Source organism: Leguminivora glycinivorella, chromosome 14, assembly GCF_023078275.1.
Source record: "Leguminivora glycinivorella isolate SPB_JAAS2020 chromosome 14, LegGlyc_1.1, whole genome shotgun sequence".
NCBI lineage: Eukaryota > Metazoa > Arthropoda > Insecta > Lepidoptera > Tortricidae > Leguminivora > Leguminivora glycinivorella.
In genome coordinates this window covers 80,992-153,080 of record NC_062984.1, presented here as the reverse complement: position 1 = coordinate 153,080, position 72,089 = coordinate 80,992, and the positions used below count along the sequence as shown (strand labels likewise).

The window sequence follows — 72,089 nt, the reverse complement described above, 5'->3', positions numbered from 1 at the left end:
AACAGTGAAAATTTTTAACATAAAAGTAAGACTCGAGTTGGTATATCTCGCCGTCATAATTATATCAGGTCAATATTGAAAATATTATACATCCCCCGCCGTGCAGTGATATTCACCACCCCCTTTCCTCCCGTGGTGGGTGTCGTAGAAGTACACTGAGAGATTTGAGTTCAAGTTTGGCGTGGGCGATGGGCTTTTACTGCTATATTACGCTATTTCTTTTACTGCTATGTTGTTTATTTTATATATAAATGATATCACAGACTGTCTGAGAAATTCTAAAGCACTTTTATACGCCGATGATACTAAAATATTTAGAGTCATTAAAACTGACGCAGATTGTGTTCTATTGCAGGATGATTTAACTAGATTTGAAACATATTGTGTGGATAATAATTTATTTTTAAATAGTGACAAATGTTCAGTTATTAGTTTCACCAGGAAAAGGGATCCCATCGTTTTCAATTACCGGCTGTGTGGCAATACTCTTACAAGACAGTATAATATACGTGACCTAGGGGTAATAATGGATGCAAAACTAACGTTTAATCCCCATATAGATCATATATTAAGTAAGGCGTACAAACAATTGGGCTTTGTTCTTCGCGTGGCAAAACCTTTTCGAAGACCACTTACGTATAAACTGCTTTATAAAAGTTACGTTCGTAGTAGACTAGAATTTGCTTCTGTGGTTTGGAATCCTTTATTTAATGTCCATAAGACCCGCATTGAAAGAGTGCAGAAAAAGTTCATCAAAGCACTGGAATTTCGAGTCGGTCGTAGCTATGTTAATTATTCTTCCTCGATTAAACATCATAACATCCAACCGCTTTTACTTAGACGGTCTTGTACAGATATGGTATTTTTATATAAATTGATAAATAACGTTGTAGATGCTCCCGCATTATTACATAAAATAGGTTTTCGTGTCCCCAGACGAAATGAACGTACTTGTCGCAGTAAGGCATTATTTAGCATTCCTAACAGTAGAACAAAATATGCACAGCATTCATATATAGGGCGCACATGTAAGCAGTATAACGAAACTTGTATGGACGCAGATTTGTTTGGCAGTTCACTAGGACTCTTTAAAAGTACCGTATATTCTCTATTAAAATAAAAATAATTAGTACCTATATTATAAGTATTCAGACTATACTTCCATTTTGAATTAATTTCTCTTACACTTCTTAATGTATTTTTCCCCTCACTAGCTCGGAAACACGTACTTTGTCCTTTAATATCAGCGGGTAAAAACGCACTAGTGGGTAAAGTAATTTGACCTTGAATAAAGTCAAATTAACTGCTTTAAAATTGATAAAAGTAGGTGAATCTAGTAATAATGATGATTTACCACCTGTGGAACTACTGGAAGCAGTGATAAACGCATTTTTTTGCGTTGTAGTTTCCTCGCTATAGTGAGGGGAAAAGTTTTGTGTTACACTCGGGTGCAAATGTATTTTATTTCTCGTGTGTTAAAAAACTCGCAAGTTCAGGATTCTATTCTCGAACCACTCGCTTCGCTCGTGGTTCAACTATAGAATCCTTTCACTTGCTCGTTTTTCAATTCCACACTCGGCGTTAAAATACAACTTTGCCCCCTTGTATAACAAATAACTATAACTACACTGCCTATCATATAGTAGGTAATAAATATACTTTAATACTCTTATTGTAACTCGATTTTTGTAAATTGGAGAAGTATAGGTCTATAATTAATTAAATTTTGGCAATATAGCTAAGTTTACATATGTATATTGTATGACTGTTTGTTCTTTAATAAATAAAAAAATAAAAAAAAATTACAACGTCGGTTTTTTTCAACCCGTTCATTTCTAAGAGTGGCACTGAGACTTGAACAACTCATATTCATTCATTTCATAATTTCATATGCTCTATCTACTTCTTTTGGTAATAGAAGAGTGTGTTAGTGAGTTGATATATGTGCCTTAATATGGTTGAGGGCCTATTCGAGTTAAAAATGTGTAATAGTTTTAGATTTTGTTTTGATAAGACTCTAACGTTCGTCTTACTCTTATTGCATTTGAAATAATTATATGAATGACCGTGAGCAATGTTCAAGGTCGTATAAATGCGTACCAAGTTCTAAATCTGAAATGGCCTAACGTTATGTTCCGTTCCGTATGTCCTCCAAGTGAGAGGTGCTGCGCAATACACTTTTTGCAACCCGTGTAGGTGCCAGCATGGGAAAAAAAACACTAATATGTCGTTATAAAAACCACACGCAAAGTAAACTGCCCGGTTATACATAATTTGCGCGTCGGAGTAAGTTTCCAAGCGGACAAAAAACCCACTGGGAAGAACCCATGAAGCAAAACAAAAAGCTGTATGACCATGTTGTTGTAGCACTAACTAAGTGAAGATTATGTTTGTTATTAATTTAAACTACAGCTGGATATTGCTTTATTCACGGTACACGGCCGTAGTGCAGACCCTAATGAATCAACTTAGGAGGTAGATAATAATTAATTAAAGTATTCAAATGTACTCGATGTCATTGCTCTTCGCTATGACACAAAGCGGAAATTGTTTAACATAAAGTAAATAATCATACATTAGGTTATTTGGTCCCCCCGAGGGTGCCCACCTTGCCGTGGTGGGAGGGCTTAGTAACCGTAGACTAGTGGTCACCCACGGTGAAGCTAAGAGGTCTGTTTTGGGCGCTGGCTAGCCCGAGGTGGTCGCTCTAAGTCCCCTTGTAAGCCCACTTAAGACGCGTCTGGGAGTACTGTGGTAGGAGGGAAGATCCGGCAGTATGGGATGCCGCTCTGTGCCCTCCCACGGTAGCCGAGGGGGGATCGCAGGGGGTGAGGGCGCACCGCTATACCATCACGGGTATAGCGGTGCGCCACTCTCCCTAGCCCCTGCGGCCTTGGCGGGGCCGCTCCGCTGTAGCTCCGGTTAGAGGTGGAACCATAGACCATTTCCATCGCTGGGCGCCGGAACTCTTCTGGCGCCCATGGAGCCTGCGGGTGATGGGTCGGGAGGTCCTCCAGTGTTCCGACAAAGGCTCGCAAGGGCAACGCTGACGGGGTATCGGAGGCCTACATCCTTCATGTAACAATCAATTCGACCCTAGATAAACTGGAACAAGGATAGAGCTGAGAACGGGAAAGGGTTTGATTAAAGTCAGCAAACTCGGATAGAATAGAATAGAATAGAATAGAATAGAATAGAATAGAATAGAATAGAATAGAATAGAATAGAATAGAATAGAATAGAATAGAATAGAATAGAATAGAATAGAATAGAATAGAATAGAATAGAATAGAATAGAATAACATTTATTCGTGAACACAGGCAAGACAAAAATACACATAATAACAATAAGACAGAAAAAAAGAAGAATGAAGTGCCACGAAATGGCCTCATCTCAGCGTGTTGCTGGGGACTTCCAGCGCTGATCTTCCGATGAGACCATCAAGTGAGAAAGATTCACGGAGGGTAACAGACAAAAGAAATGCAAAACACATACAAGAAAAGTGGTCAAACAGTTAAAAAGAATAAAAGTGAAAACGTTACAAGAAAAATAACAACAGATGTGGCACCTCTGGAGTTGCCGGCGTCCATGAGCTACGGTGACTTGCTTGCCACCGACGTAGTATCATATAAGTATTTTTTTTCATCTCTTAATTGTTTCAAGCAGGATGTATCATGTATAGAACATAACGACGTGACGAAGGAAGTCTAATGTCCCTAACGGCTCTTAATGCAGAAATCTGCCATTAAATCCTTATCTCCTCGCTAGAAAATAAATCATATTTCGCAACAAGCGCGTTTTCCTCAATAGCCGTGAGTTTGAGACTCGCCCCGAGTACCGACTCGAGCTATCGCAAATCCTGATATTAGGAGGAAGGAAAACGCTTTTGCCTTATGGCAGCCGGTTTCTGTAAACGACACATGTAAATAAACTGACTCAGTGCGTGGGTTGAAGGCAGCTTGTAGTCAGATAAAACATTCTGATACAGTGTTTTTCTGTTTACTGTAGGTATAGTATAACCAATATACGTAATTTAGAAATAAAAATAACACGACCACTTTTTAGGGCTATTATTAGGGTGATTGTCTGTAAGGATGTTCAACAAACAGTCCCCTGGCAATGATTTTTTGAAATATTTATTAATGAAATCCTAAATAGTTAGTATAATTTAATAAAACCCATTTGCCTTAATTAAATTATACAAACTATTTCTGATTTTATAAATAAATATTTTAAAAAATCATTGCCAGGGGACTGTTTGTTGAACATCCTTACAGAGAATCACCCATTAAAATAAAGTAGAGGCTTAATAAAACGCAAACAAACAGAACATTACTTAATCAAATTGTTTCTTAAATTATGTCTTGATCTTGTGTTGTGGCTCGTAAGTATAGAAGGATTAATTTTAAACGGACTTACGGTTAAGCAATTTATGAAGACTCAGACCGGACAATACCAAGCAAAGTTACTATGTATATAAATAGGGACAATGTTTATTAAGGCACTGCCACATTTCATTACATCAAAGCCCTGTACCTAATTAGCTCAATCCGACTATAGGGACTAAAATGGTTTAAAACTGACTGAGTATTTATAAATAAGCTCAAGAGACTCAAGCTTATATGAACGGTATTGGCAGGCTGGTTATTGGAGCGTGAGACAATAACTATATCTGCCCGCTCCGCCTCGTGAGCTACTTAGTGACGTAGGTACTCGTATCTACTTAGCTTTGTTTGGATATTTATATTTTAAGCATCATGTTATGCCTAGTGGGCAAATATTGTTGTGCGACAAATACGAGGTGTTATCTGGCACGTGGTGGCGCGGGGACAAACAGCGGTACTACGGAGGTGTTATCGCCACGAGGCCGGGACAAACAGCAGCACTCGTCAGAGCATGTGCTCGTGTTTTGCGCAGCGGATTACCGGCGAGAGCGAGATCTCTTGATGACGGCCGAGCGAGTTATCGTCGCCTTGCTCGTACCATGAGCAGCTTGCAAAACTTTTGTGACATGAAAATTAGCTGGCGGAGCTTTTCAAAGGCCTATACGGACGAACTGCAACTTGAATAGGACCGACAAATTATTTCTTTAAAAAACTGGCCAAGTGCGAGTCAGGCTCGCGTTGCGAGGGTTTCGTAATACGGTGGCCGCTGCCAAGTTTATTTTATCGCCAATGAATAACCTGTTCCGGATCGTATTTGTATTATTTATTTGTTTTATGGGAGCATCGTTTTTAAAACCGCTTATTTAAAACCAGTTTATCTGGACTTGAATGTAATTGTAGGTAATAATTATAGCTTAATGTGAGTGTTGAGATGACGAAAGATAGGGGAGAATGGAAGAGGAAGATGTGTTGTACCGACCCCACATAACGTGGGATAAGGGTAGGAGGAACAAGAAGAAGAAGAAGAATTATAGCAAGTATTCGTTTAAGAATAAATTCTACCTACTCTACCTATGTACGCGAGGTATTACGCAACTACCATGAGGTACCTACTTTGTTAGGACGATCAACAACAAGTGGACCACTATACCTACCTATCCAGATACTTGATGACAGGGCAAGAAGTATGTTTCGCAAAAAACTTGCCGCAACAAAAAGTAATTATTGTGGAAAAACTTCAGTAAACTAATTATTGCTAACTACGTGACAGAATCAGAGCAAAAACTACTGTTTACCATTTCGCGAAGTTTTTGTTGCCTATGTAATATTCGCGACGTATTGGCATGGGGTTCCCTCTATTTGGCATAACTTTAATTGTCCGAAACGATTTTCGCATAACAGACTTCGCATAATCGATTTTCGCCGAATGTTAATTCGGCAGAAAACTTATTTGTCATAATCGAAAATAATACGAATAACACATTGTCCGAAAATAAGTTCGCATAATTCTGTTTACGTCGATTGTTTTTATGAATAAAATTAATTCGCATAATTGTATTTGGCATATTTCTTAAAATCAGAATATCCACCCATACTAAATGCTGTTAAGAGAGTCGGTTTGGTTAGGTTAGAATTGCGACCTCAACAAATAAAACATTTTGTCAAGAATTTCGGTTAGGTTAGGTTATAACTGCAACATTAATATAGTAGTATTACCTATGATAAAAATTCTGCGTAGTAAATTTCCACTAAACCATGTTATGCAGAAATAATTTATGCATAAAAACCATTCGGCGAATAACCTTTATGCATGAAATATATTCGGACAAACAAAAATATGCCTAGACAAATTATGCGTAACTATACTATGCAATAACAGATTATGCGAAAGGTGAATTATGCCAATATAGATTATGCCAAAAAGAATTCTCGATTGTAAAATTATGCCAAAACAAGGGGAACCATTGGCATGTGGGCGACTGTGCCGCCGCCCTGGCGGGCACGGGAGGTATTGTACTAGTATTTGCTGTAGTATACCTACGGAACGGTTAGCAGCCTCTACCGATAACGATTTTCGATATTTTGACGTTGCGATAAGGCCTGCAGATGCGTTTATATTGTGCTTATGTGTCAATAGGAAATTCCCTCCGATAAGTTATCGACTTATCGCAGTAGTAGTAATTGACACGCGCTGTCATCGACATGTCTGCGATGACGGCGACAGGTGTCAAGCGGGACGGGCGCTACCTACAGCGACAACGTCGTATAATATCGAACGAATCCAATGTTATATATCAGCCCTTCGTCCAGCACTGAGCATAGGCCTGTCTTCCACACGCCAGTTGTCCCCGTCCTGTCCTGAGCCAGTCTCATCCAGAAGTGACCTGCAGTTTTCCGAGCGCAGTCCACCCAACGAGCCAGTGGATGCGAGGCGCTACTTACATCCGCATTAGGTACTATCAGCTGCAAAAGTGCATGGCAAATTTATCACTGAATTCATTCATAATTTCTCTATGCTCTTGTGCAGTGACTTGACTTTTTAACCGACTTCAAAAAAAGGAGGAAGTTTTTTTTGTATGTACACTATGTTACTCGAAATCTCCGAGAATCGTGAACCACTTTTCAAATTTTTTTTAATCGTACGAGTATAACCCCGAGATAGTCCCATTGGCACCAAGTCGGGGTCTGATGATGGGATCTTGGAGAAATCGAGGGAAATCTTCAAATGTTATAGGCACATGTAATGTTTTTAGTGTATCTTTCAAAGGTACACCAGTATTTACGCCTGATGGTAATAATTTTATGTGGCTGACCTGATGATGGAAGTTTAACTCCTCAATGGTTAGGAGTTAAAGCATAATTCTTTCACTACTGTACGCATATTCGGACTGATACTTATAATATCAATAGGAACGTGAGCGTCAGAATGGCGGGTGTACATCAAGCAATCCTGGTGTGGTATACGTCAGGAGTTAGTGCTAGCAATGTGCCAAATGTGCGCCAAAATTCGAGCAATGTGCTCTTTGAACTCCAGAGATATTTAAGAAATTAATGACACCCGCCATTCTGACGTCAGGTTGGCGGGTGCACTTCCAGTTCTAGCTAATGGCTGCCTACTCGAGGGTGAAAGTACTGCCTAAGGTTAGTGCTCGCAATGTGCTTCCACATGTATGAAACACAAACTAATTCAGAGAGCCGTTGAAGAGTAATATGGGATTGAATAAATATATCTATAAGTATCACTTTTTTGTGAAAAGCGCCTGCATGTTAATGCTGCATTGCAGGCAATGAACATTGCTATTTTATTTCAGCAGGCGTTATAGATATATTTATTCAATCCCATATTACTCTTCAACGGCTCTCTGAATTAGTGTGTGTTTCATACATGTGGAAGCACATTGCGAGCACTAACCTTAGGCAGTACTTTCATCCTTGAGTAAGCAGCCATTAGCTAGAACTGGAAGTGCACCCGCCAACCTGACGTCAGAATGGCGGGTGTCATTAATTTCTTAAATATCTCTGGAGCTCAAAGAGCACATTGCTCGAATTTTGGCGCACATTTGGCACATTGCTAGCACTAACTCCTGACGTATACCACACCAGGATTGCTTGATGTACACCCGCCATTCTGACGCTCACATAGGAACCACTAAAAATCAAGAAATAAATAAACTTTTTAACAAAAAATAAAACCGCCTTCAAAAATAAGCGCGTTAGAAAATACGGAGAAACTAAAAAGCAAAAAATAATAAACCTTTGAATTCAGATTTCTTATCGGATTGCAATAATCTAAACATCCAAATTATATATCAGCCCAACTCAGGGTTAGCGGGCTGTCAACTGTCAAATTACATATAAAATAGGAATGTTTTGCATTCCAACAAAACATGTATTATGTACTAAACAAACACATAACGTCTCTTTAATGAAGAACGCATATGTTATATCCCTTAAAATACTTAAAACATACCTCTTTCTCTATGGTTACCGTGTTTTTTCTCTATGGTCCAGCTGGGATGCCCGCTCGCGCTTGGCTGAAGCGAGCTGTCATCCTGACGGTTGACGTCTGTCACTTCATAGCGTCTTCAACAGCAAGGCCCTTGCCGAGACGTTATGTGTTTGTTTAGTACATAATACATGTTTTGTTGGAATGCAAAACATTCCTATTATGTACCTTGCCAAACACATAACGTCTCTTTAATGAAGACGTGTCTGATATCTGCTGGTTGAAAGAAAGAAACACCCATACGCTATGTGAATTCTCTATTAATATAAATGAGATGTACATAATACAAACAAAATAGATAAGCCTCTGTAATAGACCTATTAAGGCACCTGCCCATTAATAATTAACTGAGATCAATAATCAACTTAGGTAGTATTCGAGATCAGTAACATACATTAGCATCATAATTCTGTTTAATTATTGTGATGCTGTTAGCAATATGAATCTATATTACTATAAAAACAAATTTCTAAAAAGCAAAATAAAACTTTCTTCTGACTTTTAACAACATAAGTAATAATGTATGTTTCTAACAAACATAAGAATGATTAACTATAATCAATTAAAAGAATCATGTACTTGTGAAGTTATTATGAAGCATATCAGTACTAGAATTATTTTCAGGCACTTGTGCAGATCTATAGTACCTAATGATTTTTAAAAGTTTTGAAAGATCTCCAGTTGCCTCTTTCCAGAATCTCATCAACTGGTCTATTATCTAACCAACCCTTAGAGGCAACTGCAGATCTTACACTTCCTGGTGGTGCATCAATGCCAGCTTCCTTGAATATGGATCTAATCTAGCCTGCTATGTTAGTTTTAGAGGACTGCTTAATGGTGCCAGTTACAGTTATAAATAACTCACAGGGATTACTAATGTTGGAATGTCTCATCTCTGATAAAGTCAACAGTAGATTAATATGTCTAACCGGACAAATATTTTTCTTCGGAGTGCTTTGATAGGCACCAACCCGATTGTCTTTGGGTTGCTGTATCTGTCTTTGATTCAAACACTGGCCATAATACTATGCTATTATCTGATTCTATTTATAAGGCTCTCATTTGACATTCTTAGCAAGGTTTATCATGAATCCTGCCAGATGCTAACAATAATATTAATGCAGTTCTTCTTGCTATGTCACATAATGAGAATTTTGCTCCTGTAGTCAATAACCAGTCATACAATAATTTTGTATCCTATATCGGTGATCTTTGAGTTATTGGTTTAGCAGAAGAAGTGGCCTTAAAATCTATTTAATTAGGAAACTCTTGGACAGCATTTCTGTTTTGGCACAATAAGTAGCAATAGTTATGTAATAAAATTGTATTGTAAGCTAAACTAAGTTCTGGTCTATATGTAAGCCGGCTAGGAACCTAGCTACCTCATCTCCACTTGGGGATTTACAGTTCACCTTGTCTTTACTACACCACTCCTTCCATCTTCTCATTGCTGGAGCGTAAGTATTGAAGTATTCAAGTTGGATGATCTCAAATTCATACCACCCCCAATCCTCCAAGCCTGTATTTCCAGAAGCTCTATTTGAGGTGGGTGATACTGATATCCTGTGGTCCTGTCCAGTAGAACCCTGTGCAGGTTCGGTACCAAATAGGGTTTTTTCAGTGCTCGTGCCTGAAGATCTGGCATCCAATAACACTGAGTCCAAATTGGAGCTACTAGTATTAACATACCTTTAGTTTAGATGACAAACCACCTGTGGAATTGAATTGGGATGTGGAAAAATTCAAGCTAGTTGGAATTTCCAGGTACAACTGAATGCATTGCAGAACTCCGCTTGCTGATTTGAGTCTAGAGTTACATACCTTGGCACTATCTTTGTCTCTGCCGATGTACACAAGACGATTTCTGGCACTCCCCGCTTCTTGAATATGGCTTCCGTAGCCTGTGGAAGTAAATGTCACTCCAGAAGTGGATTTGCACTTGATAATCGGTCTGCAATATTGTTGTACCTCCCCGGGACAAGCCGACAGTGAAACTTTCAGCTGGTCGGTAAGTGTCAGCAGTCTGGTTGTAAGAGTCAGTAGTGCTAAGGACCTCGTGCCCCCTTTTTTCCTGATATAAGCAACGAGAGTCTGATAGTCTGTCTGGACTAATCTGTGAGCACCTCCGAGGTGGTCCATCTGACTCATCTGACTCCGTATTGCAGCACATACTGCATACATCTCCTTTACAAATAAATGCCATAACTTCTGTTTCTTTTTCCACGTTCCTGACAGATGAATCCCATTTAACTGGGCTCCCCATCCCGCGTCCGCCGCGTCGTGGTTTAGAAATGAGTTATGTCCTTGCTCCGTAGGGGCATTGAAGCATAGTGCAGTGCAAAGCATCCTTTCACTAACGAAGCTCGGCTAGGACACCTGTCGGGTTTATTTCCTTTCGTCGAGGTCTGTTCTGACAGAACTGTCTGAGGTATCTCTGCATCCTTCTGCATTTCAGCTGACCCCTGTGCATAACTATTGGCAAAATTCAAATGGCCGAGAAGTCTGTTTTCTTGAAGACAAACTTGTCCTGAATCTTTTGTACCTTTTGTTGTGATAAGGACTTTGTACTTTCTAGAATGTTCCAACACAAGGCCAATTAGACTTTGAGTAATTTATTTTCCAGCTGAGATGCTCGAGAAGAGTCACAACCTCCGTGGCTGGAGACTTCAACTCTGAACAGCTCTAGTTTGCTAACAGGTAGTCGTTGAGATATACTAGAACTCGAAGGCCTTTGCCCGCAAGACTTCCGCTGTCCAGCTTGAAAGGCTGCTAAGGATCGAAGTGCTGAGGAGAGGCCGAAGGCTAGTGAAGTTAGTTGAAGCAGTTCCCCGTTGTAAAATTTCTGCCACTAAAGCCTGAGATATCAGTCTGAACTCATTAGTTAAGATATACTGGTTCAGACCTCTCAGGTTAAAGATTGGTCGAACCCCACTGTCTGTCTTTTTTACCAAAGAACGTCTTTGAGATGAAACCGGGGTTCTTGAAGGGTGGGCGTTCCAAAATCTTCAAACTTCTTACCTCCTCTATCACCTCAGTCATCTCTGGGGATACTCTTGTTGAGAATCATCACTGTTGATTTAGTATTGGAACTATTGGATATGTAAGTAGGGCTTTTGATTCGGAAGGAATCCTTCATCCCGCTATTGTTTTTAAAATAAATAGGTTTCCTCCATTATGCCTCCAATTGTCCTCAAACAATTTTAGACAACCCTCTTGAAACGATTGATTGTTACTTCTTCTTGTTAAAATGAATGGTTTTATTCTGTCTGTAGCTCTGTCTTTTGTGTTTTCTGTCATGTTTGTTATTGTTATGTGTCTGAGAGCTTTGATTTTCTGATTGGGTCCGCTGCTTCACATCTGAACTATTGTCATATTCTTTCACTTTTTCTGGTTGTTTATTTGTGTTAGCTGATGGTATCTTCTTTTCCTTAATATAATTTGGAGTATTTAGCCATAATTGTGTCCCTCCGAGAGACTGCATCAGCGGTGCCATTGCTTCTCTACTAAACAGATGTTCATTACTTGGCGGGAGATTCTTTAAGCTAGCTTTCAGGTTTGGATTTGTAACTTCATTCAGTATTCGGTTCCGCCTAATTTCTATACATTCTGTTCGTTTCCCAGCAATTATTTGTAATGTTGTTTCATAATTTTTGTATATCTCTGAACCTGATCCGAAAATTGAGGACACCTTTTCATACAAGGTTTCTGAATTTAGTTCTTGGCTGTTGGTACTCCAGTCAGCCAACTCCTGTAAGCTTCGTTTTAAGATACATCTATTGGTTAACACCGCATTTGATAGTCCTGCTAGGACATTTTCTGTAGATGCCAAATAATCCTTGCCTTTATTAAAATGCATCAATTCTTCATTGATTCCTAGCTCCACAAATCCGGGTTTAGCTAACATCGTCTTTAAAGAATTCTTATATCGAACTGCCTGCCAGGCCGGAGAGTTGAACTTTTGCAATTTTTCTAAAGCTTTTAAGTTAACTGGATTCGCTGTCTGAACCACAGTCCCTTCTTTAATCTCCGTACTTATCTCTCCTATATCAATCGTTCTTTTGTTGATGCGTGGCGGTACTAAAGACGATGAATCTTCGTCCCGTGATGGAACCTCGCCATCGACGCCATCAGTAGTCTGCGATTGTATTAGGTAGTTCGAAATGTAACTCACCTGACTAGTAAGCGTGTCGACCCTTGGGTCGTACATGACCTGTGGGAACTCTCCGCGAGTTTTCCGAGGTCGCTTGTTCGGAGGCGGCGTCTCACCCTCCGAGGATGAGGACGATCCGTCCGAGGATTCTGAGCTCAGGGAACAACGTTTGCCGTTCTGCGGGTCGGGTTCCGCACCCTTCCCGTCGTCTTTGGAGCTCATTTTCAGCCTTTTCGTTCACTTTTCTTGTTTTCACGGAAAAAACGTGACTTACACTTTGGAGGGAAAACATACGCTATGAAGTGACAGACGTCAACCGTCAGGATGACAGCTCGCTTCAGCCAAGCGCGAGCGGGCATCCCAGCTGGACCATAGAGAAAAAACACGGTAACCATAGAGAAAGAGGTATGTTTTAAGTATTTTAAGGGATATAACATATGCGTTCTTCATTAAAGAGACGTTATGTGTTTGGCAAGGTACATAATGGTGGGTTAACCCTGGGGTTAACCCTCCATTTTCATTGGTGCAAGGGGCCCTTATCCCTATTACATTTAGGTATATATATACTAGTACTTATATACACACGAAGCACCTCAGTCAATTAAATGACAACGTGCTCCATATTTTACTCTCATTAGAACCTCGTTTTAATATTATTGGCTTGTTATTCGGCCAGCGATGAGCAACGTCACGGTCGCATAGTCACGGGCTCTTGTTTGTTTACATTAGGTACCTACTTGTTACTGAAGTAAAGACGCTGTAAATAAATAAACAACAGATTTAAATAGTCCTTGTTAGATCATAATCGCTTAGATAACGCGACACGATCATTTAATTAGGTACTTTAATACTTAATCATTGCGAAAATAAAATCATTAAAAATTCTATGTACTTATCTGCCTCATTAGCATGCAAATTGTCGTCCCAGCCGTGACGCCATTATGTTTTTAATCAATTAAGTCCTGCTCACGTAAATATGAAGTAACCGTTGCTTTTGCTTTGTTTACGTTTGTTTCCTGCGACTAAATATAGAGTTGAACCGCGTGGAGTAATTATGTAAGGCTGTTTGCGCGAAGCTACCAACACAGCGAGCTCCTAATCCCGCTGACTAGAATGGTGTCATGTGATGTGACGGCCGCAGATTACATGTAATGCTTAAACAAATTATGTATACTATGATTCAGAAAACGCTCAAGTTTAAGTCAACACCATATGATTTTTACTGCCAGGTTTATATTCTTTGGAAATCTACCATAATCATGAAATCTGACACGAGAGAACCTGATCTTGAGACTTTAACACGGAGATTCTTTATGTTATTCGAAGTGAAGAGAATGATCTCACCCCTTCTTACGGCAGCGCAGTTTACGAGCCTCTGGTCTATACCAATCGTATTCTCTCTAATAATGAGATAGGTAGGTAATGTATCGAGATGTGTTCGAAGGATGTTATCAGCACAGCGGTGGCGAGCGTAGCGACGGGCCCGCGCAGCTACTCGGCTGATTTGCGCCACGAATTCGACCCAAATTACGCCAGCTTCCATAATAACACCCATTATAGTGATTTCTCGTAAACATAATTTTACATAAGTAGCATAATCATCTTCCCTTAGTGATTCGGAAATGATGAGGGGCCGCCGGCCGGTGGGCGGCGGGTGTGCGATGTGTGGCGTGACCGCTTCATGACTCGTGGTGCTAATGCGATGGACCGCTGACTGGTTTTATCTTAATTTAAAACTTGTGCTAATGACGCTTTTTGTTTGGGAGTCGGCGACCGATTAAGACACTCTTCGACGTTGTTACTTTACCAATGGCACAATACCAATTTTTTATATACTTAGTACCCTAAACATTATCAACAACAACCTACCTACAATGATAATCTTTGTTGACAGTACGTTTGGCTTTGCATCTACTTATTATTATTATTTGAATCTCAGTTTAAAACTCTCATGTCTTTCGAGCCGTCATTTATAAGGCGTGCGTGATGGGGATATAGATTGGAGAGCTTTGATGTCATGTAGAACGCCTGCTGGAACACAGGTATATGAATAGTGAACCGGTTTCAACAGGCATTGGAAGCTATTGTAGATAATATGGATAGAGTATTGGTCTATGGTTTAAGTTTGGGTGGAAAAAAGACTGGGCTATTGCAAAGAAATCGGACACCTGCCATAACATTGTTGGCACAAGTTATCGAGGCAGGTGGTGACTCGCCACTCGGTAGATGGGCAACTGGTTTGCCATCATAAAGACGACCAGGCGCAACACCGGCGTGAGTGGCTCAGGGGTGTCGAGAGGTGGTGCTGCGCTTTCTCCTTAGTTACTCGCGGCGTTATGCCCTTTAACACTTCCACCCCTGGAGCGACATTATTATTATTATTAAGAGCCTATATGTATTGTTCCACTGTTGGGCAAAGGCCTCCCTCAAATTTCTCCATGCATCCCTATCCCCTGAAGTCTCCCACCAGTCCTCGTCAATCTACTTATGTATCATAAATTATATGTATGGGAGGAGGTATGTTGTTCCATCGTTTCTTAGCAGAAAAGCGGGGGTTGGCACAATGCCACATAATGAACTGCTGAACTGCCGCGTCTCGAAATAAAGTTCTGCCTAGAACTGCGCGTGATAAACTCTTATCTGTCTAACAGGTGGGAGGACTGGGACACTGGAAGGTGAACGATTTTAACCTTCTCTGCCATCAAAGTTACGGAGGACAGTGTTTACATAAACAATGCAATAGTTTCTATATCCAAGGTGATCCGAAGTGATGTATTTGTCACGTAGACTAATCTGACGATGGGACGAACGTCACTGTCTCAAATCGTGTGTATTAAGCTGATAAGGGTAAAAAGCTTTAAGTAGACTAATTTCATTCGTTTATAGTTACTTATCACAGTGTAGTTTCTAACAACTAACTTAATTGAGCAACAAATCAAACATAACTGAACAAAAAGCATTAATTACCTACTGTAATTAGACAATAACAATAGTACTACACATTTCATTTAAGATCCCACGAAATCCCATACAATTTGTATAGGAAGCCGAAAAATTCCACCGAACCTCCAATTTGCTTCAGAAATGTGATAAAATAAACAAAAAAAAAATCCGTAAGACTTTGTAACCTACAAACGATTGTCGTCATAATATATAATCTTTAAACCAGGATGATTTTCGCCTCTGAATGAATCATAATACCGATCTAATGGCGGACAATTCCAACATAAATCCTCGACAAATCACAAATAATGTTAGGGGACACCCTGCAGGCGAATTATCGGAGTTCCTATTAACTGTACCTACACTGAACGGTTCAGTGTGTGATAGGAATTACTGCGAACTATTTGTAACGAAATAATGCTTTCGTAGAAAAATAATCACCGAGTAATAAACGTCATCGCATGCCAACGTTTCTAATTGATCACCATTAGGTAACTAAGTAGGTAGGATATATCATCAAGATGTCATTTCCGAGTAAATTAGACATTTAATATGATAATTTCACTTCGGAAAAACTAGACCATAATGTAAATGTTTCCCACCATACCTTATAACTTAATTATCTTTTTTTTTAATATGTTTTACTTTTAATTATGTTTTTTCACAAATCACTTGTGGAATGCGAGCCTCGAAGCAAAGTGCACCCAGCACCAGCAGGGCTACCACGTGATTGGAGCGTGTTGTGTCTCAGGAACATTGTTTAAGAATTAAAAGGCTAATTATAGTTCACAAAGATGTATTCTGTCTTACGCCATAAGCGGAAGTGCTTCCACAGATAACTCACATTATGACACATATGCCACAGAGCGAGATCATGTCGCAGCAACATAAACTATCCGCCGTTCATTAATAAATACGAGACTCTGGCACATCCATCATGCCTGCTCGTGTACACTTCGCTTCGAGGCTCGCATTCCAAGTGATTTGTGAATTCCTATAGGAATAACACTTTTCCGTCATTAAGCCTTTGTAGTGATAAATGTTGTCGCATATGCGGAAGAAAATTTTATGGCATCTATGCAATAACTCAAAAGGAACTCAATATAGGAAGCAAGATCGAAAACCCGGCGCTTCCGCGCGACGCGGGCGCGGCGCGGCGCGGGTCTGCCGTGCGCGACGCGGGCGCGGCGCGGCGCGGCGCGGGTCTGCCGTGCGCCGCACGCCGTGCCGCGGAACGTAGCCTAAACATATCCATATGCCGCAAGGGCTGGAGTCTGTTCGGAAAAATGCGAGGGTCGGGGAATGTATGGAAGAGATCGCTCTTTAGCGATAAGGCCGCCTGTTGTTTACCTACTGTAATAAAATTTATTGTAATGTGTGTGTTCCTATGTACATTTCTGATGTTGTGCAATAAAGTGGATTTCTATTGTATTGTATTGTATGTATGGGTCCCTGTTAAATATACACACATTCTATGACTCTTCCCCTTCCGCAAAGGCTAGCAGTAGGCAGGTAGTGTCGACTTTAGGACGACACTGTAAGAATGGACTTTGTAACATGTGCAGTCGAGCCGTCGAGGCCGCCGCTTATCAGTCAGTGCAGCTGCCTACACAGACAGACAAACAACCATCATTTAATTAATATCTTTACTATTTGCTGCAAGTTAGTTGTGCCGCGTGAGCAAAACTAACAATAACATTGACACGAATATCGGCCAAAGCAGACCGCCATCGCAGCACAGCATTTGATTTAGGTACCTATTACAAATGAGTCATAGCAGTCACAGTAGTTTTTTTGGTACAAACACATTAAGTACCAATAACATCTTATGATTTAGAATTGACTGACGTTTCTGGTGCAATGACCGCTCTTCCCTACTAGTTACAGTAGGCCTAGCACATGATGGCCGCGGGAGTATGTCGCCGCGAGATAGATCACACGTCTTCTTCTAACTATATTAATGACATAAGGACGGGTAGTCTATCTCGCGGCGACATACTCTCGCGGCAATCATGTGCTAGGCCTACAGGTAAGTCGAAGCAAAGCGATGTTTTGGCATTATGTCGTCACTAATCTTGTTGTTGCGCGCTGCGCGGGAGTGCCACGATTTGACAAAGGACTACTGTATCTTAATGTGTCTACTCCACATGTCGCGATTATCGGGCGATCGAGCGACGTCGATAAATCATCTGAAGTATGTGAAGGGCTTAGGAAAGAAATAGACTTGGAGCGACTGGATTTGAATTGCGATATGAATTAATGTCGCAAGTTCCGAAAGGGCCGAGCGAGCGGAGAGCGGGGAGCGGGGTGTGTGACGTGAGACGCGCTAGCACTAGTTAAAATAGGTAAACCCCGCACGTACAAGGAAAACCAATGCCACTAAACAGCTTGCACAATTCTTAAGAAATGTTAAAAATTATATCTACTGGTCCGCGGCACAGGCCCCTCGCGTTGTTGCGTCGCGTTATATTGATTGATACTATTACGATGTGTCTGCCTATTCCAAAATACTTTGGAAAGGTGGGTGAAGGTCTGAAGGTCGTGCTATACTTATATGGATGCTAAATTTACCACAATATCGTAATCACATGTTAGGCATGCCAATAGGTACAGGTGAGTCCACGACTAAGTTTTACAATACTTAGTAGGTAAAGTAACACATTCCTCACGCACAAAGTAATTATATTAATGTTATTATGATTGTTATGATTTATTTATTTACATATTCTTGCAATTAAAATATACTCAAGAGTGGATAATAATAAATAATAAATTAATAACCATATTTTGTGGTGGTAGTTTTTGTGACATTTCTCAATGACCAAAATTGTAAACAAAGTAATGAAAAGTTTTTGTATCAAAAGGACGCAGGTAGAGATATAAACAAGCGGAGACAAGGAGCCGTAGTGTCGCCCCGCTCGTCGCACGCACGGAACACTCGACCTTACGGCTCAGCCACGACATTGGTCTAAGCGCGACAGCGGCGAGCGGCGGCCATACATTGAAGCGAGACACAGCGATGGGACTTTTCATTCGCACGTATGGCTGCCGCTCGCCGCTGCCGCGCTTAGACCAATGTCGTGGCTGGGCCGTTACACTGGTGGCAGCAAGGCGCGAGTGGCGTGGCGTGGCGCGCCGTTATCAGCGCGCGCGGCGGCACGCAGCTGGAGACGTCGATCGTCAATGGTGGCCGTTGTGTTGCCCTGCCGCCGACTGCTGAATGCGACTCCGCTGACGGATGACAGCCGGTTACATAATCTAGCGATGTTCTGCTACATCGTGCCAGCAGTTTATTACTTCATAACATATATCATTATCAATTTATCACATTCATGTACTTAGCTAGATTCATTATGACGATGCACCTAGCTAACTAATTCGAAAACGATTAGGCGAACTATACTTATAGTTATTTAATATTTCTGTTAGATAATATTTATATGTACCTAGGTAGGTACAATTTGGTTACAATTGCCCCCAGTCGAGATTTGCCCTGCTGTACCTTACAGTACAGTTAAAGAATTTAATTATGGCGATGTTCTCTCCTCCGACCCATTTCTGACCTTGTCACCGTGAGAAGTTTCAAACGACTTCCACACTGATGGTCACTGTGACAAAGTACAAAATAGATCTAAAATTAAATTATTTGACTTACTTGTCAACTGTATACATACATATACATATAACCATCATATACCTACATGATGTACCTATGTATTTTCCTGTAATTAAAAAAAATATGTTGTGTTACTTACTAATTAAGAATATAAAACAGACGATTTATTCTGTTACGTCACGTCACGAGCTTCTGTTAAAACGACCCGAGTAGCATCTCTCCCCACTCGTTGCGTGAGACAGCGTGTGTCTATAGGTGCAGTGTACATAGAATAACGTATCTACGTAGTAAAGATACCTACAATTCCTAAATCGCTTTAAAATATTTAAGTAGCATAAGATAAGTACACATCATAACTAATATTCTATGCAAATGATGGGTATTACTCCGAGCACATGCGATGCTTTACTCGAATGAGTCTGCTGTTTGATAACGACTAACGACACGTCTCGAACATAAAAATAATATACATTATGAGCTGTTTAAATAGCATAATATGTACCTACCTATTTAGGCATGTACTATGTAGGTACAATAATATACAGTCCCACATTCAGGTGTCCGAGGCGTCACGTGCACAGACAGTATCGCAAGGACGTGCACGGCGGTGGCACCCTTCTCTTGGGATTGCACCATGGCTATAATTTGCTTCATAAATCGTCTCATCATCTTCGTACTTTTCATTCGTAAATTGAAAATGTCTTCTTTTTGTCAAAGGCACCCTCATACTTAAAGAGACACGGTCTTAATCGTTCAGATTGCGTGATAATTATGGAAAAAATTTCGCGCTCGTTTCGCTGGCGACCGTTTTCGTTATGGAATACTGAAGATAACTTCTTGTATCAGATCGCTCAAAACGTGTGCTTCGCGCTCGCTCCGCTCGCGATCATTTTCATTTCCCGTCTTTTTGTGAATATAAGATATCTCTTCAAGTAGCATACGTCACGTTTGATCGGATAAATGAAACGCTTGCGCTCCGATGACGGGGATAAATATTCCTGCGACACGACAGTGAAATGTGTGTTTTGTCCGTTACTTACGAGCGTGTCATGAGACACACAATTTCACTACCTACTTTATGGTAAACTCATTATAGTATCTGACTGGTAGCTTACTAACAAAATATTATCAATTTAAGGACTACGACTTTATATCCAGCTTCTTCACCCAACGGGCTGCGTTCACATCAGGGCATGAGCAAGTCCAGAGAATGGCCTGCGTATTTCCTCTTAGGACAGTCATAAATTACATCTGATAGAAATATGCATAAAGGTATTAGGATAAGTCTCTGTGATAAAGATTGTGAAAGCAAAGGGCGCCAGGAAATGAACTTGTCAGAAAAAGACATCGGCGGCTGCGGACAGCAGCCTTTATCTCGGAACGGCGAAGGTAGGTATAGGACGGGTATAGGTAAGTAGGTACGCGAGCAAAGCAGAGCAGAGCAATGTTTACGACTGTTATTTTCCATGATGACGAGCCCTACTCGCCAGCGACTGGTTTCCGCGCAATCATCGCCACTTGTGTTTTTGTTTAGGGCCCTCGTTATGTTAGAATTCAGAACTGCTTCAGCAATATGATGGCTGCTAGAAGGGGGCCTGCAAATCTCAATTAAATCATTATAGTGCCTTTTAAATTCAGAACGTTCAGGTGTATCTACTTTTAAATATTCCATTAATTTATTCAATTGATACCTTTACCTAATTATTTAATAGCTTAGAACCACTGTCCGTGGTATCTATGGCACGAATAGTATGCCAAACTATCAATATTATTAATGAATAAATTGAGTCCCGGAACTAGTATGTGTACTATTAGTGGAATGGAGCCGGTTCAGAGTTCAAATTGATCAGGGTTTGTCGCTCGCGACCCCGCTCGTGGCAGTCGTCGCTCGTCGCGGCGCTAAGCAGCACACAGCACTCTCCGCAGGGATCACCGCGATGACTCAATCAGTAGCCAATAATGGTTGCTGTGATTTTGTCTCCTTCGATATGTCCATACAATGACATCATTCATGTTTATACTACATATGTGTATCATATTGTCAAATAACAAAACTACTGGGGCAAGTGGGGCAATGCAGGACCAGTCAGGCAGCCAAGATTAAAAACCATTCGCATGCTACGCATGGCTACAGGGGTAGTGTAGATGGTTAGTGAATAAATGGTTCAGTGTTTGCAAAAGCACGAACCTGATAGGGTTCGACTAGTAATAAGTTTTAGGTTCTGTAAACTAATTCTTCAGCTGCACGAATACGGTGCTAGAGGCAGCTACAGGTGCCGGCTGTCTCTTGATTGAGGCAACAGATCCTCTGAGATTGCGGCTGCCGAGACACGAGGCAAGTTCAACTCCGTATAGTTAGTTTGTTCCGTGCTCTGGAGCTTTATTCCGCTCCGTGCTTTTGATGGAGACGGCTCGCACTCTGTAGAATGCGGCGGATAATTGCTCCAATGGAAAGGCAGGTCTCTAGGAATTTGCCTGGTAAACTAAATGTACTTGCAACAAGTACCTAAATAGTTGTAGACGTGATAACCGCGCAGTGTACCGGGTGTGTCGGCGGGCGGCGGCGGATAATTTGGCAGCACCCCGCGGAGCCGGCGCCCGCGGGGCGCTCGTCGTGACGTCTGCCGCGCCCGAAGCCGCCGCCGCCGAATCAACACGTGCCATGCCAACTAAGACCCAAGACCCACGATGAACTTTAACAACGATCAATCGGCGCTAACCATATCCTGCGTGAGTGCGTGTTATGTACCTAATAGACAATATGCGTGTCGTCTTCTTTGCCATTTTGTGCAGAGGTCTTTAGGACCAGGTGCACCAATCCATCTCCATCCGCCATGTAAAAAATGTCCTTATGGCCTACTTGCTGAATAAATGTTTTGACTTTATTTAGTTTGCCAACGTAACGGAAGTAGGTATTTTGATGTCTGGGCGTTTTAGTAAAACTTCTTCTTCATCTGTGTCGGCCCTTATACATATAAAAACTACAATAAAATAAATCTACAAAATTAAATAGCTAGTTTTAATTCCGGACACATTGGCAACAAGAATGGCATTTTGAAATGTAAAATATATGATTGCATTTATGCTGTAGTAATGAGAAACTTGTTAAAGATAGTCACGTTAGCCATGATTTCATTGTCCATTGTGGTGGGTTAGTTAATCTTTGAAAGGATTTATTGCTGGCATGAAATAGTCATGTTGTGAGATGACTCGATAGTAGTTACGGTGATGACACGTGTAAACCACATTTTACAAATAGACCGCAAGCACCCATTGTTGCGAGGCCGTCACCCGCGGGATTCCCGGCGCGCGCCGTTTCCGAGTCGCCGTGCGGCTCGACGGCGGCGGCAGCGCGGCGGCCGGTAACTCGCAGCTGGAGATGACTCTTATACCAGCTCATCGCACTGCCGTGGTCAGTTGCTCACGCTTGCATTGTCCTCCGACACGTCAATAATAATAAGTACCAAGCCACAACACAGCACGAAAAGAGGTACAGCGAGGTGCAAAGGTGCATGGACACATCATGCATTAGCGACGAACGAGCACCTACTCTCTGACATATAAATATTTTTATGTTAAAATATTCACGCGCTCATATTATCGACGTTTGAAAGTTTGTTCAGCATTCAGCACCGATAGCATGGTCGCGCAACAAACTATAAAACATCAGACGAGGACGGTCTGATGTTTTATAGGGGATACCCCCTGCGATGTGGGACGTTGAATGAAACAACTATCTTGGAGTATGGAGTTATATTGAGTCAAATAACGTAAGTGTCATCTTATATACTAGAGCGAGTATGCACATGTAAGGGTCAGGTGTTGCATACAGTACACCTTCCCTCTTAGAGAAAAAAAAAGTTTTTTTTATACACTTTTTTTTACCAAACATTTCAATCGAGTGAAACCAATTATTAAAAACAAGAGAAAAAAAAATCGGTTAATAAACAGTAAAATATTTCAAATCAATGACAAATTATGTAGAAAAGCACAAATAATAAACGTGCAATAAATGTAGACTTAGAAAATTACTTAATTATGATAAACAATGTTAAACTGAAACTAAGTAGGTGTTTCAAGCTTTAAAAGCTTTAAGGTGTTATGGTTACCTCAGCAACCAGCTATATTTTTTTTGATACAAGCTTACACAAAGAGAAATTACTCTATTGAGACACTGCATAATATTGTTTTGAACAAAAAATAATAGTTAAATACACATACGGCAGCAGCAGTCTGCTAAAAATCCATATTTTTACAAATTTATTAAGTATGGGCATTGATGACGAAGGCTAAAATATATACCTATATTACCTATAGCTATAAATTAAATCTATTTATTATTATAACAATTAAATAAATGTTAAACTTACAGTTAGTATCTGATACACTTTACTTACATAAAGAAATAACATTAGTTATTTAGTCGTGTTCCTTTTTACATACGTATGTTATATACTTTATTTGTCATTGTTTATGTTGGGTATATTCTTTGTCATCATTGAACATTGCGCAATTTTTTTTATAGAGTAACTTTTCTTTCATGACGTCCTTTTATATAAATACCTATATATTATCATTTATTTTATCGTGCATCTTAAGCGTGCAATACTTGGCAAGGGTACACAACGCATTACTTACCTGGTACTGTACTGTATGCAACACCTGACCCTTACATGTGCATACTCGCTCTAGTATATATTGGCATGTACTTGTTATTTAAGACACATTAAACGTATACTCCATACGAAGTAGTTATCATTTACGCTCCACATCACACCCCATTTGCCAGAATTTCATTTGCCATAATTTTATTTGCCATCCTATTCAACAATCATAATATTGTTTCTCATAACATCTTATGCCATAATCATTGTTTACTATATTAATCTAGTGCCAGAAACTTTGTTTCCCATAAAGTCAGTTTCCATAATGTCATTTGTCAGAATCATCGAAATCCGTAATTACCACATTCCATACCATCATTTGTCATACAAATTAGCGTCCAGAAAAATCAATTTCCATAATGTGCTTTGGCAGAATCGAAAACTACTATAATAGGTACTAGAAGGACTAGAGAATGAAACTGCTATCAGAAAGTAGGTTAGGTTAGGTTAGAAGTGTGACCCCCTGGAAAATGAAACTGCTATCAGAAAGTAGGTTAGGTTAGGTTAGGTTAGAACTGTGAACCTCTGGAAAAGGAAACTGCTTGAAAAGTAGGTTAGGTTAGGTTAGAACTGTGACCCCCCGGAAAATGAAAATACTATCAGACAGTAGGTTAGGTTAGGTTAGAACTGCGACCCCCTGGAAAATGAAACTGCTATCAGAAAGTAGGTTAGGTTAGGTTAGAACTGTGACCCCCTGGAGAATGAAACTGCTGGAAAAGTAGGTTAGGTTAGGTTAGAACTGTGACCCCTGGAAAATGAAACTGCTATCAGAAAGTAGGTTAGGTTAGGTAATAATATGGGCAACAATTAATATGGCAATAATTGCTTATGGCGTTTGAATATTCTATGAAACCATATTATTGCACTTAATAATATGGCTAACAAATAGTATGGCATTGTATGATTATGGAAGGTAATATTCGGATAAACAACGAGTATGTCATATGATTTTTATGGTAAACAAATCATTCGGGCAAATGAAATTCAGGCAAGTTCTAACTTGCCGAATCTATTCGGGCAAATGAATATTATGTTAAATGACTGTCGGGCAAACAATAGACAACCGTTTTATAGATACTTACAAATAGTGCGAAAGGCACGGCCTAATGTTATATCATTTATCGCACGACGATGCTTTTCTGTAGGCCTAGCACATGATGGCCGCGGGAGTATGTCGCCGCGAGATAGATGCCACGTCTTCTTCTAACTGTATTAATGACATAAGGACGGGTAGTCTATCTCGCGGCGACATACTCCCGCGGCCATCATGTGCTAGGCCTGCTGCCTGGCCCAACTCCTCCCCTTCTACCTACAGTTCCAACTAAAACTTGGCGATCAATTCTTATCACCACATCCGACGAACAACCGGGAAATGTTATCGGATTTCGCATGGTTAGTTTCAGCCACTGTTTCAACTCATCCATTCCCAAGTATCACACATTTGCTGTATAACAGCTGAATAAAGGCATTTTTTTAACGCTTTAGGCTGTACTAAAGGTACATAAAGAGCTATGTAAAAGCTCTATAATAGCTAATACAGCCCTTAATACTCTTAAATGGGCACAAATTGGACAGCCTTAAGGGTACATAGTGCTTTAAAAGCGGTATAGCAGCAATGTAACAGGGGTATAAGGGTGGCAAGAGTTATAAGGGCTGAATATCGGCAGAATAAAAGAACACAAGTAGCCACTTACTCAGCAAAAGCGGTATAGCAGCATAGCTGGGCACCGTTAATCAAATAGTTAACTTCGATAATCGTTAATCCGTTACTTAAAAAGTAAACTTCGTTAATCGTTAAAGCGATACATTTCGGTAGATTTAACGGAAGTTAAAGTTAATCGATAATCCGTTAACACGTCATAAAAATAGGATTCCACTGTAGGTATTATGTATTTCTATTTACTAAGTATCCACCAAAAACCATTAAAACCTGTGACGCCAATCGGTAAAAAACCGAAATGTAATAATTACGGTTCTTCAGAGATGACAACTCGATGCTGTGGGCCACGATAACTTGGTAGAGTAATCTAAGGCCCACGCCGGACTCTAACTCGAGGTTGCGCGATTGCATGCCCGGCATGCCTGATGATTGCACTCTATTCCCAGGTTAGTGATCGATCTAGCACGCCTAATAAGATTTAGAAGATCTCGAATAAGTGATCCAAAGTCGCCAATTGGTCTTTAGACTGTTTATAGGTAACCGACGGATCTGCTTTTACCGATAAAACCTAGGTTTTGCCGTACTACGGGTTTTTACAGTAGCAGTAAGAACGTGGTTTTCGCGGCGCAGTGAGCCGCTTGGGGTGCTGGATTAACGGTTAACGGACTCTATGAAATTTAACGGAAGTTAACGAATCTGTTAACATTTTTTAAAGTTAACTTAAAAGTTAATCCGTTAATCGAAATGTTAACTTCGTTAATTAACGATTAACGGATTAACGAGTTAATGCCCAGCTATGTATAGCAGCAATGTAACAGGGGTATAAGGGTGGCAAGAGTTATAAGGGCTGAATAGCGGCAGAATAAGAGAACACAAGTAGCCACTTACTCAGCAAAAGGGTCACATTATATACGTGATTTCATACATTTAGGTGAAATGCAAACAAATTTTTACTTATATTCTAGCTCTTTGGTTGGAACTTTAGTGAGTGAAACTTTAATGGTGAATGGTTTATCTGTTGGTATTGGTAACTGCGTTTTGTTTTGTATATCTTACGCAAATATGTTTGGGAATGAAAATTTACTGACATTATACACCGTGTTTCACTTAACACTCAAAACCTGAAAACCGTTTGTTCAGAATCGAGAGTAGAATCGATTGAGCTATATCTTGATGGGGGTAACATATTTTTTTTTAATTTTTATTATTAGTTATTTTTTACGTGCCCAATGCCCATTCTACAAATTCGTAATACAACAGTGTGCATATCGCATTGCTAGAGGCTGTATACCTTTTTCAGTATTTAGGGGTATTCATACTGGCTGGTTACTTGGACGACTATTTTTTCCGCTACGAGTTTGACGTTGTTTGTCAGTTTAATTTTAATGTTTACCTCTAATAAGTCATAAGTCATAACAAATTGAACTCGTACCTAATTACAACCTTGTTATTTTAAATGTTGGGTTTAAATTTGCTTACTGAGATTATCTGTCCAATTTGAAGTTTGCTGTGACAAAGCTTTAAAGTGTTTTACAGTGACATTATGGTAAACCTTATGTCGTTGCAGTAACGTACACAAATAAGTAGTTTTAAGGTTTATGATGATAGCTAGCAACAATTTTTTTGAGTGTAGAGTTAAAAGTCTAGTAGAGCTGCACAGAAATTTAAACATTCAATTTAAAAAATAAATAAACATCAGATTAAAAAATGAATACTCTAGATAAGTTTAAAAAAATAAAAATCAGTTGGGGTGTCTGATGTTTTGAGTGACAACGGAAACACCGTGTATATACATATTTACTAACAAAATTTTAATGCGCCACGTAAATATTCAGTATTTAATTAGTTACGATAAATAATTAAGATCTGATGAAATATTTTTTTTTGTGTTTTGGAGAGATTTATACAATACAAAGTCAGCATTATGGTATTAAAAAGTAATAACTGATACAATACATTCATAATTTATACCCAAAATATCATAAAAGTCGAAAATCAGGTCGTCGGAATCAGTCAGGATGTATTTATAGGTTAAACAATAAAAATGGTGGATTCATAATAAAGACGAGGAGGTTACAAGTTACCATAAAATAACATTTATTTATTTATTTTATTTTACCATAAAATAACATTTATTCAGATTATTCCTAGTTAATAATCTACACGTGTACCACTATAAAGCAATAGCCGTTATTACGGTACACAAGTGCCCCACAAAATAGGTACCAGGCGTCTAGTGGGTGTTTTAAACAGCCGCTATGCAGATAATAATAAAGGCGATATAAGGGCTGATTTATGGTATAAATGTTCAACTCTAAGCAGTATTATACGCCACATTTTCTCCATTATACCTCTTTTGGCTTTTTAATGGTCCACATGTGCTATCTTAAAAAGTCAGCGTTTTAAAAGGTCACAAGTGGCTTCTTATACCGCTTTTGGCGTAGTGTGATCTCCTACGCAGCTCTTATTACGTTCTAGGCTGTCAAAAACGCTAATAGCTGAATAAGGTAATATACCATTACAGCACTATAGGCGAATTAGTGGTACTGTTCTCCACCTATCTGTAGCCTGTGTGGTGACGGGTTAAGAATTTCACCACCCCCTTTCTTCCCGTGGGTGTCGTAAAAGGCGACTGTGGGATATGGGTTAAATTGTGGCGTAGGCGAGAGGCTGGCAACCTGTCACTACAATGCCACAGTTTCGTTTTCTTTCAAACCCTTATTTGCCAAGAGTGGCACTGAAGCTTTAGTAGTTTCATGTGCTCTGCCTACCCCTTTATGGGACACAGGCGTGATTGTATGTATGTATGTATGTTCTCCACCCTAATGCAGCTCTTAAACTGCTTAAGCTGTTTAAATTTCACTGAATGCTACTATGCAGCCGAAGGTTCCTCTGAACGCTCTTAATAACAGTGTTAAAACGCGTAAAGCTCCGAATAGACCCTAATGTGTGCAGTGGAAGCCTCATACAGCTATCTGTGCTACTTGGGATTCCATGGTGTTTAAATCACCAAGGCAAGTACATTTAATCTCAGTGGAGTTTGCCTTGTATGAACAAGCGATATTTATTTACTTTATAGGTTAGATAAGAAGATCTAGCTAGGTCAGGTTCCGACCTTTACTTTCACAAGTACTAGGTACTCTGGAAGGCATGCAGGCAAGTGCTCACTCGACTCGACGTGCAATACCTTCGCGGTGGCGGTGGAGATACGGCCGATACGGCGCAACATCGCACAAATGTCTGATAACGGCTCTTGAACTGCTGATAGCAAATCTTTGATACAGGCTATTGAATAATACTGCTCTTATCTGACATATATAATGATTAACAATTGTAAGATTCCAAGATTGTCTGTGTTTATTGAAAAAGATAAATACATACATACTGTATTTCAATAAACACAAACAATCTTGATGTCATAATGAATACCTGAAACGACGAGTACTTAACAAAATTTTTGTAATTAAATTAAACTTGGCTTTACATTAATTTGATATCTTACTTGAATTGTTGAAATAAACTTTACTTATGTTAAGTATCTATGTAAAATAAAATCAGCATCAGCGAAATTGGTGGAATCTCTTAAATTTGAAACACCATAGCTTTGAAGCTAAAATTATCAGTCTTCAATCGCGTGATGCCGAAGGCCTGAGTGGGACCCTTCTCCGAAACAGTAGGTACCTACACCTATACGTAATCTAGGAATTGTGTTGTAGGTAAGTTATAAATGTTCTAACTGTTCTAAGGATAGAGCAACGTTAACAGGGATCGCGCCGAGAAGTGTTCTCGGGCCGGAGTGGTCATTACTGCGTACTATTTATATCGCGGCGCCTCGGCCGGCGGCGGCGGCGGCGGGCAGCGGGCAGAGCCGCGGGTCAGCGGAGGCGCGCTACAATTGATCTTCAATTTACGGACTAAATTGAAAAGCAATTACTTACCGAGCCATTGATTGTTTCGAAGAGCGCGCTCCGCCGAGGACGACCCGCCACGTACCGCCAGGAACACTCGCTTGCAATCATACACCGTATCTCATCCCGATACGGCCGACGAGTGGCCAGCAGAGTGTGTCAACTACGGTATCCCCTGCGGGCGACGCAAATGCGAGCTCATTTCATTTTATTTGCGACGCACGTTCACGAAAACGCTCGCTCTGCTATTTATCAGCATAATAAATATGTCAATTATCTGTTTATGGTAATTTTTAAGGAATGCTGGTTTTTCTGGTAGCTGTTATTGGCTATATAGATATTTAAGTAAATAGTATTCATTGAATTACTTACAATAAAGATTCAAAAGCACTCCAGTAGAAAAGGTTACACTCGGGCTTCGAACTATTAGAGCCACGACTCGACACCGTGAGAAATGGAGACCTACTTATGAGAAACATTAATGTGTTTAAGGAAATGCCCTCTGATTGGCACTCCACGTGTAATTACGTTGTTTTGCAATTTGCAGTTCTGTTTAATTGAGCAAATGAATGACAGGGCAGCGGGTGTGGGGTGGCACGTGCCGCGCGCGGGCTCGGTCACACCTGTAGTGTACCTCTAGTACCTACAGCATACATAACATAGTTTGTGGACCGTTCATCGGTACAGATGGACCTGACGTTCTTGCAGTAACGTGTCCCGGGCCACATGCTAACGAGAGGCGCGGGCAGTAGCGAGGGCAGTAGCGCGGTCAGCAAGGAGGGCAGTTGAGATCCGCGGGGGCAGTAGGAGAGCCGCTCGTTAATCTCGTTATGCTCCTCGCCATGTCCACGGCTCCTTGTCACTTTTGGCGCGAGTCAAAATACTGGTAATAATATGTGGTATCGACATCGTGGCAGCGCGAAGAGTATATGTATAACAAAAGTATAGTAGTAATATATAGGTTAATTATCTATAGAAAGCAAAAACCATAAAAAAACTGAGCCCTTTTCAGTTCAGTTCAGTTCAGTTTCTTTATTGGTAAAAGTAAAACATTTTACAGGTCAAGGCAGGTTATCACAGAAATTAGGTACTACATGTTAAAGGTACACGTTAAGATACTAAATTATCCATTAATTAATTATAAGAAAAATATTTAGGTCAAATTTACTTTTGTTCAACTCATAATTTTGCAAGCTATAATCTTTGAGTAATTATGTTGTAATAATTAGTCAATGGCTATAATTACAATTACAATACATTATTTCATAAATTCTATGATTATTTTGACGACTTTTAGTGAGAGTTTCAAACAGTGTTTCAGGACTCGAGAATTCTTATCGCGATAATACCTACTCGTCACTTGCATGCATTGGATAGACATTCGTTACCGGCCTTCCTAGAAACGAATAAAAGCATACGCTTTTAATCGTCAACTTGAGAATTGCCTGTACTGTACCGCGGCCCGCGGTCCGCTTGCAATTTTATCACTTGGATAACGTGGCAGTGGCACAACGTGGATAAGGCATCTGTCACTCTCTGACTGACATATTTGCCAAAACGTGACAGATGCTTTATCCACATAGATAAGTGAAATGGGAAGCGTAACAGCCGGGCTGTAAGCATATATTTGTTTGTAAACTCAAACTAATTAGTTGTATTAATAAAGATCAAACGCTTGCCTACAAAAAATGACAACGTTGTGCAACTTTTGCTTGTTACGGCAAAAGTTGCACAACGTTGTAATTTTTTGTAGTATGCAAATCATGCGATAGGTATAATAAGTAATTTTAATAAGAACGTTTGGTCCATAACCTGCACGCCAAGCACGGACCCGCCTGCCAATCTCTGTTCGCAGAGGCAATGGGACGAGCCGCTCCGTCGACTAGTACGGGAAAACCTTTTAAATACGTCAACTAGTTCGACAGACCGAGCTCGTCTCCTTGCGACTTCGGAGTGGGAGTCGGGTCTGTGGCTACAGGCTCTACCCTCACCAAACATTGGGACTCTGCTGGACAACACCACCTTTTGCCTAGCAGCTAGCTTGCGTTTGGGGGCATCAACAAACCAGCTTCATCGCTGTCAATGCGGTACCATGGTGGACACATTGGGTCACCATGGCCTCTCATGCGCCCGAAGCGCTGGAAGGATCCCGCGCCACGCCAGTATCAATGATGTTATCCGTCGGCACGTCAGCGCGAAAGTGCCAGCAGCCAGGCAGGCTCCAGGAGGAACCCAGCGGCCTGGCTAGGGACGACGGCAAGAGGCCTGACGGTATGACACTGGTGCCTTGGAGCATGGGTCGGCCGCTAGTTTGGGACGCTACTTGCGCCGCCGCCGTCCCATGTTCCGGTCACCAGCGTTGCTATACTGGCGCTGCGGCATCCTCAGCCGAAAGCATCAAACGCCGCAAGTATGCCGCCCTAGGAACCAGGTACATATTTGCGGCGTTTGGCTTTGAGACCTTGGGGCCATGGGGGCCCAGTGCCCGTCATTTGTATAAAGATTTGTCATCTCGCCTAATAGAGACCTCAGGCAACACAGAGGGCTAGCCAGTATTACGCGCAACGTATAAGTATCGCTATACAGCGTGGAAATGCTGTCAGCCTTCTTATTTTTTTATTTATAAGTAGGTTAGGTTAGTTTTAAGTAGTTTTATCATGTTTTTATTTGTTTGATTTATTTATGCAATTAAATGAAAATTGTCTATAAGTAATTTTGTTTTACTACAAAGCTCAACGTGGCTAAATTGTACAGATTAAAAGGCAATTAAATGTAGGTTTATATCCATAGTAGGTACCTACATAAAATATGTCGTCGCTCGAGTCTCGGCTGAAGGGAGCTCGTTCTGCAATCGGCCACACGACAGCGGCATTGACAAACATGTCAATAGTTTAATACTTTAACGACTCGCCGCTCTGCAATCTTATCAGCCCATTGTAACGCAGGTAATCAAGATTAAGGGCAATCGTAATAACTCCTCCGTAACGTTATATTACACGGCCATTAAGTGCGCACTTGAATCTATTAGCTCGAGACTGTCGAAGTGTGAGCGCGCGCCGCCGCGTCTCGGCTGCGGCTGCGGGGTTGAGTGCGAGCGCGAGCATGAGTGAGAACTGTATGCGCATAGATTAATTATGATTGCGCGAGTATTTACAATATTAAACATTTATAGTGAACAAGTATATTTATTTATATTGTAGCAAATATGTTAATACGCCGGGTCACGCGCACGTGACGTAGTTACTCCAACCACTTTTATTAATCACCAGAGTTTTATTTGGTCGGGTTTTCTTTACCCGTTCGGCAGCTTTGGTTGAAATTAATTGCAATAACCTGTTACTGGTTTTCCTTAATCAGCGCCGCGATTTAGCGGGAGATAAAGTCACTACAGGTTTCTAATCAAATGCAGGTTCTCGTGATTCTAACAATAATTTAATGTAAACATTGCCTGTTCCTCTTCCTTTCTTCTGTCAATAACATGTTCCTAAGTAATATGTATTCTGTACTTATAGATTAAATTCATAAAAGATTATTTCCTTGACTAATAGCTACACTTAAGGGTGCTATATTATACGTAGATAATAATTAAATACATAAATAATTGATTTGTAATTGCCAAGAAAGTATGTCAGTGAGTTGTTTCTGCAGCTTGCTGTAGATGTGTAGCTCCGTGCCATGTGATGTGACTTAATACCCGCGTTCATAAATGTCACATGACTACAACCTACAACACATGTTATTTACCAAACTGAGGTGAATCACTTTCCTAACGAGTGTGACGCAGCGCAGCCTGCGGGCCTGCGGCGCGATAACAAAAACCATCAATTATCATAATCAAGTCAATTTCGTGTCAAATATTTAAACAATATCATGTTTAATGATAATTATGTCATTTGATCATTTCAGGAATCGCATAAGAAATAAATACATATTGGGAACATGTCTATACATGTTCCCAATATGTTCCATGTCTATTCATGGGCCTATGCCCTTGAATTAACTTAATGTTCCTTACCACTTCTTTACATTAACTTTGCTAAAATAAAACAGTCATGCATTAATAAAAACCAAACGACATGTTACTAGTATAATTAATAAATATTTGCCCACCCGAGGCTCAATATAATTATGTAGTCGTGCAAACTGTCACCAAAGTACATACCTATACGAGTATTTCTGTAAGACAGTGACACTAGAGCACTTCCCTTTATAATAATAATAATAATAATCATTTATTTCAGACCAGGTCCATATACATTTAAAATAAGTATACAAAAAATTCACAAAATTTACAAAACAAAACATGTACTTGCGTATATCCTAGCTCTATTTCTCTTGCCTCGATCAAGTTGTCACACGGCAACCAGGCGCGCAGCGGGCGCGGGTGGTAGTGGTATAGGGATACACCACACAGTCCACACCACACCACACCACGACCTGCGGCTGCGACGCGACGCGGAAGAAGGCTCCAGAAATCCCAGTTGCTCGTTCCGGTCGTATTTGTTACACTAGCTGATGTAGCGGTCCAAAGGTCAATCGAACTATCGTGACATTATGACAACTTCTGGAGTAACTCTAAAATAACTCTTACGCGCCACCACACATAGTTGCTTTTCATTCCACTGTTTTCTATACGGCTTGCAAAGCAAACATTGCTGTCGAACCGATTAGTTTGTCTTATCATCATATGAAAATTCTCGTGCGCACAACATATGTACAAACATATAGGGAACTAGACACTCTAATACACTGTGGTACTGTAGGTGATGGAGATTATGGACGTGTAGAACACTGTGGTTGACAGGTTACAGTTGCTCCAAGTTTCCTCCAGCCCGTAATATCCAGAAACATTAACCGGCGGGATATAAACCACAATGTTTAAGCCGGTCTCAACATGAGTCTCATGAAACTAAGTTTGAATCATTCAAAACTCTAATTGCACCTGGTATCGGTAGGTACAAGCTTAATAATGAATTCCAGCAACCTCACACCACGCTTGCGATTTTGCCTTTTGGATGCATGTTAAGAAAATGATAGATAGATAGATAGATAGATACGGTACGATATGATATTACTGACACTTCCGCGGACATTATCTGCTATTAGGGATTTGATAAACACCTAGATTCTAACAGGCGAAGTTCCTTCAGTATGGAAAACGGCCATAGTTCGACCAATCCCAAAGGTAAACAACCCGACAGAACTTAAAGATTTGCGACCGATTAGTATTTTGCCGTACCTTTCGAAAATCATGGAGAAAGTAATTTATAACCAAGTATCCCACTATTTAGAATCCAACAATATCTTGCCTGAAAACCAGTCAGGCTTTAGAAAAAATAGAGGTACTACTACTGCTCTCCTGGATGTAATTGACGAGGTTCTGGCAGAACAGGATATTGGGCACGGTACGATTATGGTTTTACTGGATTTTTCGAGAGCGTTCGACTGTATCAATATTAATCTCTTACTGTCTAAATTACGCTATTATGGTTTCGATAATCACTCAATACGTTGGTTTTCAAATTATTTCGAAAATCGTAGATAAATGGTCAAATTAACAGGAAAAGACGGTTGTTCTTTAGTGTCCAGTCCGTGCCAGGTGCACAGAGGAGTCCCACAGGGATCTATTTTGGGCCCTCTGCTGTTCATCCTGTACAGTAGCGACATCGTCAGTTGTATAAAATATTGCAGATACCAGCTCTACGCCGATGATTTGCAGATTTTTCTATCTTTTCACCCAAATGAAATTTCTACAGCAGTCGATAAGGTCAACGATGATTTAAAAAGATTATCAGAATGGTCCACCACCAATTGTCTAGTCTTGAATCCATTGAAATCGAAATTTATGGTTCTCGGGTCTGTAAATCAGACAAGGACGATCATTAGTAAGCATCCAAAAATCATTATAAATGACGTGGCCGTTGATCGTGTCGATGAGGCCCGTAATCTGGGAGTACTCTTTGACACCAATCTACGTTTTGAAAGCCATGTAATGGAAACTGTCCGGAATTGTCTGTATCGTCTAAAAGTTTTATACAATTTCCGTGACCTACTTAGTGTACAACTTCGAATGAAACTCTGTGAGTCCCTAGTTTTATCCAAACTTAATTATGGCCTTACTGCTTATAGCTCATGTCTTTTTGCTCGTTCACAGCGTCTCATTCAAAGAGTTCAAAACGCGTGCGCTAGGTATTGCTTTAAAATTCCTCCCCGGACACATGTTACACCTTACCTAAACAACTCGGGTCTTCTAAAAATGATGGCTCGTCAAGATCTTATGTTCGCATGCTTACTCTTTGATACGATTCAGACGAAACTGCCGTCTTACTTGTTCAATAAACTTGTATGGCTTTCTAACAACCATCACCAACCTAGAACGTCACGAGCGGCCATGTTAGAAATCCCTAAACACAAGCTTGCTGCATTTAGAGGGAGTTTCCGCTATCGTGCATCAAAATGTTGGAACAACATTCCTCCACCAATCCGTAAACTAAAAAATAAATCCAATTTTAAAATGAAATATCGAATATACCTCTTAAACCTTCAAAAACTTCAAGGCTGAATCTCCCTCCAAATTTAAATAACATACTACTTTAAATCTGTATTAAGAATGTATATCAAAATATACACAAATGCTACAGAGAAGGATATTGCTACATCTCGGCACATAACTACACATAACTTCACATACACACATAGTGAGCATATATTGAAGTTCAGGAATTAAGGCTTAAGTGTTGAAGTCTTCTTTTTCTTTGTAAGGTCCTGGCAGAATATCAGCGATGTGGCTTGCCGCATCATAATGCTGAGCCAGCGCCTGTTCTCTGCCACGACACATGGTTTTGAAAATTTGTATTCTTTTAAAAATGTAACTAAGTAATTAGCTTTTAATTTCTATTTTAAGATGCATGCCTTTTATCTTTTGTTTTATCTACCATGTATGTTGTGGGAATGAATAAAGTTCTTATCTATCTATCTATCTATCTATAGATAGAATACTCTTTATTGGCACACCTCAGCAAGAGATACAGAAAAAAGATACAGCGGAGACAAAACAAATGATTATAAATAGAGGCAGACAACAGGCGGTCTGCCTCTATGACCAATTGATCATATCCACTTATCAATTCAAAAATTTACTTGCTTTATGTTGCCATGCCTACTTGCCTCGCTATCAGTGGCGTGGTGTGAAAATTTTCGTTGATAAAGCCGGAGGGATTTTCGGGATCTGTTTTGTATGAACTTCTACAGATACTGGAGAATTTTAGGGAACCCGTAGGGAATCGAGTTGTATCGACGCCCCGCCACGCGCCACTGCAGTAGCTATAATAACTATGTGTGTAGGTAATTGGTAGGTAGGTACCAATGTACAGCTGCCATGGAGAAATTATGAAAGAATTCATCACATATAAATTCGCTTGGTATTTTTTAAAATATTTACTAATATAAGGCATAGGGGGAAATATTGACTAGCGGGGGTAATGTGTGCTAACTGGGCACATATGGCACGCGGGTCCAATGCATGGACACATACGGCACTTTAGTTAATAGTGAAAACATGGAAGTTACCCTTATATACCAAATTATTGTATGATAATTTTTATTCTATTTTATTAATTACGAAAGTATTATAGTACATACCTAATCGTATAGCCCATTTGTAATAGCACCTAGCTAATGTACCTAAAGCTCAGTTAATACAGGTAGTATTAGGTTTACGTAGCTGAATAGTGGCTGAGGTTTTGGTGACTCAGGTGACGGAGCCCTGATGGAGTATCGATCCAGGAATAATTAATTCTTTCATTCATTTATTTTATACTGTTAGTCACGAATAGTCCAAATACCTATTCTCCGCTCTACTGATGATGTAGGTACTCGTACCATACACGAGTAAAATATACCTACGTTCCAAGTTCCAACGCCAACGACGCAGAAAAGAGATGAACGAGCGCTGAACAAGTAACTACACTAGCACTAGTAACTAGTACAAGTCTTACTCGCGCGCAGACGCGCAGACCACGATCACTTCGATGCTCATCATCATTGCCAGAGTAAGATACATGTGTCTGTCTCTAAACCTTTTATACAATTGAGCGAAGTCAGTTCAGTAATGTGCAATAAAGTGGCGTTGCGTGTTGCATGAGTTGCAACCGGGATGCGCGTGAGTCGGGAGCGGCGGGCGCGGGTGACGTCACCGGGTGGGGGGCGGGGGCGGGGGCGCCGCGCCGGCCCGCGCCCGCAGTCACATGACGCGCCCGCCTCCCGCCGCCCCGCCCCGCCCCGCCCGGCGCCGCAGCCTGCACGCCCCGCGCCACGGTCGACGACCCCGCCGAACCCTGACCGCGGCGCGCGCGCAGACCTTGACACCTCGACTATATGCAACGGACCACTTTTCTCCGGAGCTTGCCCAACTTTTATTGATGAAAAACGACAAAGTTTAGTAACAGCCGCGCGCCGGCCGCTTGCCTACTCGAGTGTTTTAATTTATTAACGTCACCCGGCGGTTTCCAAAGACTGAATTGTCATCGAGTGACCGAGTGAGTAATCGTTTAATTGTTCGCGACCGCATGACTTCCCGGGGCCTGCACTGTCCGTGACGCGCGCAACGTGGCGCGGGGATTGTTGACAAGCCGCCGCGCCGCCATGTGCGCCGCGCACCTGTGTGTGTGTAGGCTGTGTGTGTATGTAGGGCGCCGGTCACGTGCTTGGAGAGTTTACTATCACCTGCCGCACAAGGGAGGGGCAGCTATCCCCCCTTCGAGACTGAGACCTCTTGGATACCTACACGCTAACAGAGCTTTTTGTATAATAATACTTTACTAATTACTTAATTTGCATTAACTAATAAAGACATCGCAATCAGGCTCGATGACGCAGTGCGAACAAAGAAACAAGCTCGGTGGCGAGTTGCATGGCGAGTCGGCGCACGCGACGGCGGCGGCGGCGGCGTTCGGGAGACATCAACGCGCCCGCGACGGTCCAACTGCTGACACATGAATCATGATTCATGGGGAAGGTTTTTAAAAAATATACTCCATTACTTAACTCTATCATTAAGATTGTAAAATCAGGAAGTGACTTTACCAAAAAACTTTTGCACGCACGTGAGCCGATGCAGTTTCTTGTCCCAGATTGATGCTGCTGATGTCAGTAGGTTATGTTCACTACACTACACGTGAACAAAGATAACAAAATATTTACTGTCAAAGTTGTGTAGGTACATAGGTCATGAATCACAAATCATTTATTCAGGGTTAAAAAAAATACAATAAAAAAAGGCAAAGTCATAACCAAACCCAAAAACCATAACCAACAAAAATAGTTCCTGATCAGCAGCGCAGGCTTCGTCAAGTGGACATAAAACAAATCAGCTACAGGCTTTGTCATCTACATACATATTATACAAATGAAGTAATCCGCAACAGGATTTGTCAAACTTAAACACTATAGTACTTAACACGGGGTGGCACCATAGGGTAGTTACCCTATGGTGCCACCCCGGACCGTAGCTGGCCCAAACGTTCCCATGACACTGGCCGCGTTACCTCGCTGTATAGCCAGGGAAATTTGTTGGACCAGGTACGATCCGGAACAAGGATCGCAATCCCTGTCTCTAAGCCGCCGACCCAATTCCCACACAAACTTCTTAGCCTCTGCACCCCAAGGCCCTGCAGTCTCCACCGCAACTAGGTAATTCATTTAGGAATGGTTGGTATGAGTCAAGAAAGTAAAACGAGAGATCTACGGGAAGTGAGCTCCTCAATGAAAGTATTTTTCAACCGACTCGCGCTTGTACTTAGTGTCATCTATTGTCGTATCGTACCGGCTCTTTCGACAGCTGCGGCATTTGCTGAATGCAACGCAACCACCGTGATGTCGTCTCGAGCAGCTGCTGACACCTCATGAAGCCGGCAGTGGCCACAGGTGGCGCTGGCGCCCGCGGCCAGTGCCGGCGCGCGAGGCCGCGCTCGCAACCTCCGACCGACCGTTCCGGCAGAGGCCGCCAGGAAGACGTAAGTCGGTCACCGCCGCCGAATATGCACCGCGTCCTCCGCCCACCGGGTGCGCGTGTCGCGTCGCCTACCTACATAATATATATGCATGTATGTATGTAATGTAAGCATCATGTGCACGCTCCTATAACGAGCATAATGTAAACATTATGTAAACTGCAACACGTGTGCGCTGGCTGCGCGGAAAAGAGATCAACGGGCGCACACTCAATTCAACGTTCTGGGTGATTTACTATTCAAATGCTAAATTAAACAAAGTAACTTTTAGACATTTAATGTCTAAAATGCAATAGTTTAAAGGCTTAAACTATTTAATTACTAAAAGGTTTACTGGCAGAGGAAATATTACTAGCCCTACATTATACTACCTTCATGTTTCCTCTAAGTATAATAGTTATTTGTTTTACAAGGGGGCAAAGTTGTTGTTTAACCGCACGTGCCAATATTGATACCCGAGCAAGCGAAAGATTCCAATATTGAACCGCGAGCGTAGCGAGTGGTTCAAAAAGTGGAATCTTGAGCGTTGCGAGGGTATCAAGGCATGAAGGTTAAACAAACTTTGCCACCGAGTGAAACACAAATTTTTTCACCACACCAACACTATGAAAATATGAACTGTAAAACATCAAAATAAATAAAGTACTTCAATTTATTTAACATTTATGATTAAAAATCATCATTTATACGGGAATACCAACACCCAGCTTTAGACATCAAGTTAAAATTTGTATGAAATTACTTTGCACTCTTGTGGATAAAATGCAATTTTGCTATCAGTTTTCGAATAGCAAAGAACGTCATTATCAGTTGGTGTGGTGAAAATTAAATTACCTAACAACAGTTTATAAAACTACTTAAAAAGTTTTATACAGTAGCCCCCTAGCTTAGTTCAATATGCGTCCCGCGTGCAGGTCGTGAATGGATGAAACAGCGCCCAATGTTAATGAACAATAATCAGATGGTAGAGCGCTGCACTGGCTATTAGCGGCCCAGGCCTAATAGTCGGCGTGGGTTCGAATCCAACATACGTCAGACATTTTCACAACCTTTTATTTGTTTTCAAGCTCAATATTAGCGGACACTTGATCCTAAATCTGGATAACATATACATAAAGTGTGAACAGTTTGTTACTGAATGTGACTGGTCAAGTGGCCATCATCCTCCTTGCGTTATCCCGGCATTTGCCACGGCTCATGGGAGCCTGGGGTCCGCTTTTGACAACTTTTAGTGACCGGTGACTGGTCAAGTGGTATTAGGAGTATTGGGACATTATTAGGCAGTGGTCCTGTCCTGCTGCCGCGTGCTGCAGATCCTGCGCTGCCACCGCCTCCGAGCGGGAACGGGAACAGATCAACGGGGACTGCATCATAATACGACGGTGCTAATTTGAGTAAGTACGTATCGTTCGATGTACATAAGCAAATGGTTTTTGATTGCTCGATACAGGGATCACACCACCAAATTCAATCAAGTATGAATTTGAATTTCATACGTTTTTATTTGGTCACCTACAATACCTACCTACTTACGCGTAACGGTTGATTAGCCTTACTAAATAAATAGGCTTTGGTTATGCAACTATGAATAAGCACCACTTCAGAGGTGAGTACGCTAGTAGCACTTCCGCAAGGTGACATTATTGATAAAAAAAAAATAGTGTCATCGTCACTGGCACATGTATCGAATGGAGTTATTAATTAAGCTCACTTAATAATCGATCAGCGATGCGATGAGGGCCCGGGATCGCCGGTGCAGGGCGCACGCACACAGCCGCGCGGTGCAGCACGCATACACGCGCGCTGATAATACGCAATCTGTTATCGGTGGCGGCGTGCACTGCGCGCGCCGTACCGGCGTGCGGCGGCGGTGGCGAGCCGGGCGCGCAGTGGACGCGGCGCCGCGGCGGGGATAGAGGCCGCGCAGCCTCCCGGCGCAGTCAGTCGCGCGCCGACCGCGCTCCGCATCACACGTCGGCGTTCACCGTGCCTCCGCCGGACAACTCCCGCCTCCGACCTCGCGGCATGTCACTCGGCAGCTGACACCGACACCACGACTCGCCCGGTGCACCCCTCGCCGTGCTCGACCACCGCACGGCCCCTCGCAAGTGAGTCGCAGTGCCCGAACACCTTTCAGTGATCGATCAACGGTTTCCAAAATAAGGACCCTACAAATTTATAAAGGTACCCTAAAATATTTTTTTTAAATTTAAGTGTTTCGTACCGATACTATCGATAAACCACCTACCAAATATAGTTGGAATAAACCTTATCTATTTGGAAAAGTCTCGCCGGACCCTAGTGAAAAGTCATTTAATTACCAACTTATAGTGGCCTATCGTATCATTGTTTGCGAAAAAATCGAGAAAGTGCTAATACAATAATTAGATAGGTATCTGTCAGATCGCGGATGTTCGCCGCGAACTTTCGCTGCGACGCCGTCGCCGGCAGCCGCGCCGCGCCGGCCCGCGCCGCCGCCGCGCCGCCGCGGCCTAGCCAAATATAACTCTAACATAAATACTTTAATATAACTTAAATGTGACTAATTTTACTGTACACAATTAATTAATCCTATAAATAAATTCCAATTCCATTTTACGAGTAATCAACTTCGTGACAATTTTTCATTCGGAAGTGACTAATTGCAATGAAAATGTTAGATTTTAAATATAAATAAATATAAAAATTATTATAGGACATTCTTACACAGATTGACTGAGGCCCACTGTAAGCTCAAGTAGGCTTTTTAAGGGATTTTCCTCATACATATCTCTGTTCTTGTTTTAATGTGTCGTGAACTCTTCGCGATTGCCACACTTACCTACATTTCCATGCTGTCGGTTTTTTGTTCTCGAAACGTGGAAAGGAAGCCAAAAATGAACCGTTACGACCGACTAATAGACGTTCAATATGTACCCGAACCAAATACCTGTGCACCAGGTGTTTGTGTCCGTCCGCACGCCGCTCGACCGCGCTGACCGCCGCCGCCGCCGCCGCCGTCGTCGCACTAACGTTACAGTACAAATCAATTGATAAAGGTCGGTAGGTGGTCAACTATTTATTGGTTGCCCGCTGAAATCATAAAGAAGCACGTGTTATCGCCGCGCCGCGCCGGGTCCTGCGTCCTGCGCCCTGTAGATGTAGGGGCTGTGGGTTAGGGAAGGAAAGTCAATATCACTTAAATACATACAGCTTACATTACATTACACACGAGGAAAACAACAGTTTCCTTGTAGTATATTTACCAACGAATGTAAGTTACTTCTCCGGCGCGGCGGCGGTGCGCGTATAGGCCCTCGCCGATAACTTTATCCTACATACCTAGTATAAAGTATTATCAGGGGCGGCTCACTCCGCGATTCTATCGCCGCGCTACAAGTACATGCTGGCGGCCGCGAGTTCGCGGCCTAATCAGGGGTGGCGCGCGTTCTCACGGAACGCACGTTTGCACTTTCTTTTATTACTTTACGTTGTGAGTTTTTTTTTTTAAGTTTTATATGCGATGTCCGCGTGTGAATCATTTACTTAAAAATCATTTAATCATTTATTTAAGACATCAACACAAAAGTTTACAGTGTTACACCAAAGCACTTATGTGGTAAACATTAATTAAATAGACATCATGAATAAAATAGGAGAATCTTACACAGATCTACTATTGATTAAGTCCCACGGAAAAGTACAATAAGGCTTGTGATGTTGGGACTTAAATAAAAAATATAAATACTGTATATACATACATACATACGAACACGCCTGTATCCCATAAAGGGGTAGGCAGAGCACATGAAACTACTTAAGCTTCAGTGCCACTCTTGGCATATAAGGGGTTGAAAGAAAACGAAACTGTGACATTGCAGTGACAGGTTGCCAGCCTCTCGCGTACGCCACAATTTAACCCAAATACTGTATATATACCTAGAAAGTACCCAAGACTGGAATATAATAGTATACAGAGTGTAACAAAAATGGTGGTGATCCGTTTAAGGGCGTACTCAGTATCGTATTCTTATCAGGAAAAAGTAGAAGAAAATTTTTTTTCGCTAAAAAAATTTTCACTTTTGTATGAGCCGGGCCGCGCGAATCGGTCGAATCTCCATACAAAGATAAAAAAACTTTTTGCGAAAAAAATTCTTTATCCTACTTTTTCCTGATGAGAATACGATACTGAATACGCCCTTAAACGCATCACCACCATTTTTGTTACACCCTGTATAACATTTTATCTGAGTATTAATTCGTTTTAATCCATAGGCAACCCTATCGTCCGACGCTGCGCACGTGCGGCTCGTTTCTTCGTTAGAATTTTGTAGGCATTTAAAAGGCGGCATTTCGTAAACATCAAAGCAGTGGGCCTTCTGTACTTGTACTATTATATACTCTGTGGTCAAACACTGTTTTTTTAGGGTTCCGTACCTCAAAAGGAAAAAACGGAACCCTTATAGGATCACTTTGTTGTCCGTCTGTCCGTCCGTCCGTCCGTCTGTCAAGACCCTTTTTCTCAGGAACGCGTGGAGGTATGAAGCTGAAATTTATATCAATTACTCAGGTCTACTGTCCCTTGAAGCTGTGAAAAAATCAAACTTCTAAGCCAACGCAATCAAAAGATACAGCCGTTTATGCCGCAAATTTTCGACACTTGCAAGGGAATCAAAACCTACAGGGTGCTTCCCGTGAACTCAGAATCTTGAAATTTGGTACGAAGCAACGTCTTATAGCATAGATAAAGGAAAAATTACGAAAACCATAAATTTTTAGTTACATCACATAATATTTTTTTTTTTAATAATTTTAACCTTACTACCCATTTCCTCATAAACGCGTAGAGGTATTAAATTGAAATTCATACCAAATACTCAGGTCTATAATACCTTTAAGCTGTAACAAAATCAAACTTCTATGTCAACGCAATCAAAAGAAACAGCAATTTAAGCTGCATATTTTGAAACTCGCAAGTACTCGCAAGGGAATCAAAACCTAAAGGGTACTTCCAGTCGACCTAGAATCTTGAAATTTGGCATGAAGCAACGTTTTATAGCACACATAAAGGAAAAATTCCGAAAACCTTAAATTTTTAGTTACATTACAAAATATATATTTTTTAATAAATATAAACTTATTACTTTTTTCCTCATGAACGCGTAGAGCTATCAAGTTGAATACCATAGTTATGACTCGATTGTCGTAATGAACGAACTTTGTAAACCTTGCAGGTTTGTACGGAACCCTCGGTGCGCGAGTCCGACTCGCACTTGGCCGGTTTTTTTATCATAACTTTTCTCTAAGAACAAATTAAATTATTTTCATAGAAAATATTTTAACTTGTATTTTTTAAGTAGTAACACTACTATTAAAATAAAAAAAAATAAAAAATAAAAATAGTTTATTTGCCAAAAAAATTATGTTATAAACATTAAATAAATGTCATAGCCAAAGAAAAAAGTGACCAAAGCCTCCAGTGTTCCGAGCTGGAATCGAACCAGCGTACTCCGCTAATCGAACACTGGACACTGGAGGCCTTGGTCACTTTTTCTTTGTATATGACATTTATTTAATGATCATAACTTTTGTTTTAATTAGTATAAAATTAAAATCTCTCTTAAATTTTTAGAATGAATGTAAATCCAAACATGTCGATTTCATGTATGTAACACTCTTCACTAAAATCAAAATTCGACAATAGTTATTTGTTATACAAGGGGGCAAAGTTGTATTTTAACGCCGAGTGTGGAATTGAAAAACGAGCAAGTGAAAGGATTCTATAGTTGAACCGCGAGCGAAGCGAATGGTTCGAGAATAGAATCATGAACTTGCGAATTTTTTAACACACGAGAAGTAAAATACATTTGCACCCGAGTGTAACACAAAACTTTTCCCCTCACTATATAGCGAGGAAACTACAACGCAAAAAATGCATTTATCACTGCTTCCAGTAGTTCCACAGGTGGTAAATCATCTTTATTACTAGATTCACCTACTTTTATCAACTTTAAAGCAGTTAATTTGACTTTATTCAAGGTCAAACTACTTTACCCACTAGTGGATAAAATGCGTTTTTACCAGCTGGCATTAAAGGACAAAACACGTGTTTCCGAGCTAGTGAGGGGAAAAAGTGTTTTTTTTAGACCATGTGTTAAAAATCATAAAAAATACATAAGTATTCATTTTTATCAAAATATATTGTCTCTTACGAATAGAGATAAAAGATTGAAGAACCGATGGCCGTTGGTTTTATCTTATAATTCTATCTGTAAGTCTGTAGTGCACATTTAGAAGTTTCAACTCAAAACCTTGTCAAAAATCGACGAAAACCGTGTGGAGCCCTTTAAGATTTTAAGACAATAACGCCTCCCGTTATAGTTTTTACACGTTACATTAGCTGTATACATTACTAAGGGTGCCTTACCTATGATGTGCTATTCAGCTATGCTGCGCAGATGTAAAAGCTACCCTACGAGTACTACATACTATAACTACTATTAAATTAAGAAAAGTAGTTTTTTGAAAAAATCTGTGCGACGTTCGTATATTTTGTTATGCAACGCTATTTAAATCAAAACTTCCCCGATCGTTGTTTCTAATTCTTTTTGATCAGCTCATAACAAGTTAACAACATCCTATGAACAACAGGTCTTAATTAAAAATTTAATAGTTACGTATTATTGTACGGTCCGACGCGCGCGCAGTGTATTGTGGGTTCAGTGACGGGCGCGAGTGACAGGTGCCCAACAAGCCCACACCCTCTAGTCTCGGCAAACATCCCCCGGGGGGTTCATACTTATTAGTATATTCGTACCATTTGGCGTTGAGACCCTTGGCCCGTGAGGTCCGAACGCCTTAAATTTATTTATGGAACTGTCGAAAAAACTGACAGAGGTCAGCGGTGACCGTAGGGTCCTCGCCCAAAGAATAAGCCTAGCGATACAGCGAGGAAATTCTGCCAGTGTCTACGGCACCATGCCTAAAGAGTTCACCTAGTTTTTAATATTTTTAGTTTAGTTAGGTATTTATTTTTAGTTTAAGCTTTAGTTTATGATTAGTATTATTGTTTTTATTTATACATAAGTATGTATCCAATAAATTGTACAATGTCATTTTTTAGTTACTTTATTAGTTACTTACATCACATTTGTCAGGACATTTTCTGCTAACGGTACCTGCATTCAACGCCAAAAGGTACTCCTTTCCAAGGCTCTTGTTAGCTTGATCCGTTTTCAAATCATACTTACTTAATATGTTGATAGTTAAATGTTATTGCCTAGATAGACTTGATGGAGGCAATTAATTCGAATGCTAACCCGCAGGGTTAAGGGAAAAGCCTCCATAACTATTGTATTTTCATTCATTATCCTTTATTGCATGCCGGCAGTGATCGGAGCCAGCGCCTCGCCTGGACTGGTCGGTTCTAAAACCAACTATTACAATAACTTCTTACAGTTTCATACAATCGATTTCATTACAGGCTTTGCAGGCACAGATAATGTAAACGTATGACTGTGTCGACTTCTTATTTTAGCTACACATTTAATAAAAACTGTATTTTTCGGATTAACTAGATACAAGATACAAGACATTTATTGATAAAAGTCAATGTTTTACACGTCAAAAAAGTTTACAATTCATTATTATAAATTCAAGGTTACATACCTATGTACATATTTAGACAAATAAATAGTGGTACAGCGTAGTCTAAGTTAACATTAATGTCAATTATTATGATATATTAAAAAAATACAATTATTGAATTTATTACATGAGATAAAGTGAGTAGGTACCTAACGATTAGTGCACAGTTCAACAAATTCGTCAATGCTGTAGCAAGCTATGTAAGTCGGTTAACATTGATTTAAGACTTCGGTCAAACTTTTTGTCGCTTTTTTCTTGTTTTATATTGTCAGGCAGCAAGTTATATAATTTCACGCCTAGGATCGCCAGTGACTTTCGGGCCCTTGCGAGCCTGCAACGCGGGGGAATTAAGCGGTTATTTCTACGGGCCTGCGAGTGGGTAGCGTATTGATTCAGATTGGTCCTAACATACTTACATGCGGTTAATATGTAAACACTCGGAAGAGTAAGTATCTTGAGTTTTGTAAATAAACTTTTTGCGGGATGATCATACGACTTCCTGCTAATGATGCGGACAGCGCGTTTCTGCAATTTGAAAGGCCTTTCGCGGTCGGCCGCCGTCGCCCACAAGTCGGCACCCATGATAAGAACAGAGTGAAAATATCCATAGTATGCCTTTAACACATTGTCATGTGACAAGGTCGGAGCTATTCTGGAAAGCGCATAACATGCAGACGACAGTTTATCGCACATACGGTCAATGTGAGGGGCCCATGTGAGACCGGAGTCCAGGACGAAGCCTAGGTACTTCACCTCATTAACTTGTGGAACCTCGATGTCTTTAAGCTTTATGTTATCTAGTTTGTTGTTAACGTTATGCCTAAGTTGAAAATGTAAGATGTTAGTTTTTTCCAAATTGAGGAGCATTCCGTTTGCAGCAAACCATTCAGAGATATTTTGCATAGCACTTTGAACCTTAGTATTTAAAGTTTGAAGGTTGTCTGCGCTCACCAGGATACATGTGTCGTCGGCATATGTTATGAACTCGGAATCAGAACTGGCGGATGAGATATCGTTCACCAAGATCAAAAATAGGACATTTCCCATTGTTGAACCCTGGGGTACAGCCAAATTACCTATATTTTCTAAATTAGATTTTGAGCTCATAACACACGTACTCTGCTTGCGGTTATTTAAAAAGGAGCGTATGGTGTTGTGAAATTGACCTCCGACACCGTACCTGGATAGTTTTTCAAGGAGCAAAGAATGGTCGATTAACTCGAAGGCGCGCGAAAGGTCGCAAAAAATGGCAGCAACCTGTCGCCCGGCGTCGAGATGAGTCAGCGTCCGCGCCACGACGTCGCGCGTCGCGTCCGTCGTCGACCTCCCCGCTTGATACGCATACTGATGCTTATTTAATAAATCGTTACCTATGAAATATCTCATGAGTGAGGTACTCATAAGATACTCGAACACTTTAGACATAATAGGTATTAGAGATATTGGTCGGAAACATTTCTCGTGATCCATTTCTCCCTTTCCTTTGTAAATAGGTTGTACTTTTATAAGTTTCAATGCGTCGGGATATACCCGGGCGGTAGGTAATCCAGCACACAGGTGGACATGTCATTAATATCTTGAGATTTTTTGCGTTTAATTATTTTGAGGGCTTTAACAAATTCATTTAGATTATAAGGTTCCAACTGAAAAGTAGGCACATATATGGGTAAAAAGTTATACAGATAGATAAGAGCAAGGTGATTACACGGCTGTGTATTGTTTACATTTGTTTGAATGTAGTACCGGTTTAGTCGGTCGGCGGCGGCGGCAGCGCGGGCGGTATCGCTATCGCCAGCTGATTTAGAAATAAATACATTTAACGCACTATTATTCTTATTAGAGTTTTTGCAAGTTTCAGAGGCGATTACGCGCCATATGCACCTAGACATGTTTTCATTCGATCTAGATATCTGACTGTTTACATATTCACTGCGAGTACTTTTCAACGTGGACCAATACAGTACTTCCATTTGCTTAAGGGTCACGCGTAAGTCGCCGTCGTTTGGTGTCCTAAATATTTGTACTTCCATTTGCTTAAGGGTCACGCGTAAGTCGCCGTCGTTTGGTGTCCTAAATATTTGTAACTTAAGTTTTTGAATTCGGTAACGAATTTGTCGAACTGTATCGGTAACCCAGGTACCTACGTATACATTGTTTTTTACCAACTGTTTTCTAAGTGGGAAACATGATACGAAATAATATTTAATTACATTCATTATTAAACCTATCTTAGCACCAGGACATATATATTTATCCAAAATTTGGGCCCAATTATAATGTTCAAGATTAGAAATAAAATTATTTACATTGGATTTTGAAAATGATTGCTTTAATACATGTTTACTTGAGTTTAAGTTATTATTAATAATTAAAGACACATTAATGCTTAAATGATCGGACAAGTTAAGCTCAATACAAAATACATTTTGGATTTCGGATTTCGGAATATTAGTAAATGCGTGGTCGATACATGTGCTAGATAAGGTGCTAATTCTAGTAGGAATATTAATTAATTGTCTAAATCCATATTGTTTAATTATATCGTTCATTTTATATGTCAGGCTACATTTTGTCAATAAATCTATATTAATATCACCAACTACCAATACCTTATAATTTTGCATGATTGTCATATTTAATAATTCGGTTAACTTGGAAAAATATAATTGGACACTAACTGGATCATAAACGTTACGCCAAGAATGAGTGATTAGAATGTGCTTACGATTACGTTGTAAATATGTACATACCTACTTAATATAGGTAGGTACATAGAAAGCGGCTGCAGGTGGTTAAATCTAATTTCTAAGATCAATGAGTATTTCGATCTCTAGTTAGGTATTAGTGCCATAGAGCTCACAATCCCTGAGTGTAGCAGATGCATTCAGATATAATATTATAGCTAATGATGCAGCAAGTCGTAGTAAGTAGTACGAGGACGTGTAACGTATCCTGGTATGGCACTACGTGTGGAGGTGTCCGGAGCGGGCGCGGGCGCGGGCGGCGGTCGATGGGCCGCGTCCTTGTCCCGCCGCCGCCGCCGCGCCGGGCCCAAGGCCCCGTCCGCGTCCGCGCCCCCGTGCACGTATTAATAGCAGCCCGCAGTTCGACTCCGCTGCTGCACTATGCACTCATGCCACAAGGGCCACAAGGCTGCGCGATGGCGGTTATACCAGGGGCGGCTCACTCCGCGATTCTATCGCCGCGCTACAAGTACATCCTGACGGCCGCGAGTTCGCGGCCTACTCAGGGGTGGCGCGCGTTCTCACTGAATGCACGTTCGCACTTTCTATTGTTACTTTATGTCGCGAAGATTTTTTAAGCGATGCCCGCGTGTGGAATGGCTAATAATACTTAGTTAAATACCTAGACATATTTAATAAAATAAATACCATACGACATTCTTACACAGATCTACTATCGATTAAGCCCCACGGAAAAGTTCAATAAGGCTTATGATGTTGGAACTTGAACAAAAATATATAAATACAGCATATATACCTAGAAAGTACCCAAGACTTGAATATAATAGTATAACATTTTATGTGAGTATAATTCGTTTGGATCCATTGGTAACCCTATCACCGGACGCCGCGCACGTGCGGCTCGTTTCTTTGTAGGTATTTAAAAAGGCGGCATTTCGGGAACATCAAAACAGTGGGCCTTCTGTACTTGTACTATTATATATTCTGTGGTTATACTAACAGGTATTTACAGTTAGACAGTTATCCTTAACCACTCCTTAACTGTACTTTGTGTAAGTAGGTAAATGATTTCATAAGACTATACATATACAAATACATATGTATATGTACGTAGGTAATTATTTTTTCACGTTATGCAGGATGTATTTTGATAGCGGGTCAGTAAGGGCAGCTATGAGATCCCGTGGTCCTACGCGAAAATGGTCTAAGGAGACCTTCCCTCGATTTCAAATTGAAAAAAAATAACATTCACAAATTTTGGAAAAAACATACAGGATGCAAGAAAAAGAGCATTTTTGACAAACTTTTTTTTGACGCCGATCGATCCCATTCCTATCCAGGATCAAAAGCTTGTATGGGACCAAAAAAAATTTCGGGCTAGAAAAGTCACCCTCTTCTTCTTTGTCCTCGCCTTTATCCCGTTACACGGGGTCGGCTTTCTTAATCATGTCACGCCATTTGTTGCGGTCATAAACGTCATTGCATTGTAATGATAGAGTTTTCATGTCCCTCTGGACAGTCGTTAGCCATGTGGCTGGCGGTCTACCGCGTCCCCTTTTGCTTGTTGCGATGGAAAGGCACTTCTTCACGACAAAATCTTCTGGTCTGCGCATGACATGACCATACCACCTGAGTCTGGTCTCTGCGAGTTTATCGGTGATCGGGGCCACCTTTAGACTACCTCGGATGTATTCGTTGCGAACTTTGTCTTTTAGCGTGACCCCGCTCGACCATCTCAGCATGCGCATTTCAGCGGTGTGGAGCTTCTGAGTGTGTACGTTTTTGGCAGCCCATGTTTCAGTGCCATATAGAATAGCCGGCCTTATTGCAGTCTTGTAAACTGTGCCTTTCGTTCTTACTGGCATTTTTGTATCACACATAACTCCCGTAAGCTAGAAAAGTCACCAATCGTGAAAAACTTTTCCCATACAATTTGTATGAAAAAAAAATTACATGGTGTCTTTTGATGCCAATCGATTCCATTGCTATTTTCTTGCGGTAATGTACTAAAGAGCCACAAATTGAAGAAAACATTTTCCCTATAGTAAATTGTACAATGGAAACTGTATTCATTGATTTGTGGGTTTTTAGTGCATTGCCGTGACTCGTGAGTTGAACCCTAGCAATTGATACTGAATAGGAATGGAATCGATTGGCATCAAAAAACACGTGAAATTATTTTTTTTCATAAAAATAGGCTACTTTCCTACTAGTCAAATCAGCTTCTTTTTAAGAACTGTCAAAATAATTTGCTCATATGGAATTACTATGAAATACTCAGGAGTGACGTCACGATTAATTCATTTACTTTATATAATTTATATCGTTCTCTTTGACTTATTAAATGGAAATTATGTTTAAACATAACTACTGTCCATATTTTTCTTCTAATTATGTGGTGCTTTATTTCGTGCACTGCATAAAATATTTTATTTTAACCGTAGGACACTAGCTCATTGTATGGAACAAGTTTTTGGCGATTTGTGACTTTTCTAGCCGGAAATTTTGTCCCATACAAGCTTTTGCACCCTGTACGTTTTTTCTAAAATCTGTAAAATGCCATTTTTCATCAATTTGAAATCGAGGGAAGGTCTCCTTAGGCTTATCGCGTAGGACCACGGAATCTCATAGCTGCCCATACTGACCCGCTATCAAAATACACCCTGTATGTACCTACTGTGTGTTTTGGAAAAATCTTAAGCGTTGTAATTGTTGTAAAAAAATCCCCCCCCCCCCCCCCCCCCCCCCAATAAAATTAGTGAATATGACCAATTGGGTATGATAAAGTCAAGTGTACGTTACCCATTACGTGTCGGCAGCATAAGGTAGTAATGTAGGTACGAGCCCGCGGTATTTCATGACTGCAGCAAACAATATTAATAAAAGGCATATAATTAACCGGGCAACTAAAATATTAAACGGGAAGTGAAGTCGGGCATACAATAATATAATTTGGCTGTGTTTTAATATTGTGGCGACAAAAATAATATATGAGCCTCAAATATTAAGCATCATTATTATTGAAAAAACGGCAGCAAATTTCAAGCGACAAAAATATTTCCGAGGAACATTAAACAATACTTTGGCGACTAAAATAATAATTGGCACCTAGTATTGTAAAGCGTAAGATTTTTAATATTTGTAGTCATATAGATGTTAGCACCTAAATAATTATACTTAGCTCATCGTTTAAAGTAGTATTTAAACTGCGGAGGCAACTAAAATAATTAATGGGAAGTATGTCTTTTTAAAAACACATATAAAATCATTTTTTTATGAAAACGGGTTGATGGTAGCTACGTACCGATGGTCTCATCGGAAGATCAGCGCTGGAAGTCACCAGCAACACGCTAAGGTGAGGCCATTTCGTGGCACTTCATTCCTTTCTGTCTTGTTGTTATTATGTGTATTTTGTATTGCCTGTGTTCACGAATATATGTTTATTCTATTCTATTCAAACATCGTATTTGCGACCCGTAAACCACGAGTAGTATTTAAATATCTCGAATCCGGAAGACTACGCTGCGCTCAAAAACTCAGATAATTGATGTGGCTCGGAAAGCGGCCAAGTTAAAGTGGGACTGGGCTGGCCACGTCTGTCGCATGCCGGATGACTTATGGGCCAAGACTATCACGCAGTGGGAGCCCCTCGAGTCAAATCGAGGATCCGGCAGACCTCGTCGGCGATGGCGGGATAACTTAGACTCCTTTTTGAGAGACTGGTCAGTTGTCGCACAAAACCGAGAGGAATGGAAAAAGAGGGGGGAGGCCTTTGCCCAGCAGTGGGAGTGGGACACAATAGGCTCATAATAATAATATAAGGGAACGCGTACCATATCATTTTATAATAAGTACACAGCAAAAAGGAGTGTATAACCTTCTAATGGGTCGGTAACGCGCATATGATATCCCTTGAGTTGCAGGCATCCATAGGTTAAGGTGACCACTTTCCATCAGGCCGATCGTATGCTTGTTTACCACCGACATGGTATTTAAAAAAATACCGTGATAATCGTATAGTATATTAGAGGTACAAGAGCAGAATTATTTTCTGCTAGCAGAAAAGTGGGTTAAGGTTAGATTATTTTTTTAGTACAATATATTAAGTCCTACCAAATTTGCTATGGCATAATTCTTATAGGTACTTTGTATGAACAAAACAACGATAGCAAAAAAGAAATGAAATACAGTCCCAGAGGCACCGTTAGGTACGACGACGAGCGAAGCGAGGAGGAGTGTTAGGTATTTTGCAAGCCTCATTATCAAAACAGAAATAGGAAGAAGATGGACAATTTTTTACTGCCTAAATATTATGCAAACAAAAATCTACGGAAATTCTCTTAATTTAGAAGATTACGAGTATTTTGCTCATTAACATTATGCCAGCATAAGATTCGATATTATAAAATCTGCGGAACGATTTATGAAAAGGCATATTCTGAGTAAGGTTTTCCTGCCAAAAAAATGAATCTTTCAGAGTGATGTGAGTTAAGACTGCGTAAGACCGACCTTAGATTCGATAGAGTAAACGTCATGAAAAGTTAAATTCATTGTATAGAGTCGAAGTTGCCAGCACTCCCAAACAACTAATTTCTTACCCATAAGTATAATATTTTGTCGACCATTATATTTTATAAGAGTTCTTTTTTTTTATTAAAATGACAGCTCAGGTGATGAGTGCCGATGTATAAATTTTAAATGTACTTTTTATGTTAATTTGGTATATAAATATTTTAAAAGAACTGTATATTTTATATTAACAGATAGCCGTTTTCCGATTAAACTGTATCTCTTAAATTGTTTCCAATATAATAATTCAGTTGCCCAATAAATACTTGGTACTCGCGTCTGATTAAAACCGTAGCCGTAATGACATTAAAATGCTACCTCATATTTAAATAATTTGAGGCCCCATTTTAGTCGCCAAACTATTATTTTTGATACCCATTTCTATGGTTATTTAGTCGCCCGGTTAAATACGTGCGTGGTTGTATAAAATGCTCGCGTGTCTGCCGCGCGCGGCGCGCTTACCTTACCCCGTAATGTCGTTACAGGGTACTGGTTACGGCTCTCGTTTAGGTACTCCTCCTACACTGAATAGCAAACTACGCGTGTCTGCCGCGCGCGGCGCGCTTACCCCGTAATGTCGTTACAGGGTACTGGTTACGGCTCTCGTTTAGGTACTCCTCCTACACTGAATAGCAAACTACGCGTGTCTGCCGCGCGCGGCGCGCTTACCCCGTAATGTCGTTACAGGGTACTGGTTACGGCTCTCGTTTAGGTACTCCTCCTACACTGAATAGCAAACTATTTTTAGCGAATCACGAACGAGTGTCGCAGGTTTTTGTTTAGTAGGTATATATTTTAATCGGGATGTGACGTAAAGTTAATTTAAACACTTATCTATGTAGATATACGTTGAAGATTTAAGCCGTAGCCTGGTACTGAATGTGCATACTCCACTTGGCTCGTATTAGCAAAACGGGTAGTAGCAAAATCCTGATAAGTCATTAGTTATTTACTTATTTTAAATTTTCATCAACTTGTGAATGAGTCAAAATAACCAGGGACCCATTTAATAAACAATACAAATTGTAAATTGTAAATTGTACCGACAATTTACAATTCTACAAGTTTCTGTTCAATAAAAATTACAAGTTACAAATTTGTCATAGTGGAAAATTTACATAATTGTAGGAGTTAAGCTACAATTTTACATATTACTGTTCAATAAACATTTTCACTTGACAGGTGATTTTTAACAATTTTGTAAGGAAATGTGCTTTATTGAACACATAATTGTAATTACAAGTTTACATATTATGTAAATTGTAATACAATTCTGACAGGAGATTAATGCTGTGTCAACTCAAAACTCGGTTTGAAGTGTGCTTTACGATCTGCATAATCAAAAAATATGGTTCTAACAACTAGTAGTGACAGTAATGGGAAGATTATGAATATCGACGATTCTTTCGTAATAGGATACATTATCTTCAAAGTGAGACTAATAGAAATGCAGCTCTTTCACCCACTGAACAGATTTTGTGTGCGTTGCACTGGATGAGCTGTGGCTCTCAATATCATGTGGTAGCAGATACACATGAGTGAATTTCTAGCCTTTTTTTATACATATTTAAAGATTTCAGTTGCTCGGCAATCTCTTTTCATTTCTTTATTTTAATCTCGTGTGTTTAATTTTTCACTATACAGACCAAATCAAATATCCTTATTTACGTAAATGAGAGATAAAATTTTAATTTTGTTGTTGATTTCCATACTTAATGTTAAACAGTAAACCAAATTATTGGGAACTTGTTGAAAATTTACATTTTATGTAAATTGTAAGTTACTATTACAAATTTGTGAGTACAATATTGTCATTGTAAACTACAGGCGTTTTTTACATATTTAAATGTTTATTAAACGGCTTTTACAATCGTTACAATTGTACGTTTTCTAATTGTAGGTTTCTTACTTATTTGTAGGTTTTATTAAACAGCACTTGTAGCAAAACTTTACAAATATGTCACTTTTTTACAAAATTGTTGAATTGTAATGTTTATTAAATGGGGCCCGGGCAGACCTTGAAGTTCCGCGAGTCCCGCCGGCTGCGCGTGACGTCACCGCGCCCCTTCCCCCTCCCCCGCGCCGTCCCGCGCGGGAACACTCCTCCGGCGCGGCACTCACCTCGAGCTCGGCTCCGCGCGGAAACAATGCAGGACACTGATTACATTCAGTCAGAGAAAGTGGCGTTTGGCAGGGAGGAGTCGGCAGGCCCGCTCTGCTGACACACATCTCGGGTACTAGCTGCAGCGGTCAGCTGCCTGCACTCGCAATAATCCTAATATCACATCACATCCAGCAATTTTAGCATAGTTAATTTTTATTTTTAATCAAAACAGCTTTTCCAAAATGTTATAATGGATTAATCGAACACTATAACTAACCTAACCACAAAATAAAGATTTTGAAAAAACCCCCGACTGCGACATAGTAGACCGATTTTCATGAAACGTGGCTAAGAACACTCCCGACTAACTCAGCTTTCAGACAAAAAAAACTGAATCTAAATCGGTTCATCCGTTCGGGAGTTAAGATGCCACAGACAAACAAACAGATAGACAGACTGACAAACAGACAGACAAACACGTCAAACTTATAACACCCCGTCGTTTTTGCGTCGGGGGTTAAAAACATTTGGTAACAAAGTTTATCTCGAAGAAAACAGCAAACAGCACAAGTACTAGTTCTCGAGATATTTAGAACTGTGACAAACGGACAAACAGAGTCGCTCCATAAAGGTTCCTTTTGTACTTTTCGGTACAGAACCCTAAAAATATCTATCAAGTAGGTACTTAATGTTTGTCAATCATGTCGCGTTGCGTGTACTTACCTATACAACATCGTCGAGGAATGCCAAGCCAAGACCAATGGCGGATCGAGAATACGAACGACCCCTTACGTGTCTCGAGCAAATATTGGCCGCCCTGTCCAAACATGTACTCTTGGCCCGACAGTCGACACGACACGACACCGCCGCGCGCCGGCGCACTCGCCTACACGGGCTACACGAGCCGGCTCGCACAAAGCTAACATACGAGTAACCTAACCACGGAATACTCTGCCCGAAACGATCACACCCAACCGTTATTCTTTCATTGTAATGCAAAAAACTTACAAATAATAGGAAATTGTTGTACTACATACTTTACCTTCCTTGAACCGTGTTTCTGGTAAACAGGATCCCGTTGTCAACAAGCATTTACTTACGCATAATGTATTGTGGCAGTAGGCTTGTTTTAATAGTGTAATGAAGTTACTCATCGGTGCTTGCTCAAGTGCGAACGCAAATAGAGTTGTCGGAGCGCCGGTGTTTGCACAGCCGGAGCCGGCCATCCCGCGATCCGCAGTGTTCTGCGACCCGCGCCCGCGACCGCGCCCGCGACCGCGCCCGCGCCCGCGTGCGGACATCGCAAGGAGGCCTGGGGATTGCCACTATCTAACATCTAAGTGCGTTTTCACATTATCCGATCCGATATCGGATGTCGGACCGATATCCCATACATTAAGTCGCCATCTTGGATTTTTTCCATTGAAATCCTTCCGACATCCGATATCGGATCGGATAATGTGAAAACGGACTAAGGCCAGCCCTAAGGTGCTATCTAATGTAGGTTTGACGAATACTTCTAAACATCTAAAAGTATTATGTATATGAATGGAAATATTATTAAGCCCATGAACAGACATAATATTTCTCAAGTTCTCAACCACCGTCAATATTTTACTCGTTTAATATCTTATTTGTTAATTTAAATTAGAGAACATAATATTATCTTAAAATAAAACTAAACTATTAAGACGATACGGTAGGGGTCAATTCTCCATACAAACGCTCTCGACTATTTCCTCCCTGGTTTTTGAAGATAGAGCAATGATTTTTTCAACACAGATTGTTATTATTTTTATCTGTGTCGGACCGTTTTGATTTTTTTGATATTCTGCTTTTTAAATATTCTAGAGCCAATCAAAATTTTCCAAAAACGGCCTTTTTTATTGTGGCGCAAAAAAAGGTGTGATACTCAAGATTGGTAACAATTAACCAAAAAAGCTAAACGGTCCGACATAGATTATTTCATTGTTATTCAGATTCTCAAATTTCGTTCCGATTGATTAAGTTTTGAAGGAGGAAAGAGTCGAGAGCGCGGAACCTCGATTTTAAAGATTTTTTTGAAATATCTTTTGACTGAGTTGTTCTTAATGAACAATTTTTTTTTCGATAAATCTAGTTAATAACAGTTGTATATTTAACTAAAATTCCCAAGTTGAAAGGGGGGCTCCTTTCCATTTTAGCATTTTCGATACCGTATCCTCTTAAATCTAAAATTAAACTAAAAATAAAATTAAACGAAATAAATCTAAAATGAAACTAAAATAAATCTAAAAACGGCCCCTGTGGCATAGTACCGAAGACGCTGGCAGCACTTCCTCGCTGGATTGTCAAGCTAATACGCTGAGCGAGGAAGCTGCCAGCTCTTCGGTCGCCGGTGGCGTCTCTTAGTCTCTTCGATAAGTCCATGAAGAGACTCAGAGCGCCACGCCTGGGCCCCACGAACCAAGGGTCTCGACACCGAATGGAATAAAAACCGCTGACCGAGACCGCTGTATTTTCCTACCTTCATTTTCTCGGCCGCCTCTGCTGCTGCCGCTGCCCTCACAGAGGTTCAGTGGAGATGAGACGGGGCCAGTGTGTCAACGCACGTTGCGTCCCAAACCAGCATCCGTCCCATACTCCACGGAACCAACGACATTCCATCCGGTCTCTTACCGTCCGTCCTTGATATGCCGGTCGGCTCTAAAAGGGCCGGCATATTAACTGACGCAAGAAACCAGCGGATCACGTCGTTGAGGACAGCATACCTCGAGAAGCGGCCAGCGCTTCGTTGGCAGGAAAGGCTGTGGTGCACTAGTCGGTCAACCTCATGGCCATATCTTATTAGATTATGCGTTATTCACAATACGCCGAGCACTCCGAGCAGTGAGACAAAATTATAAATATTTGATATTTACCCAAGTTCACCATTTGTCATAGGAGTGCTACTACGCCATTGTTGCTAAAAGTGTAATGTTTACACGCGATATTTAACAGGTAGTTGTTTACATATTACGCTGCATTAGAGTCAATCGAGTCGATGTTATCGGCGGGCACGGGCACGCTTCATTGCCTGCATCGGTCGCGCTTGCGGCTCTGCAGATTGGCAGCCCATTCCAACGTACGCCGACATCGGAACGATATATCTGAAAGATGCCATTCATTCACTCATCAGCGGCACGAGCGAAATACGCAATATCAGAATGACACCTTCTGAGATGTCCTAGTGATGTCAGTGCAAGTTAAAATTGCCCGGTTAGTTACTGTGCGACGAAAGCGGTCGCTCTTGCAGAGCGAGTCATCGTTATTAACTACGAACCTGCTTCGTTAAAGGATTGTCAGTCATCGCGTTAATCGTTAGATAATGAGAATCGGGGCATTAAGCTAGTCAGTGACGCTGACGTGTGCGATGACCCGCGACGCTGCTCGCGACTGCGTGCCGACGCCGACGCCGAACATCCATCCATAATGGATCCATAATCTCACTACAAAGTAAAAAAACGGATAGTTTAAAGATTGGGTGTTTGCACGGAGGAGGAAGGCAGTCACATTCGTCGTGGTTCATCCACCTCACCGTTTATGCAATCATCGTTCCAATCTGTCACCGATGTCTATCTATCTAGGATTTCTTTATATGGGTACCTTGAATGTCCACTATGTATAAGCAGAATATATACTTAATAAGCAAAAACATCAATTATAACATATACGGAGGTGATATTTAAACAGATTATGTTATAAATGTATATTTCCGAATTTTCCGCGTCGTCCCAAATACATAGTGACACACTAAATCCTAATAGTTGGCTGTTAATGGCGTCAAATGTCGAGCCATTACAAGCCGCGCGATGATCATGACTCGATTATGAATAAATGTTGGCGACAACAAGTAGGTACAAAGCAAACAGCGCCGGCGCTGGCGCTGGTGGCGCTGGTGCAACTCTAATCGGCCGCTCTCTGGGAACTCGTAATTGCCATTGTTACGGCTAACTTACTGCCGTAATTGACATAATGTGGGGGTTCCACCGCTCACAAACATTGCCCATTCATTAGTCAATTATCGATTTCTTAATAATCGACTATTTTCAGCAGTGTCTTAAATTATAATAAAAGTAAGTAGGTAGGTACTTATCAGCCAGTAAGTACCTATGTCAATAATACCTTTATTTTAGTAGGTATTATTTTATTGATTATTCATTATTTAAACACGTGTAAGGCCGTTTTCACATTATCCGATCCGATTTTGTAATGTTTCTATAAAATTATATTAGGGAAAATGACATTTCGATGTCGCGTAGCATCGGATTTATGAAAAGGTGGTTAACGAAACGGTTGTCAAATGATAAGATTGGCAACCGTTCTTCTGGTTATTGAGTTTCTATAAAATGATATTAGAGAAAATGACTTTTCGATGTCACGTAGCACCGGATTTATCAAAAGGTGGTTAACAAATTGGTTGTCAAATCATAAAGTTGGCAACCGTTCTTCTGGTTATTGAGTTTCGGGAAAACGACATACACACAGACAGACACGTCAAACTTATAACACACCGTCGTTTTTGCGCGGGGGTTAAATAAAAAGGTTGTAATGCATCGCGCGGTCCGAATTGCGGATACTAGTTTTTTTCATATTTTAGTAGTATAGTTAAATGTAAAATTATTTATTTTGCCTGACACTCTGAGTATTTTTTATGCTCGTTATTTTAATTTTACAATATAATATTTGGAATTATTAAATATTAAATATAATTAAAACATTTTTTAAATATTTTTTGGTACAAAATCATACTTCACTGATTTGGAGCAATGCGATATCGGATCGGATAGTGTGAAAACGGCCTAAGAATCATGGGGAAAAAATATAATCCAAGTGTCTTGGACCAAGACACGATACGAAATACGGTACCTGCGCTCGGGGATTCCCTCTACGGAGATATTTATACTCGAAAAAACACCGGGTTACCTGCGGGGCGGCGGCGGCGGCGGCGGCGGCCTACCTGTGCGGGCTCCCGACCCCAGCCTGCCGGTGCCGGTGGCGAGCGGTGTCTGTAAACACCCGGCATCTATTGTAGCATTGGTTATGGTATTACTTACCCGCTCCGTTCACCGTCGGCGTGGGCCCGCATTCCGACCCGACCTCCTCCCTGCTCTTGCTACCCGCCATCGCCAATCGCCATCCACCCTGGACGGCACAATAACGGATTAACCCTTCACGTTAAAGCGACTAGGTGACCACTATAAAAAAATTGACTGTTCGTTCTCAGAATAAGATGCACAATAGATAAAATTCTGTCAGCAGTGAAATAGCTAAACAAAGGCGTCCGAGCCCTCGTTAGGTTGAGTTCAGGGTGGTTCAGGCTTTGGATTTGACAATTGTCTGCAACACCGCCCGGTAGTAGCGACCTCAAATAAACGTTGAATACATATTTTGACACTGAAATCGAGCTGAAAATATAATAGATTGCGAAAGTTTATAAGAGCGTCGCCAACTACACTTTGTGAGCTAGCCAGTGGACGTATCTCGTTGTAATATATGCTAATATATTAATAATATATTAACATATCCTTGTTGCTAAACAAAGTCTTCTGAAAATGGTATTTTTGAAGTCTGATTGAATAATGAAGATCTCAGCGCCGCTCATATCAGACCAACTTAGTATTCTGTAGCGTTTTATTGATAAGTACATAATTATTACGAACATGATCATAATTTTTGAATCTTACGATGCTTAATCACCTACGTCGTACTTCCACTGCCAGTCGAGTCTGACCACCGGCTACACTAGTCTATAGTGTAGTACTGTCGGTCGTGATGTAGGCATCAAAGCGAGATAAGCTTCGGTGCAGACAGCTCCCCCCTCCCCCGGGGGACGGACCCCCCCACGAAGGTCCCGTGACTCGCACAAGGAGCCGTTGTCGTTTAATTACCTCGTCGTAATCAAGTGAGCAGATTGCGCAACCGAGCGGGTCCACGCTTAACCGCCGCTGACACTGCCAATACACTCAACACGCATGTTGCTCGAACTTATTATATGCATACTGTGTATGTATGTCTTGTCTCCTCCACACTTAACTATCCTTTATACCAATTACCATCCAATAAGAAAGAAAACAATAATCTATATGGCGCAGGCGAGAGGCTGGCAATAGCAACCTAGCTGTCACTGCCATGTCACAATTGCGTTTTCTATTAACCTCTTAATAAAATTGCCAGGAGTGGCACTGAAACTTGAGTAGTTTTATGTGCTCTGCCTACCCCTTTATGGTATACAGGCGTGATTGTATGATTTTGTTGTTATGGCTATGAAATCTATGTTAATCACCACCAAATTAACTAAAATGAAAACGTGTAGTGTAGAGGTACATTACTAAACTAAGTCCATCGAGCCTAGCACGCTAGAGTGATACATATTTCCATGCGAGGTGTGAAGGGAGGGTAGTTCCTGCCGGTGGCGATGGCGTTTAATTGTCGAATCTCATTCCGCTAATACGCGCCGCGACGTACTCGCGGCCCGCGGCCCCCGGCCCCCAGCCCCACCCTGCGGTGATTAGCTCCGCGCCACCGCCACCTGCAGCCGACCAACTCATTACGGAGATAGCGATAGCGCCACTCACATTGACATACACTATTAAACCCACGTCACGCAGCTCCTATTATTGTTCTAAGCTTCGTCGCTGCATACCAACTTTGAACTCGGTTAAATCCGACTCGAAGACTTTGATAGATAAATAGATAGATAGAATTTTATTGGTATTAATCATACACTGTCAGTTTACAATCATAAATATGCTATTATATTATTCCTCAGAACTCTAAGAAGGTCAAATTTATTTATCCTAATTTCAAGTAACGACTACAATATTAGTTCGAACCTATATCACAGAATACATATTAGTACAAGTACCTATATTTGAAATTTCGCACGGACCGTGCATGTTTGTACATGGTACAAACTACAAACTGTAGGCACCTACTACACTCTAAAAAAAAATTGGTTACTCCTATCAATATTTTGATAGTCGTAGTCAAGCATCTTGATTCCATACGAGCCTGATAAGATCTTAGACAAATCAAATAAGGTAATTTTGATTGCTCTTACTTTTGCAACGTAACTGAATCGATTAAGATCTTGTTCAATAATTCCATGAAAAATAATTATGCTAACTAAATTACCTTAGTAAGTTCAACTAAGGATTGAATCAACCTATGTTACATAGTTATGCCTAACAAGTTAATAATTGATTCAAGGTGTACAATGGTTAGGAATAACAAAACACCTAAGTAATTAGTTCAATCATACATTCCCTTGTTGTTTTTAGTAATCAGCTTTATTTGAATTGTATAAGATCGTAATTGTAGTGATTAACTTAATGTCAACTAAGAGAAAACTGCTCTTAGTTGGTCTTCATTTTTTAGAGTGTACTTACCCTTATTTTGAATGAAACATTTTAGAGAACTTAATGACCTAATATAACTATGAACTTAATGGATACTTATTACAATAAGTGTCAGGTATACCACCATGTCTCCAGAAGCCAACAAGATGTCACCATTATGTCTCATGGTAAACCCATTCTTCTACCAGCTAGCAGAATGGTTTGCCGGTGTATTGTGTAATTTGTTTACTAACTAGACTGTCCTGTTTTTTTTTAACGTTACCTATATTCCTGAATATACTCGTAGGTATACTTACGACATGGCTCGTTATAGACTATGAAATTGATTAGCACATATACTCATGCGCCGACCTTCTATTTCAGGATGATTCCGCGACGCAAGCACAACGCGTCCTCGGGCTCTCTGCCCGCGCCCGACGACAAGACCGCCAGCAATGACTACATACGTGAGTACCCTCTCCTACACCTGACCGTGCAGCTCGTAGACACGCTTCTAACATCTCCTGCCGCGACGCGACGCGTCCTCGGCGGCGACAACACCGCCAGCAACGACTACATACGTGAGTACCCTCTCCTACACCTGACCGTGCACCTCGTAGACATGCTTCTAACATCTCCTGCCGCGACGCGACGCGTCCTCGGCGGCGACAACACCGCCAGCAACGACTACATACGTGAGTACCCTCCCTCTCACACGCTACACACGTCATCGCTGGCTGTCTACCCAGTAGACGCTTCTAACATCTCCGGCTTTGCCATAACCTTATACAACTATCATCGATCGCGTCCTGATGACAATCCCGACACGCTAACTGCCAAATATCAGGCCTATGGCCGCAGACCGCACGTACGTAAGTCGCGAGCGTGGCGCGTGGCCGTACATTAACAAGCAGCGGTCAAGTTCAGGGCCGGTGGGCGCGCGCTGCGCTCCACGCGGCGGCGGCGGCGGCGGCGGCGGCGGCGGCGGCGCGGACGGCGCGCAGCGCGCAGCCTCCGCCGGCGGCCTTGCCACTTTTACTGATCTGGAATGTGATTGCAACAGCCAGCGGCTGCAGGCGCGAGGCGCGCGCTCGCATGTGCCCCGATTCACTCGATCTAACTTATACTGGTTCGTCCCCGACTCGCTTAAGCGATGGCAGCTGTTGCAAGACTTGATACGCTCTCTAACACTCGCTCTATTTTTAGGTTGGTAACACTAAATTTAAATAGGTATACATACAAATACATATACAATACCTAGTCACTTTCGAGGCTGACTGAACGTGCACGTTTACTCAATTGATTGCCTAGATAATTGTTCGGTGAAACCGAAGTCGATTAGAACATGTTTTGTTTACGGCACGGGAAGTGTAACGCGCGGCCGGCGTACAATGAGAGGTTGCCACACTGCCGGCACGACGCGCTCGTCTCGCGGGAGTCGCAGGACGGGCGCGGGACGACGAGAGTGAGTTGCATGTGACTAAACCGGCGGTTCGCACCAGCGCTGCCGAACCCTTCTCCACAATATATTGCAAAATACGAGCTATAAAATCTTTGATAAACACCAGATGTTTGAAGGTAAAGAAAAATAACCTCTCTACATTTACATGTATGTAGAGATTGGAAGAGATATTATTTTTCTCGAAAACTTTAATAAGTACTTAAATAGGAAATTTAAAGAAACCTCGACAGTATCCCATTACGTTTTCTACTTCATTATATTGAGTTAACTATCGAATTCTGTCTCTGTGGAAATACATATAATTGTAATAAGATATTTTTAAAGTAAAGGATCGCTCGCTGATGCTTCTGGTTGTTACTTTGACAGTGAACGCGGGCTCGGAGAAGTCTTGTGGCGGATGGCGCGCGGCGGTGCGGCGGCGCCTGAACCGCAAGACGCTGCACAAGCGCGTGCCAGTGTCGCACTGGCTGCCGCGCTACTCCAGCCAGGACGCGCTAGGCGACCTCATCGCCGGCGTCACCGTGGGACTCACCGTCATCCCGCAGTCGCTCGCCTACTCCAACATCGCGGGCCTGCCGCCGCAGCACGGCCTCTACGGCTCCTTCATCGGCTGCTTCGTGTACATCGTGCTGGGCGGCTGCCGCGCCGTGCCCGCCGGGCCCACCGCCATCGCGTCGCTGCTCACGTGGCAGGTGGCCAACGGCGTGATCGAGAAGGCGATCCTGCTGTGCATGCTGTCGGGGCTGGTGGAGCTGCTGATGGGCGTGCTGGGGCTGGGGTTCCTGATCGACTTCGTCTCGGGCCCGGTGTCGTCGGGCTTCACGTCGGCCGTGGCGCTGATGATCGCCACGAGCCAGGTCAAGGACCTGTTCGCCATCAGCGTGACGGGCACCACGTTTCTGCAGCAGTGGATCTCGGTGTTCCGCAACCTGCACGGCGCCGCGCTCTGGGACCCCGTGCTCGGCTTCCTCTGCATCGCGCTGCTGCTCTCCATGCGGGTGAGTTCAATCAACATTCTTCTTACTATTACTAAACTCACCTCACTCTATACTAACTTTGAAGGCTCGACCAGAAAAAAGTGACCACGAGTGTCATAATTGTCACGTTTCGTCTTTGCAAATATCGTGCTGAATTAACCTGGTCCGCCTGGCCTAAAGCTAGAAGACAATGTACGAAGAAATTTACTGTTAAATTGAACAATTTATTGATAAAGCAATTTTGTTTCTTGCTTATAGCGATAGAAAATAGGAAAATAATCAGACAGGTTACGCCATCTAGCGACAAGTAGAGGGCATTTCTCCAAGCGTTTCGACATAGCTGCAACATTGTTACTTCAAACCCGTGAAAGAGTCACATAACATGATTTCAAAAGAAAAATAAGTCGCGGAATCGCAGAATAAAACTCATGCTGCTCTTACGGGATTAGGATAATAATGCTGCCACCGAAGTCAAAGCATTTGAAACGCTCAGAGGTGTCCACTGTTTGTTGCTAGATGGTGTAATCTGTATGTTTATTTTCCTCAAGCCAGTATATTTTATACCGTTAATAAGCACGAATTCAAAGATTAAACATTAAATATTGGAGAAATATATTCTTATTCTGATATTAAGTGTGTTTACCTAGGTATCGTTTGAATCATAGTGCTAGATTGATGTAGGTAACTTACTTTAAAAGGTTTCTGGCATAGTTATTTATTTTAAAGGTTAGCGCCACTCGTTAGTTTGTACCTAATTCAGATAATTAATTATTTATTTAATTTTAGTTGAAACAAAGCGTTTTGATTTTGTGATATCTACCGCACTTGATATTATTAGAACGTGCGGGGCGGGGGCGCGGCGGTAAGAGGTGAGAGAGGTGCACGTGATGATGGTTGTGTTGTCTCGCTCCCGCAGCGCATCGGCATGGTGAAGCTGGGCGGCGCGGCGCCCAACGCGCGCCAGCGCTGGGTGACGCGCTGCTGCTGGCTGCTGGGCACGTGCCGCAACGCCGTCGTCGTCGTCGCCTCCGGCGCGCTCGGCTTCTGGTTCGTGGCCACGCAAGGCGCCGCGCCCGTGCGCCTCATGGGTGAGCTACCTCACTACACTACACCCTTCCTAGTAGAGGACGAGGGATACGCCACCCTTCGACTGGCCTGGAAATGGTACCCACTACCCATTGCATGAAAACTATTGTTAAACGTCCTAAACGCAACTTATACTACTACTTGACGACAGATTGCGCTGGTAGTACTGACTTTTTAAGAACTATAGTTACGTTTATCCCCGAGAGATGGCTCTGCTTGTATTCACAATTAGACTTCACTCTCAATCAATTTATTTTTTACAAATTATGAAGATAAATATGCTAGTTTGAAAAATATTTAGATGTACGACTATTTAGCAAATATATAAAGCAACTAGCTACCCGCCCCGGATTCACACGGGCATTATACATATATATACCTCCCTCTTGAATTACTCTAACCACTAATCTACCACATCAGAATCCGTTGCGTAGTTTTAAAGATCTAATTATTCAGACAGACCGCAGCATTTTGACGCGTATTTGTTTACTAAAAAAACATACGATATAACGTTAAGCAACAGAGTACCGTTAAGAACAAATCGGTCTCAAAGTAGGCTGAGGCCGATATATATCATCATTCGATTGTCTGTCGCGAACTTTACGTAATCGTGTCCATGTTTAGCGCTGGCTGCGTTACCTAACCTTTCGGATTAGCTCAATAGTCTCATACGGTTGGTTAAACGATTGCATAAAGTTCACTCGATCGAGAATGATTTACCTAGATTATAAAACATTTAGGTACGTCTTAGGCCTCCCCACCATAGAAGACATTTCTTATGAATAGATATCAATCAAAATAACTGATGTTTTATTTCTTTTTATGCTGTCAGCTGATAACGTGAGAGGCGGTTAGTAAATCACCTGATCAGCCTCATCTCACCATCACGATACCTCCCTGCAGTAGAGTAGCGTAGCGCCGGTAGTCCGCCTTCTTCCTCCATCCATCTCGCCGCGGCGCTAGTTCTGTAAACGGCCGGTTGCACCACATCGCCTATAATCTTAGTCCGCCAGAATCTTGCAGTAATTTATATCCCGAGGAAGCACAACCACCAAGATTGTATGCGACGCAACCGACCCCTACTTATTGTTGAGGTGTGAGGTCGAGCCGAGACGATGGCTAGACGTAACCGTGTGTGCGTGTGTGTGTGCAGGCTCGATCCCGTCCGGCGTGCCGGTGCCGGCGCTGCCGCCGGTGAGCTACGTGCGCGCCGACAACTCGACGGCCGACTTCCTCGAGATGATCTCGGAGATGGGCTCCGGCATCATCGTGATCCCGCTGATCGTGCTGCTGGAGGACATCGCCATCTGCAAGGCGTTCTCGGACGGCAAGACCATCGACGCGACGCAGGAGATGATCGCCATCGGCACCTCCAACATCGCCAACTCGTTCATGGGCGCGTACCCGGGCGGCGGCTCGCTGGCGCGCTCCGTCGTCTCCAACGGCTCCGGCGCGCGCACGCCCTTCAACGGCCTCTACACGGGTACGTGTCACGGGTAGCCTGGTGTCCGGTGTGTGTGTGTCGGCGCCCACTAACCTCGCGTCCTCTCTGCCCGCAGGCATCATGGTGATCCTGGCGCTGCAGTTCTTCACGCAGTACTTCGAGTTCATCCCGAAGGCGGCGCTGGCGGCCGTCATCATCTCCGCCATCGTCTTCATGGTGGAGTACCACGTCGTCAAGCCCATGTGGAGAGCTAAAAGTCAGTTCAGCTCCTCTCTAATAATAGTATAGGTTTAAAAGAGTTATACATTTTACTGCACAAATATGTATTATGCCTTAGGTATTTCAATTAATCAGTATTCAGTAACACATTGTGGCTTAAGCGTAAAGACGCTCTAAGCGTAAGACTAGTTATCTAATTTGTAAACAAAATCCATACATAGGCATTGAATGTTGAAGTTTGTCAGTAGTTGATATATTATGTTGTGTGGTGTTCCAGAGCTGGACCTGATCCCGGGCATCGGCACGTTCGTGCTGTGCCTCACGCTGCCGGTGGAGATGGGCATCCTCACCGGCGTCATCGTCAACATCATCTTCATCCTCTACCACGCCGCGCGCCCCAAGTTCTCCGTCGAGATGCTCAAGGTGAGACCCTAACCGGCCGCGCCGCCGAGCTCCCGTACTAGAGCCGAGTCAACAACTAAATAATTATGGCTCGGGGTAGTTTTCTATCTGCGCTCTGCAACGTAAATTATTGCATATTTTTCGAGACTAAGTAAGAGTATATATCCACCAGGATAATGTGGCAAGTTTGTCGATACGAGTACATAATATATAAAGAGATGAGAGATCGTTTGTAATAATGCGAGTTTGTTATGTGGTTGCACTCGCAGACGGAGCGCGGCGTGGAGTACCTGATGATCACGCCGGACCGCTGCCTGATGTTCCCGTCCGTGGACTACGTGAAGAAGCTGGTGACGAAGAGCGCCGGCGCCGGCTCGTGCGAAGCGGGCGCGGGCCCGTTGCCCGTGGTGCTCGAGTGCACGCACATCTACAGCGCCGACTTCACGGCCGCCAAGTCCATCCAGCAGCTGACGGCCGACTTCCACGAGCGCCGCCAGCCGCTGTACTTCTACAACGTGAAGCCGTCGGTGTGCTCGCTGTTCGAGGCGGTGGCCAAGCCGGAGCACTTCGTGACCTTCTACGAGGACGAGGAGCTGGACCGGCTGCTGGCCGCCGACGAGCGCCTGCAGCCGCGCAAGACGCTGCCCGCGGGCCAGGTGTAGCCCGCGAGACCCGGCGACGATACATTCACGGGTGTGACTGATATTTACACGCAGAGACATATATTGTTACTACATTTTTTAATTATTTAGACGTTGTAAATACGTTTCCTAGAGTGAGCTCCGAACCGATCGACGCGTGATAGCGTCGATGTAAAATGTTGCGCCTCGGCGCGGGCCCGGCCCGCCCGGGCGGTAGGTAGAGTGGCAGAGAGTATATGGATAGCTATATATTATATTATATTATATTATATTATATATTTTGTTACAAGTGTTGAGGCGGAGCGGCCCGGGCCCCGCGCCCGGGCGGACTGATCGTACTTAGACAGTAACGCGCCTTGCGCCACGTTGTGATTCTAGCTCGTAACTGATAAACTCTCATTCTATCATAGATATATCGATAAATGTACGTGGCGGCCACCGGTTCCTGATGACCCACAGATTCTTTCGTAGGTACTATTTATATTTTATACCTAAATACAGATGGTTACGAGAAACGCATGCCAACATTAATGACGTTGCCTTTTCTGTTGTACGTGAGGTACTTTGCAGCTGGTGGTCGCTAAATATCCTCTATTTACTATCGTCTTATACATCGCACTTAGTGCGGGCTGGGGTCATATTCAGGTACGCAAAATATCACAGCAATATAATTTGAGTACTTAATACATAGAATATAATAATATGTTATGTACCTGAATGTGGCTCGAGCGATCATTGTAGCGGAGGTTAGCCCGCGCCCGGCTCGACTGTCGCGTCAGTTTATTCGATACACCTAAGTAAACGATGTGCAGTGTAATTATTTTGCTACGTTTACTTTAGTTTAATGTTGGAAGCATCTGCAGTTACTCTTTTTCGTTTTAACTGCCAGTCTATACGAAGGACAGCTAGGCTACTCGATCTCAGTTGTCTATAATCTAATTAAGTACCTAAGGAAACCTAACAGTCGAGTGGAAATGTAACGCAGCGCGTGGAGCTGCGACGCAGCGTCGCCGGCGCGGGCGCAGCGAACATTGTTACAGTGTGATATGATATTGTAACGTAAATTATTTATTTTGTAGATAAATATAGTACAAGTTAGGATGTAATGTTCATAGTGTAAAGTTAAGTTGTGAAGCTTTAAGCGGCCTACAGAGGGCAGCGCCGGTGCCGCGCCGCCCCTCCCCCTCACCGCCGTGAGGATCTGCCCCCCACCCCTCCCACCAGCAGCTGACAGGCGCCGGACCATTGCTACATAACTACTCATATCTACAAGTACCTGTAAACTACCTGTACAATATACATATACCAGATGAAAATATTTTATTAATCGATTTATATGTAGTAAATAAAACACAGAAGGATAATTTATTATATACCTAATGGATAAAGTCGTATAAACTGATTGATATTTACGAATTATATTTTGTAATGATTTAAATAAATAAGTGACAGGAGTGACGTTAATATTATTATGATAAGAGACGCCATTACGCCCCTCCCCACATAGCTGTCGCCCCTCCCCTCCCCCCCCACCCCCGCGGAGCCGCGGCGGCGCCGGCGCCGGCGAGGAGCGCGCCTAGCGTGCGGGATAGTATAATGTTGTGTTCTAAGAACAAATTAATAAACTCTATGAGGGTTACAAAACTTAAAAGTCGTTTTATTCATCCGACGTACCCCTTCCCTGGACCTGTGAGCACCGCGACAACGACAACGCTACGAGTATTCAGTAACTAGGATATGGGGCAAAACAAAAGCATACAACCAATAAATAAATAATAATATTATTACCTTAGTGCGTTTTCACATTATCCGATCCGATATCGGATGTCTGACCGATATCCCATACATTATAGGCGCCATCTTGGATTTTTTCCATTGAAATCTTTCCGACATCCGATATCGGATCGAATAATGTGAAAACGGACTTACACAGATCAACAAAGCCTAGCTCCAAAGTAAGCAAAGCTTGTACTATATTTACATAGATAAATACATAGAAAACAAATATCCGTGTTCATCACACATAAATGCCCTTACCGGGATTCGAACCCAGGACCATCGGCTTAGCAGGCAAAGTCACTCGTCAAACCGACCGTCAATCCCCAGTCTTTAAAACTACGATTAGACCTAAGACCTAACTATTTTATAAACCA

The 72,089-nt window shown here is 41.6% G+C and overlaps 1 protein-coding gene across 2 annotated transcripts; it reads left to right on the top strand.

The window, feature by feature from the left end:
* Window positions 1–41,298: 41,298 nt before the first annotated feature.
* Window positions 41,299–71,587, top strand: LOC125233237 (sodium-independent sulfate anion transporter). Of its 2 annotated transcripts, none has more exons than XM_048139156.1 (8): window positions 41,299–41,527; window positions 64,090–64,172; window positions 65,534–66,165; window positions 67,061–67,232; window positions 68,384–68,713; window positions 68,790–68,930; window positions 69,171–69,316; window positions 69,565–71,587. In XM_048139156.1, the coding sequence occupies exons 2-8, from the start codon at window positions 64,091–64,093 to the stop codon at window positions 69,955–69,957; spliced, it is 1,896 nt and encodes a 631-aa protein (XP_047995113.1). In that variant the 5' UTR covers window positions 41,299–41,527; window position 64,090; the 3' UTR covers window positions 69,958–71,587. The 2 variants fall into 2 exon arrangements, with proteins under 2 accessions (XP_047995113.1, XP_047995114.1); XM_048139157.1 differs by having other exon boundaries at window positions 41,306–41,451.
* Window positions 71,588–72,089: the final 502 nt, after the last annotated feature.

Excerpts from the sequence above, each read along its gene's own strand:
- LOC125233237 (XM_048139156.1), top strand. The coding sequence starts at position 64,091 with ATGATTCCGCGACGCAAGCACAACGCGTCCTCGGGCTCTCTGCCCGCG. Across the intron at positions 67,233-68,383 it reads CGCGCCCGTGCGCCTCATGG|GCTCGATCCCGTCCGGCGTG; the intron begins GTGAGCTACCTC and ends GTGTGTGTGCAG. Across the intron at positions 68,714-68,789 it reads CTTCAACGGCCTCTACACGG|GCATCATGGTGATCCTGGCG; the intron begins GTACGTGTCACG and ends CTCTGCCCGCAG.